Genomic DNA, 72,089 nt, shown 5'->3' on the forward strand with positions numbered 1-72,089 from the left:
TATAGTGCAAAATCTATATTGGGACCATTCAACGTAAGTGCAACATCCAAAAAATTGATAGTAAGAGGATTAATGTCAAAAGTAAAGCGTACGGGACTATCAAGAGTATTAAGCTCAGTGACCATATCAATGAACTGTGTCTCCGTGCCTCCCCATATTAACAATAAATCATCAATGTAGCGACGAAAAAATATTAAATTGGCACCAAACTTAGGTATAATGAACTGTTGTTCGTATTGATGCATGAATAAATTTGCGTAGGCCGGCGCCATGGCCGCACCCATGGCAGTTCCTGAGGTTTGCAAAAAGAAATCATTTTCAAACCGAAAATAGTTTAGTGACAGTGTTAGTTCAAGTAATTTCACAATAAATGCAATGGGCGGGCCTGTATATAAAGTATACTCCTCTAATGATTTTTTTACTGAATTGATACCTGCATCATGGGGAATAATCGTGTAGAGACTCACGACATCCATGCTTGCTAGAAAGTACGGACCAGTTGTGGGAAAAGATAGATTTTTAAGGCACTCGAGTAGATGTGGGGTGTCCTTTAAATAAGTAGGGGTATTTTGTACTGCTGGTTGTAGAATGGTGTCTAGGTATATCCCTAAAGGATGAAGAAGGGAGTCCCGCCCAGATACAATCGGCCGGCCAGGCGGATTGGTAAGGCTCTTATGTACCTTAGGTAAGGTGTACCTAAGGTGTCTTAAATATATTGATAATGGGTTGAGTGCAGAGGACCTCTTGTAGTTGACTATATGTATTTTGTGGTCACAGCCTCATTGCACCCCCGCCTAATGGTTTTAAAAACTAGTGGTGAGCACAACTTTCCCTTGTTTGTATATATATATATATATCCATAAGTGTAGGCAGCGCACACCGGATTTCTTAAAAGTATTATTTTATTTATCAAAACATTAAAAGCATAAAGCTAGAATCGACGTAAAGTTACGTTAATTTTGTTTGCGGGAAAAAATCAGAAATATTGTGATTTTCAACATTTTTTCAGATCTTTCATGCGATTTTCGGGATTTTTTCAGATTTTTCAGATATTTCTGATTTTTTCCCGCAAACAAAATTTTCGGGAAAGTGTATTAATAAATAAGCCCAAAAACCGGAGTTTTTTCAGAAATCATTGAGATAAATTCGGACTTTCATTAATAACCCCCCTAGTGTGTGCCCTTCCCCTTAACAAGCAATCTGTCTCACAAATATATAACATCCATGTAACAAACTAATTTATGTGTAGCGTTACTTACAGATAAATTTATGTAAAAAGTGAACAGAATATATATAATGGTGTAACTAACTTTTGCATGCCAAGCAAAATTTTAATGACAAAATAGATGCATGTGGCAGAAAACAAGATTTTATAGAACAGGATATAAAAACAAGATATAGGTTGCTAGTTTGACTCATTATTACTTATGATTAGAGTGTGCATACAATATATACAGGGTGGATTAACAATTAGGGTACTGACTGGGTAATGTAATATTAGGTGCAACATTTGCTACAGTTCTTACAACCAATCGGAGGGTAGAATTTGCTGGTCCCCTATTTAAAGCAAACATTGCACACATGCAGTGGAGGTCACTCATATTTGGGCTGTCCTCCAATGTGTGTGTGTGCAAACAAATGCAAATTAATTGAGCAGGGGCACAAAGCGGATCCTCTTCTCTCAACCTGCCAAAATACAAATTTTCATTGAACTGTACGGAATTTAATCCATTATCCAGAAACCCGTTGTCCAGAATGTTTTGAATTAGGGAATGACCATAGGCTTCATTTTATCCAAAATAATCCAAATTTTTAAAAATGATTTTCTCTGTAATAATATAGCAGTACCTTGTACTTGATCCAAACTAAGATATATAGTAATTACTCCTTATTAGAAAACCAGCATATCGGGTTCATTTAATGTTTACATGATTTTTTTGTAGACTTAAGCTATGAAGATCCAAATTACAGAAAGATCTATTTTCTGGAAAACCCCAGGTCTCAAGAATTTTGAATGACAGGTGAATACCTGTTGCCTGTTTTGAATACCTGAATACCTGTTTTGAATACCTGTAGTTGAATACTAAAATAATAAAAATATAATCTATATAGTGGAGCTGTGATGGGTTATTTGGATCTGTTGGGCATGAATTCTTATCATCGTAATCACCATATTTTGCAAAAGAAACAATTTGTTCAGAGTGAAATAATTGTCGATTAATAAGTCTTCTATTCAAATAAACCATCTACTACCTGTATTCCCATAACTTCACACCAAACAAGTAACAGAATGTGGACAAAGGAGTAGCACTGAAAAAAACTTTTTGAGCAGGCACTCAATGAAGGCAATCTTCCACCAGGCAGATAAATTCAAAGTGAAAAGTTTATTGTGTCTACAGCCTTATGCGTTTCGTGATAAACACTTAATCATAGCCTATGATTAAGAGTTTATCACGAAACACATAAGGCTGTGGACACAATAAACTTTTCACTTTGAATTTATCTGCCTGTAGATAGATTGCCTTCATTGAGTGCCCGCTCCAAAAGTTTTTTTCGGTTTGTCCGCTCCCCGTGCCGAGGGCTCAGGGCGGTGCACCTGGGCCTCTTCCCTTGTGTGGTGAGTTATCAATTTCTACTTGCAGACCCTAACTACAGATCTATTAAAGGAGTAGCACTCTCAAGAAACAGCATTAGGCGAAAATTAGTAAACTAACAAACAGGATAAATGCAGAGACCTGAGTACAATTCCCACTACTATGAACCCACTGGATATCTTGGCCACAAAAATGAATGTAGGAATAAAAAAGTTAAATCGAAATCACATTCTGCTAGTCCCACTAAATAAATCTTTATATGGATTTTGCACAGATGACCTTAATTTTGCAAAACTGACCTCAGTTATACTTTCCTTGTCCATAACCCTTGCCTATAAATGGTAAATGTATCCCTGTGTTTTACTGAAAAACCATAAACACAAATTCTACTTGTGTCAACTGCCGTTGCAAGTGACAAGAACATTAATCATATGATGACACAGTTTACATAGTTATTAACACGTCAGCTAGATCTGTTTAAAATTACAATATGACTTGTGGTTTTAAAATAGCTATGCTTGTTTCTTTTGAGACTGTCAAAGATCCAGAAATAGTGCTTTAACATTGGAATATAAATCTGGTGCATTTTTGTAAATTAATGAAATCAGTCTATTGTATCCGAAGTGTTTGAGAAGGGCACTCACCAAGCAATATATAAATGCCTGGGTGCTTAAATAAGATTGCAACAGTCAAAACACAATGAGCACTCATGGCTCTTATCAAAATATTTACTGAGAATGAATGTTTTCATCTCCTGAGGGATTTTCATCATTATAATGTACAACTGGAATGAACCATTATTTACTTTAACCTTTCATACATTTACTGTTCTATACAATATTCAGTAGGTGTACTGTAAGATGGGCTCATAATCCCAAACAATATCTGTGTACAGGTACGGGACCTGTTATAAAGAATGCTCGGGACCTGGGGTTTTCTGGATAACAGATCTTTCCATAATTTGGATCTTTATACCTTTATTTTACATTGTTTATGGGCAATCAAAGATATTGTTAATATTATTAAAAATAACAAATAGGGCTTAGCACTTAGGGAAGCAACTATGGGAAAGTGTGGAAGGTTGTTTAACACAGAGAGCTTCTTGGGGAACTGACGATTTCTTTCTAAGATTGTTGAAAAGCTCAAGCAATTTTAAATTTGTACATTGCATTTCTCACCTTTTTTTTGGGTTTGTAAACTTGATTTTTTTCAAGGTATTCAGGTTTTTTTAAACAATTTTATTTATTTTGAGTTTTTTTTTATAATTTATCATTTGAGTTTATTGGAAGTATAAAAAAAACCTCTAAAATCACACAAATCCCAATTTTGATAAATAAGGTCCCTTGTGTCTCAACCCACTCTCCCTTTTAGGTTGTAAGCCTTGTTGGGCAGGGCCCTCTTCACCTCTTGTGTCAGTTATTGATTGCTTTATATGTAATTCTGTACATTCAATGTATAAACCCCTATATCAATGCTGCAGAATATGTTGACTCTTTATAGTGTAAATTCATGTTAATAATATTGATAGTAATGAGTTTTTTTGAGCTTTTGTATCTTTATGGAGGCAAAGGACATTATCTAGATGCAAATTGGTTGTTTATTAAGAAGCAACATGCAATGAAAGCCCTAGAAATAGAACCTCCTTAAAGCTGGTGTTAATTGCAAGGCTGCCATGAATTGTGCCCTGTACGTCAATCAGTATTTCTCAAGTTTAGAGAGAGACATGTTTATGGTGGGATAGTGGATTGCTGAGAGCTGTATGTTCCTATAGGGCATTTTAATTATGATGTATAAAAAAAAACAGTGGGAAACACCAATAGACATCACTGTGTAAAAAGGGCATAACATTTTTACTCCTTTTTTCTTTGAGTGAACACCGGAAGCATTGTAAAATAACGGCGTCAAATCTGGAGTTCGCATGGTGTAAAATTACCCACACCTTGATAAAATTGTAATTTATTTTACACAGCTTTTTACAGCGAATTTAGTTTTACACACCATAATAAATATCCCCCTAATGTGTAATGTTTGTATATTCGCTCTATAATATTTAAGATGAGTATGGTCAGATTAATGGGACATTGATCCTAGGAAATTAAACATGGTTTAACTTTTTAAGATTTCATAATTTCTAAAAGAATAAACCCAAATAATATAAAACTGGGGTCAGTTTGTAAATATTTATTATGGTATATTAAACAGAACAGACAATCATTGAAAAGACAATAAATAAACAATGACTGAACTGAGCAGAGTCATGTACTTAAAGTTACCGGTCCTTAGAAAAATTGGCAGCCTATAAAATGGCCAAAAATGCATATCAATAGCACATAAATCAGCGTTCTACTAATATAAGCTGAACGTGTAAGAAATATTTCAAGCAGCTGCACAATTCTCATTCCTATTGGTCACTAGTTGTGTGTTCTTGTCGAATAACCCTCTCCATGATTTTTTTCAATAAAAAAAGTAATCTTGATTATTTGGTTCGTGTTAGTCAAGAGAAACACCTTGAAAAGTCACTGACATTTTGTTGCTGTTTTTTTAAAAATCTTTTTAATAAATCTGCCTGCAGCTTTTCACTTTATATTGTGACTAATATAAAAAGAGTGCCCTAAGCAAAATTTTTATATAAATCAGAAACTACAGGTAATGAACTATTTCATCTATTCTGATTTGTATGCATTCTCACAATTTTGATGACATTTACTTGAAGTACATTTCTCCCAGTGCATTGTGGTATTACAATGTTCCTATTTGGTTGCTATAAAATGTTAAATGAACAGCACTAATGATCAGAACAATTATGTTTTAACCAATGATGTGTCTCCATCTAATAGATACTAGTAGTGGGAAACGTAAATAGTCAACAAGGTGAGTGTATTTCTTGTACACTTCCCACCTACACTATAATCTATTTACTACTTCCAACATAAGAATCTCTTCTTCTGCTTAAGCACATTCATCTGCCTTGCTAATTGCTTCCAATTGACTTAGTATGTTTTACATCTTGTAATCCTCTTTTAAATTCATTAGTACTAATAGCAGCTACAGCATCCAGTAGCAATGTATTTAAAGCGTTAGAAGAAGAATATCAGACAATTTGTTTTCCCTTTATTGCTTATACTGAAACCACATCATCATGCCCTTCCCTGTTAAGAGTCCCAAAGGGACTGGTTTGTCTGGAATGGTATCTCATACTTACTATGTTTAATATTATGATCAGAAAACAGCGCTCACTTATTTAAGGAATTTGCTAATGGGTCCTCAAATATTATTGTACCATATTGTGGTATTGTAATAAGGACACCATGATTCTATCTTCTTATCAGTGATGTTGCTAGGCAATCTTCCCTTCTTACTTTTTTTGTCTTCTTGAGAAAACAACAATGGGACCACTGCTGTTTGAAGAAGCCTGCAGGTGAATTGAAAATAATAAAACATTTTAGTAATCCCAGAGTTCATAGACTTTCATAACTTTCAGCAGGTGTAGGCAATAAAGGTGCATGCTTGGAGTGCACAGACATAGAGTATGGGGCAAAACTGCCAGGGACAGTCAAGCAAATAAAAAAGAAACTGGCTGGGATATCTGTGCATAAGCCAATGGTGATAACAGGGTTTGAGGCAGGTTTGGCAGGGTGCTAATACAACTTGACCTATGGGACAGAAACACAATTAATGAAAACATTAAATAGTATTATGACTAGAGTGTTTATTGCTCTGACAATAGAATTATCTTCTAAATATTACCATCAGTTATAGATATTATTACCTCTAACCTAAGCAATTAAGAACCCAAATCTAATGTTTTTGGAATCCCTTCCTGCTCAAACCACCAGCTGGAGAGTAGTTCTTTCCTGTGTGCCATACTTTTGTATCCATATTTGACTGGTCATTTGGAAGAGTGTCTAAATTAACCTTTATTTTCTACGTTTTAATTTTTCTGTATGGGTTCGCCAAGGTACATAAAGTCGCTAGATCATGTCCCATGTACAGTAGCTCCATGTACTAAAAGCTTTTCACTGGAATCCCATTCTCATCTCCTTTGTCTTTGTATTCTGTACAATTACAAATCACTTCAAAATTATGGGGAACAAATCATGCATTATGGGTAAAAACATGGTGAATTGTACTATGCACGCTGCACTTTGTATGTGATCCCTTTTGTATTGCATCACTATCTATAGTAAATAATCCCTAGATAATATCAATAATTAGGGGGTTTAGTTATTAATACGTTATTATGATTACTGCTTCATTCATTTATAGTCAGACAACAAACCAATACAATAGATAACGAGAGCCCTCTCTGCAAAGAATTACAATCTAAGTTGCAATGTTAATTTTTTTTTACCTATACAGGTATGGGACCTGTTATCCAGAATGCTCGGGACCTGGGGTTTTCTGGATAACGGATCTTTCTGTAATTTGGGTCTTCATGCCTTAAGCCTACTAGAAATTAATTTAAACATTAAATAAACCCAATAGGCTAGTTTTGCTTCCAATAAGGATTAATTATATCTTAGCTGGGATCAAGAACAAGCTACTGTTTTATTATTACAGAGAAAAAGGAAATACATTTTATAAATTTGGATTGTTTGGATAAAATGGAGTCTATGGGAGACAGCCATTCCGTAATTCGGAGCTTTCTGTATATTGGGTTTCCGGATAAGGGATCCTATACCTGTAATTCAATTGAAATTAAATCACTACCCAAAAACACAATATTTAATATATTTTAATATATTTCCTGAACTGTGGACTTTGCAGCCAATCATAATAAATGTGTAAGAGCTGTACTAAAATAATTGTTTGTCACAATTATTTGTTCAGAAACAGTGCCATGAAAGGTCACTTTAACTTCCTCCACTTTTGACTTATAAATCGTTTTTGTTCACTTTTTTATAGTAGTGGAATATTAGTTATCTCTAGAAGTACAACACATAAAAAAATCAATTAAGCATTCAAATATTTAAGATTTTGTGGAAAGCTGTGCTTTCTGTTCTTGCCAAGGTAGCTAACTATCACAGTACACTCCAATCCTATTAAGTCTCGGCACAGTGTATTTCATTAACATCAGCAGATGTCAAATAGGTATTTTTATGACACAGTATATCAGTCATCTTTGGTAAAACACATTTGACGGTCAATGGAAAGTTATGACAAGTACAAGTTCGGCAATAAACTGCCAGTTATTTGTGAGAGATGGAAGTGCTTTTTTTAAAACTCTCGAATGGGTAATAGAAAAAAGGATTTATAAAGTCATTGAATAAAGTTTAGAAATGGGTAGTTTAAGTGACAATAAGAATAAATGACTGGTAAAATTAACTCAGAGAAGTGATTTTAAATGAAGGTTGGTTAAAATTTTGGCTTGCTAGGAAAATGCGAAAGGACATAAATAATGGGAGATTTTATTGAAGGGAAAATTAAGAAATCAGGGGAATATTTGCGCATAGTCTTAGCATTATGACACAGGGTTGGGCTGCCATGTGCACTGAGCTACATTTCTACCTTATAAATATTTAGCACGTTTCTTCCCTTCCTCCAACTTACCACCTGAATAATCCTTCCAGTTACACAAACACATTTATGTACAGTATTTGCTTGTGGTGCATGGTACAGGGTACCCATGTGGATCAATAACCTTGCATTCCACAGCATGGCTAAAGTTTTCATTTCAGCAGGTCACACTGTAAGTAGCCAAATAGTAGAGAATGTGACTGAAATGGCATACAGTGCTGCTTTGTAGTGCTTCTTAAATAACAATGTGGCCACCAAATGGTTTATTTACTCAGTCTAAAACTTGTGATTTACTTGTCAATATGTCATATGTCGAGATGTCATTTATTGGGGTCCTAGCTTTCCAGCTCACAAGATGGACGCATAACTTAGTTGCTCCTGTCCCCCGAGGTAGTCTCTCAAACAGCACGACAGGCACAGCAGCAGAAAGGAGGTATAAAGCAGTGTAACAGATTGCTAAAGATATGGGGTTCAAGAAAAACCCAAAGAAGGAACACAAACAGGTTACTGCATTCTTTACCCAGCCAACCCGCTCCCCTGCACAGACCTCCACCATCTTGGATCAGCAGCAGCACGAACCTTCACCTCTGCCTCCAGATCTGCCGCCCACACCGCCAGACACAGCCCCCACATCAGCCCAGCAGCTAAAAGAAATGTTAAGGGAGCTAAAACCAACGCTCCAAAATTACATTGGGCAACTGGCACCAGACCTTAGGCGGTAAATACAGGACATTGGGGAGAGTACAGTACACATAGCGGAAAAGATGGGGGAATTTGCAGAGGCTCACAACTACCTTGCAGATAATTACACCAAAGCACAAACAGAACTGGACTTTAAAAAGTAAGTGATCTAGAAGATAATGTGAAGAACTAATTTACAATTGCGTGGTATTCCAGAGTCAGTTCAGCCCACGGAACTTGAACCCTACCTCTTAGAACTGCTGAAAGTAACAATGCCAGACGAACATGTTCTAGAATTTATATTGACCACATACATATGATACCTAAGCCAAAGACAGGGCCAGACAAAGCCCCCAGGGATGTCATAGTGTGTCTGTTATTTTATTTAAATAAAAAGAAAAACTACTTACATCTGCAAAGGAAAAAGGTGAACTGGCCCACTAAATTCCAACAGATTGAGATCTACACAGACCTCTCCAGAGCCACACTCCTTAAACACAAAACCTTCCAGGAGATTACAGCCCTACTGCGCCAACACAGTATTCCATAATGCTGGGTAGGGATGTCGCGGACTGTTCGCCGGCGAACTTGTTCGCGCGAACATCGGCTGTTCGCGTCCGCCGCAAGTTCGCGAACGTCGCGCGACGTTCGCCATTTTGGGTTCGCCTTACCTGGCGCTTTTTTTTGACCTCTCACCCCAGACCAGCAGATACATGGCAGCCAATCAGGAAGCTCTCCCTCCTGGACCACCCCCACACCCCCTGGACCACTCCCCTTCCATATATAAACTGAAGCCCTGCAGCGTTTTTTCATTCTGCCTGTGTGTGCTTGGAAGAGCTAGTGTAGGGAGAGAGCTGCTAGTGATTTCACTGATTTGAGGGACAGTTGATAGTAAGTTTGCTGGCTAGTAATCTACTTGACACTGCTCTGTATTGGAGGGACAGAAGTCTGCAGGGATTTGAGGGACATTTTAGGGTAGCTTTGCTGGCTAGTAATCTACCTTCTACTGCAGTGCTCTGTATGTAGCTGCCTGCTGTGGGCACTGATCTCTTCTGATCTCATCTGCTGACTGCTGTAATAACCCAATAGTCCTTGTAAGGACTGCTTTTATTTTCTTTTTTGTTGTTTTACTTTGCTACTTTAACAGCCAAGTGCTATTAGTCTAGCAGTGTTGGGGAGTGGGACTGGTGTGCTACTGTGCTGCTCCTAGTAGTTCAGCAGCACCAACCCGAGAATATTTTTTTTTTTTAATATACATATAATTTTTTTTTTATTTTACTTATCTTACTGTTCTTTAAGGTGTCCAGTGCTGTTTGCTGTTCTTCATAGTAGTGCACCAATAGTAGTGCACTTGCAGGCATTATTTGCCCAGTGGCCATCTAGCTGTGTGAGCTTGTTCACATTCTGTCTAAATATCAATAATAATACCGTCTCCAGAAACACCACCTGAGTGACGTTTTTCAAGCAGCAATAATATATTCCGTATCCACCACTGCTGTAGTGTATACGTTGACCTTGTAGGCATTATTTGCCCAGTGTGTTCTTCATTTCAAACCACTGCCACTTAGCTGTGTGAGCTTGTTCACATTCTGTCTAAATATCAATAATAATACCGTCTCCAGAAACACCACCTGAGTGACGTTTTTCAAGCAGCAATAATATATTCCGTATCCACCACTGCTGTAGTGTATACGTTGACCTTGTAGGCATTATTTGCCCAGTGTGTTCTTCATTTTCAAACCACTGCCACTTAGCTGTGTGAGCTTGTTCACATTCTGTCTAAATATCAATAATAATACCGTCTCCAGAAACACCACCCGAGTGACGTTTTTCAGGCAGCAATAATATATTCCGTATCCACTGCTGTAGTAGTGTATACGTTGACCTTGTAGGCCTTGTTTGCCCAGTGTGTTCTTCTTCTTCTTCATTTTCAAACAACTCCCATCTAGCTGTGTGAGCTTGTTCACATTTTGTCTAAATATCAATAATAATACCGTCTCTAGAAACACCACCCGAGTGACGTTTTTCAGGCAGCAATAATATATTCCGTATCCACTGCTGTAGTAGTGTATACGTTGACCTTGTAGGCCTTGTTTGCCCAGTGTGTTCTTCTTCTTCTTCATTTTCAAACAACTCCCATCTAGCTCTGTGAGCTTGTTCACATTCTGTCTAAATATCAATAATAATACCGTCTCCAGAAACACCACCTGAGTTGTTGTTGTTTTTGTTTTAAAAATAATGCCAGGCAAAGGCAGGCCGCCACGCAGAGGCACTAGGGGCCGTGCTGCTATGCTATCCTGTGGCCCTAGGAAATTGCCCAGTTTTAAAAAGGCAATGACCCTGAACTCCCAAAATGCTGAAGAGGTAGTTGACTGGCTTACACAGCACACCCCATCCTCTACCGTTTCTAACTTTACCACAACATCCTCATCTTCCACTGCTATGGGCACCCCACGTAACACTTCCTCCACCACTGGCGCCCCTTCTTCACTGGAGTCAGAGGAGTTATTTTCACATGAGTTTCTTGAACTGAGTGATGCGCAACCATTATTGGCAGAAGAAGATGAAGGAGATGAGGACGTTACACCAGATTTAATTCTGGCAGAGAACACAACAGAGATGGACATAATGAGTGATGACGAGGAGGTCCCCGCTGCTGCTTCCTTCTGTGAGCTGTTAGAAGAAATTGATGCATCTGAGGAGAATGATGATGAGGAGATTGATGTTTTGTGGGTGCCCAGTAGAAGAGAGCAAGAGGAGGATAGTTCAGATGGAGAGACGGAGAGTCAGAGAGGCAGGAGGAGAATAAGACTTAGAAGAAGCAGGGAGGACAGCTCGCAGGGAACAGTAGGGCAACAACATGTATCGGCACCTGTGGTCAGCCGGCCAACGCACCCGCCATTGCCGCCAACGCCGCCGACTTCTACTTTTACCCCCAGATTGCCAGCCTCAAAAAGGTCAGCAGTGTGGGATTTTTTTAATGTGTGTGCCTCTGACAAAAGCGTTGTAATTTGCAATGAGTGCAGTCAGAAACTGAGTCTTGGGAAGCCCAACAGCCACATAGGTACAACTTCTATGCGAAGGCACATGAACGGCAAGCACAAAGCACTTTGGGAGCAACACCTCAAAGGCAACAGGCAAACTAAAAGCCACCCTCCTTCTGGTCCAGCATCTTACTGCTCTACCTCTGCTGTCCTTGACCCGTCTGAACCACCCTCCACTCCGCCTTCCACCTTGACCACCAGTTCCCATTCCCAGTCATCTGCCCCCAGCCAAGTTTCTGTGAGGGCCATGTTTGAGCGTAAGAAGCCAATGTCTGCGAGTCACCCCCTTGCCCGGCGTCTGACAGCTGGCTTGTCTGCACTCTTAGCCCGCCAGCTTTTACCATACCAGCTGGTGGACTCTGAGGCCTTCCGCAAATTTGTAGCAATTGGGACACCGCAGTGGAAGGTACCCAGCCGCAATTTTTTTTCAAAAAAGGGAATACTACACCTGTACCACCATGTGCAGAGCCAAGTCACCGCATCTCTGTCACTTAGTGTTGGGCCAAAGGTCCATATGACTACTGACGCATGGTCCTCCAAGCATGGTCAGGGCAGGTATGTCACCTACACTGCCCACTGGGTGAACTTGGTCATGGCTGGGAAGCAGGAAATGTGTGGCTCAACAACGACAGTGGAGTTGGTGTCACCGCCACGGATTGCACGCGGTTCTGCCACCACCTCTACTCCTCCTTCGCTCTCTACCTCGTCTTCTTCCTCTTCTTCGTCCTCTGCTGCTGGGTCCTCCTCCTCCTCCACACCTGTGCACCCCCAGCTCCCCCTAGGCTATTCGACGTGCCAGGTACGCCGTTGTCATGCTGTCTTGGGGATGACGTGCCTGGAAAGCAAAAACCATACCGGATCTGTACTCCTGTCATCTCTGCAGTCACAGGCCGATCGGTGGCTGACCCCACACCAACTGAAGATCGGAAAAGTGGTGTGTGACAATGGAAGCAATCTGTTGGCAGCACTGAGACTGGGCAATTTAACACATGTGCCCTGCATGGCACATGTTCTGAATTTAATAGTACAACGTTTGTCTCAAAGTACCCAGGATTCCAGGACGTTCTCAGGCAGTCCAGGAAGGTGTCGGCCCATTTCAGACGTTCCTATACAGCCATGGCACGCCTTGCTGACATTCAGCAGCGGTACAACATGCCAGTCAGGCGTTTGATTTGCGACAGCCAGACTCGCTGGAATTCAACGCTCCTCATGTTGGAACGTCTGCTGCAACAACAAAGAGCCGTCAACGAATACCTGTTTGAACTGGGTGGTAGGACTGGATCTGCAGAGCTGGGGATTTTTTCCCCCCGTTACTGGGTGCTTATGCGCGATGCCTGCAGGCTCATGCGCCCTTTTGAAGAGGTTACAAATATGGTCAGTCGCACCGAAGGCACCATCAGCGACCTAATACCCTTTGCTTTCTTCCTGGAGCGTGCCGTGCGACGAGTGACGGATGAGGCTGTAGACCAGCGTGACGAGGAGCAGGAAGCGCACGATTTCTGGTCGGAATCACCAGAACGAACCCAGGCACCTGCTGCAACGCAGGGAGAGGTGTCAGAAGTGGAGTCAGAGGAGGAAGGTGGCTTTGTGGAGGAGGAGGACCAACAGGAGCAGGCTTCCCAGGGGGCTGGTGGTGACCTTTTGGGGACCCCTGGTCTTGTACGTGGCTGGGGGGAGGAGACCGTGGATGATGCAGTCCTTGATAACGAGGAAGCGGAGATGGATACCTCTGCATCCAACCTTGTGAGAATGGGGTCTTTCATGCTGTCATGCCTGTTGAAGGACCCCCGTATCAAGAGGCTTAAGGAGAAGGACCTGTACTGGGTCGCGACTCTACTAGACCCTCGGTACAAGCATAAAGTGGCAGAAATGTTACCAACATACCACAAGTCTGAAAGGATGCTGCATTTACAAACCAGCCTGCAAAACATGTTGTACAATGCTTTTAAGGGTGATGTCACTTCAGGAACTCATCAACATTCCAGGGGCAGAGGTGCCAGTAATCCTGCCACGAGCGCACCTGCAAGGACAAAGCACTTTGGCCACTCTGTAACGTCAGACATGCAAATGTTTTTCAGCCCAAGGCAGCGGCAGAACCCTTCGGGATCCACCCTCAAAGAACGCCTCGACCGGCAGGTAGCGGACTACCTGGCATTAACTGCAGATATCGACACTCTGAGGAGCGATGAACCCCTGGACTACTGGGTGCGCAGGCTTGATCTGTGGCCAGAGCTGTCACAATTTGCCATGAACCTCTTGTCTTGCCCCGCCTCAAGTGTCCTCTCAGAAAGGACCTTCAGTGCAGCAGGAGGGATTGTAACTGAGAAGAGAACTCGCCTAGGTCACAAAAGTGTGGATTACCTGACCTTTATTAAAATGAATGAGGGGTGGATCTCGGAGGGTTACTGCACGCCGGAAGACTTGTTCTGAGTTTCTGATTCTGACTCCCCATGCAGCTGTCCTTCTCTGCATGCCTCATGACTCCACATACAGCTGTCCTTTAGCGTCCTCCTCCCTCCACCACCGTTACAAACTAGGGTGCAAACCCTACTGGTTTAATTTGAATCCAGGTAACTAGTGTGCTTCAGTGGCTGCGACCAAAAAAACCAGAATATTTTCAGCATTTATATGGCATATTTTTTCTGGCCTCTGTGCTTCAGTGGCTGCGACTAAAAAAAACAGAATATTTTCAGCATTTATATGGCATATTTTTCCTGGCCTCTGTGCTTCAGTGGCTGCGACCAAAAAAATTGAATATTTTCAGCATTTATATGGCATATTTTTTCTGGCCTCTGTGCTTCAGTGGCTGCGACTAAAAAAAACAGAATATTTTCAGCATTTATATGGCATATTTTTCCTGGCCTCTGTGCTTCAGTGGCTGCGACCAAAAAAATTGAATATTTTCAGCATTTATATGGCATATTTTTTCTGGCCTCTGTGCTTCAGTGGCTGCGACAAAAATAAATGAATATTTTCAGCATTTATATGGCATATTTTTTCTGGCCTCTGTGCTGCAGTGGCTGCCACAAAAAAAAATTAATATTTTCAGCATTTATATGGCATATTGTTTCTGGACTTCTGGTTCAGTGGCTGCGACAAAAAAAACATAATTTTTCAGGAAAGTACACATGCCTAATTTTTCAGGGTTCTGCAACAGTGGCAAAATCGCATATTTTATGGTCACTGCAGGTGATCAATAAAGTAGACCAAAACTGGGCCCACACTGCAGAATCAGTGTTTTTTGGTTCGCTTCACTGTACATTGAATTACCTCTGCCTGACCGTGCACGTGCGCACAAGCACGGTGACTGCTAAACACACCACTACAGAAATATTGCCACCAACAGGACGAACATCCTGGAGGTGACAAGCAACTAGTAATTAAAAACTATTATTTGCTCACTTGACGGTATCATTCATTAAAGCTCTTTGCGTCTTTTTGCGTTGCAGTAAGCACCGCGTTTCGTCTTTGCGTGTGAACAGGCTGTAACTTTTACACGACTTGATTGGCATGTAGACGCCGGACGTTTTAAAGCATTTTATTACACAGGTTTAGAAATGTAGTGTGATGTCTGCCCTTTACAGCACAAAACGCAGCGCTGTGTCAACAATGGATTTTTTAGAAACATTTTTGCCCTTGATCCCCCTCTGGCATGGCACTGTCCAGGTCGTTGCACCCTTTAAACAACTTTAAAATCATTTTTCTGGCCAGAAATGTCTTTTCTAGCTTTTAAAATTCGCCTTCCCATTGAAGTCTATGGGGTTCGCGACGTTCGCGAACCGTTCGCATTTTTGACGCAAGTTCGCGAATATGTTCGCGAACTTTTTTTCCGACGTTCGCTACATCCCTAATGCTGGGGATATCCGGCGAAGCTCATAATAATGCAATAATGCACCCCACCCACACTTGCATCACTGGAACAGGCCAAAAGGGCACTGGCAAGATGGAACATACCCACGAAACCAGCAGAACAGAGGCATACCCGAGAAACTCCCCACAATCTACCCCCAGCAAAGTCCCCAAGTTGTGGACCACCACTCCAGATGGCTAAAACAGGTCAACACAACATTTCTGTCAACTAAACACGAGAATTCTACAGAGCTGTACAACTAAAGTAACTTAACTACCACTTTTGTTCATACTCCCATTCTCTCCAGAATGTATAGAGGCTAATGGGAGCTCCTGGTAAACATCACCTTGCTTCTACCTCACGTTAGCCAACCCCAGACTCCTATGAGACTCCTATTTTGATGCCTGTGAACTGACGCTGGCGTCAAAATTCATGTTTCACAAAATTTTTTCCTGCTTCCCGAATTTCAAGGGAAATTCACAAATTTTCGTCAAAGCCAAACTGGACAAATTCGCCCATCACTAGTTAGTATTGTTTCAGTTACTGATATCAGAGACACTGTTCAAAACTCCATACATTTTATAATTTTTCAACCAATAGTTTATTAACTGCAGCTCTGTCCAACTTTTTTCATCTTATAATAATCAAGTGTGGTCTATTGAGTGCACATGTAGGAGAGAGGTGTGATGGTCATAAAAAACATCTTGGAAAACTGTAAGTGAGAGGAAGAAATGCTTACTAAGAAAGCATTGCTCTAATTTTCTTGAAAAATGCACCACTTATTACAGGTGAACAATGTAGAATATCTAGCAGTATTAAGAATTAACTTGACAGCCATGGCCTGAAAACTAAATATGGGTCACGGAATGGGGGTTTGTAAGCAGGAGAGTAGTATAAAAGCTAGACTGAAAGCAAAATCTAATTCTACAACTGTGCAGCTGTGTCAGAGCAGAGGAAGCTGATGTTTCTTTGCATGTTGCAGATTAGATAATTTAATACATTTTCTTTTAAATGTGTTACAGAAAGTGGTTTGGAATTAGATTTCTGCAAGTTAACATTCTATGGCTGTGTTTTTACTTCTAACAAACTCTCACACAGACTAGCCACATCTGGGATCCACACTAGGCTGACAATCTTTAGTAGCTTTGGCAGAAAATCGCAATGGATCAATGCAATTTAAGGACATAATTTAATTCTGCAGTTTCTAAATCATTTTACAGCACTGTATCAGAGTGACGTGCTACTCACTGACCAGCTGGGTCTGATTAGCCTCAGGTGGCTAATCAGCACTTCTTAAACCCCAGACTAGTCAGTCTCTCATGATCTCTGACTAGGAGAGATGTGAAATGAGAGTTGTGGATGTTGACACTAAGGATCCTGTGTGGCTGTGCACACACAGTCACCCAGGCCCAGACTGGTAATCTGTGGGTTCTGGCAAATGCCAGAGGGGCTGCTGTATGGTTCTAGAAAGTTACCATATAGTGGGCTGGTAAGGGGATGTTTGGGCTGGTAGAGGGCTGTTTGGGCCTCTGTGTACTTGGAATGGCAGGGCCTATTTTGACTCCCAGTCCAGGCCTGCAGTCACCCATGTATAAGGTCTGTTGCCTAAAGCTATTTTTGTTGTTTTTGGAAATAAAACTGCCTTTATCTAGTATAGGTCAATCTAAAAACAACTGGACTTGCTGAGTAATCAATGAAGACGTTTCACTACTCATCCGAGCAGCTTCTTCAGTTCAACTGACTGGTGTGGGAAGTTCTCGGCATATAAACGCTTCCACTAATCCATTTACAATGACACATTGTAACTCTTCAAAGAGGTGTACAGATGTTAGATCACTATCCTGCCAGCAGATAAAGGGCGATGCACAGTTGTGCTCAACACAACTGACTATGACTGCAAGATAACCACTCTGCTCAGTGATAGCAATACATATGAACCCTTAGGGAAAGACCCAACCAGTGGTTACAAGAAAAAGGTGCCTACAACAACTTGAAAAGGAAAAAGTCATTGATCCATTGACAGTGGTATAAAATTCGATCAATGGCTTTCTCCTTTTCAAGTTGTTGTAGGCAACCTATCACCTTTTTCTTGTAACCACTGGTTGGGTCTTTCCCTAAGGGTTCATATGTATTGCTATCACTGAGCAGAGTGGTTATCTTGCAGTCATAGTCAGTTGTGTTGAGCACAACTGTGCATCGCCCTTTATCTGCTGGCAGGATAGTGATCTAACATCTGTACCCCGGCGGATTCAGAACACTTCACACATCCATTCATGCAACTCTCACAAGTAACACCTGTCTCTAGGAGTTGCATGACACATTGGATAATCCTATCACAACTACACAGAATCAACACCTCTGTGAATTTCTTCAGATGTCACCTCTTTGAAGAGTTACAATGTGCCATTGTAAATGGATTAGTGGAAGAGTTTATATGCCGAGAACTTCCCCCACCAGTCAGTTGAACTGAAGAAGCTGCTCGGATGAGTAGTGAAACGTCTTCATTGATTACTCAGCAAGTCCAGTTGTTTTTAGATTGACCTATACTAGATATACTATGACCTGGATGAATGAAAATCTTCATAGTCAAAACTGCCTTTACTTATACCTGTTGCTGCCGGCTGAAATAGAAGCCATTTTTCTTTAAGAGACTTTTGCTGCCCTGATGCTTACTCTGTGGGACCCTGTCATAAGCACAAATATGGTAGTTTTAAGTCATAACACAGTGAGAATACTTTGGGTCTCTTTGGTTTACTTATTGAAATATTTTAAACCTGAAATTAGTTTAAATCTTTAGCTATATTGTTATGATAAAAAAACATGCATGTAAAAATACCCAAACAATGAATGGCAACAAATGCCAGCATATCTTAATTCATAGACTAGCCTATTTGCATCACTAGGCCATAAAAATTCGCATACCCTACATACACATAGATATTTGCCTTGCAAAGATATTCTGACCACTGACTAATTCTCTTTACTAAAGCTGGCCATAGATGCAAAGTTCGAATCCTCAAACGATCAGACTTCCCCATCTCCTGACCTGCCACTAACCATTCAGATCAGATAAAGTAGAAAAGAACAGATCAGCCGATGTTCTGCCCCTGACCAATAGCAGATATACAGATCTTTCCTTTGTTTAACTTGTAACAGACTAATCAAGACTAACTATTTATTGCATGCTATTGCCAATTATAGTTGTGCAGTTGTGAAACTATTGTAAATTAACCCCACTGTGCATAGAGCCTTGTCATACCATACTTCATGTGCTTACTAGCATGTGCGCTGCTAAAAATTCTTGTTATGAGATTATAATACAGGGGTGATATGAGGAATCTTTTGAGTAACCTATCAGATAGAAAATGATAGGCAAAGTTAATTGAAAATTGTAGGTAGGGGTTCTATCAAAAGGAAAGCCATAACACAATCACCACTTACAATAAAAGGGTTTTGTTCATAGAGTATGTAAGCATCACCATTAAAGGACATCCTCACCAGTCCTGTCCTGAGCTTGCCCATATAATGTATAATGAAGGTTTGCTTTGTCTTCACAATGTTTGCAGTGGGCAGCACAGTGGATCAGTAGTTAACAATGCCTTGAAGCTCTTGAGTAGTAGATTTAATGCCAGTGCAAGGAGTTTGTTTGTTCTCCCTGTGCTTTTGCTTCATCTGGGTACCCTGTTTCTAGAAGGATAAATAGCTGCAGAATATGTCTTGATGATGATGAAGAATAGCCTTGCTGATGTTTGAAGGTAAGCGCAGGGATAACATTTGAATGAATAAGAAAAAAACTGTACATTAAAGAGCAAATCTGGATAGATAGTAATAACAAGCTTTATAAAAAAGCCAATTATTAGAAACATGCAACAAAATAAAGCAACATTATTTTTGAAAAGCATTCAATACATTTGACATTTATATATAAATTGCACATTACATTAAAAGTCCATATATTTTAATAACCTCTTCTCTGCTATGAAATTACCTGCCCTTTTTAATCACTTACAATATATTTCTATTATGTTATATGTAAAATGCAATAGGTTTAGATTAGATTATAAAAAATGTAATAATTCCTCAAAAAGAAACAAAGGAAACCTTGTTTAGTTTTTTTATTATTCCTTTCTGAGTTCAAGCTGACTTAGCATTAGATTTGTTCTGCTATAAATTAAGAAGAATTGCATACAGATATTCAGCTCCAGTACTGTGCGCAAGGAAATTTTGAAATGGTAATATGTAACAAAAGTTGAGTGCACAGCTTTTCCAACAAAACTTAGAGATGAACTTGTATTTTGGTTTCCAATTAGTGTTAGTAAATTAGTTACTGATGTCAGAGTTACTGTTCAAAAGTTCATAAAGTTTATAACTTATCAACCAATAGGTTATTAACTGCAGCTCTGTCCAACTTTTTTCATCTTATAATAATCAAGTGAGCTCTATTGAGTGCACATGTAGGAGAGGGGTGAGATAGTCATAAAAACATCTTGGAGATGTCACGTTCAACACCCTATATCCAGAACCCAAGCTAAGCTCCCTGGTCTCGGCTCTCACTTCTGCCTTTAACCGCCGCCTTTCCCCTCGGGAGGAGCCCTCAGCTAATTGGATGCCGCAAGGTCTTATTTGAGAGAGGAGCAAAGCTAACGGTTCTGGACGAGCAAAGGGGCGCGATCGTCTCACCAGGATACTGGAAGGAAGAACACCATGAGGAACAGGCAGGCCAGGCCAGCACAAGCAGATAGAATTGTCAGACAGGCCAGAATCAGGATAGGAGAGCTTAGAATAGTCGGTGTACAGGCAAAAGGTCAGATTAGAGAAGTCAGCATAGTAACAAACAGGCAGGATCAGGATTGTAGAAGTCAGAGTAATCAGGCAGTCACAGGTCAGGATTGGAGATAACAGAGTAGTCAGGCAAAGCAAGGGTCAATACACAGAGGATATAGTATTAGAACCTAACAACGGGCAATGTGAAACTTACAAAAGCCCCTTTAAATACTATTTGAATTTTGCACAATTGCGCGTGACATCATCATGCCAGCGCATAAACCAGGAAGCGCGCCGGCGCTCGCACCATAAGGAAACAGGCACTGCAAGAGGAAGGAGCAGCGCAGCAGGCGCTACGCGAAGGAGCCATGGTGGACACCGCTGCCCACTAGACCACCAGGGTAAGGTTCACTTACAGGAGAACTGCCAGTGGGCCTCTAGTTGTTCTAGAGTCCTGGTTGGGTTTAATTTATGGAACTACAAAACCACATTTCTTTTTTTTGTTCAAATATCCATGCTTTTTATAAAAGTATTTAAAAATCCAAGCTGCCAATCATATATTGCCAGCACTTCAGGATTGAACTGCTTTGAGGCAGCTATTGTTTCTTCCTTTCCCGTTGTATTTATCACAACCTAGGTTGTGCTCCCCTAGTGGTAGACATGAGAATAGCACCCACGCAGGAAAACGCACCTTTAGCAATGCAAATAAATCCTTCAGCAGAGGTGTCAGATAGCTGCTATCTGGTTAGCTACCCATTGTTCTGTTGAAAGGCTGCTGATGGGCTGCTGGAGAGGGAAGGGAGGGTGGTGATATTACAGGCAGCGTAGCAGTAAAAAGAGACTGAAGTTTATCAGAGCCCAAGTCACATGACTTGTTTTGCTCTTTTAAAAAACATATTTCAGTGCAGGATAATGCTGGAGCAGCACTATTACCTGCTTGCTATGAATGTGAATTCCCAGACTAAAGGAAACAAATTGTAAATAATTTATATAGCCTACATAAAGTTTATTTTGCTCTACTAAAATGACAGAAAAGGATTTAGAATTATTTCTTAGGGTGACAGGTTCCCACATGACGTGTTTTATATATGTATGGACCCTGTTATCCAGAATGCTCGGGACCTGAGGTTTTCCAGATATCGGTTCTTTCCGTAATCTGATTCTTCATACTGTAAATCTTTTACAAAATCATGTAAACATTAAATAAACTCAATAGGCTGTATTTGTTTCCAGTAAGGATTAATTAAATCTTAGTTTGGATCAAACACAAGGTACTGTTTTATTATTACAGAGATAATGGAAATTATTTTTTAAAATGGAGTCAATAGGAAATGGCATTTTTCTATAATTTGTTTATGCTTTATTTTTTGCTTACATGATTCTCGATAGTTTTGGGATTTTTGATGTTGGTTTTCATTCAATAATCCAAATAATTTGTAGTTTTTTTTTTCGATCATCTGAATTCTTCAGGGTTTATTGGGTGACAAATCTAAAGTCACACATTTTTGTCGTGATTTTTTCCGCACATACAATTGTCGCTCTGAATATTCAGTAGATTAAGCCAGATCATGGTTGAGAGTTAGATCTAATCTGTTTTAAAAAATTGTAAAAATACCAGTGTCTGGGAAATAAATGTGCCCTCATTTACTTTGCATTCCTCCAAAAATTGTGCCCTTAGTCTAAGGAAGGGAATAATTCCCCATTTTCTGGGTCACAGGATGGCCCCTAGCTATCCGAGACTGCTTGGTGGCACTCTGCTACAATATATATTAGAGTCATGTCATGTGGCTCATGAGTTCTTCTACTTCTACTTCTTTTGCTTTTATGACTAGTTATGGACTAGTTATGGGTAGCTAGATCCTGTAATAGCCTCTTTTATTTAGCCACCAAACATCAACGTTTCGGGGGGGGGGGAAACACCCACCCTTCATCACGCAGTTCCTGATGGGTGGGTGTTTCCCCCCCGAAACGTTGATGTTTAGTGGCTAAATAAAAGGGGATACTCCCCGACTGCATTAATCAGAGTGTGTGCGGATCCGTCTTTCTATACATATCTATACATATACTTTCTATACATATACTTTCCTGGGTTCAGTCACATTCCTTTTCATCTTATTCGAGCATATCATTGCATAGGATATAGCACAGTCGATTGCTGTATGATTGGTATTGTAAATGTAGTGCTATAGTAAACTGACTTGTGCTAGGACAGTTTAGCTACTTTCCTTGGTGGGCTGAGACCACAGATGAGCGCTCTTTCTCAGGGGTAAGCCCTCGCAGCGGGGTGGAGGCAAGGGTGTAGTGTAACTGTAACCTGATGCGATGGCACAATGATGGGCGCCAGTAGTAGTTTAACAGTTGAACCAAGAACAATATTTATTGAACAATAGCACAGAGATCATTTAGCACATTGATCCACAATGGAGTATAGAACATACACAGCAGCATAAAGGAAGCATATACTCACAGCACGTATAGGCTGAATCCCCACAGGCTAGGGAATATACAGCAGAGAGTAAGTTGACAGCATGTGATGGGTATTGCCCGGTTTTCAGGATATCTTCCAGTGGCAGACTAGGGGAACTCCTGACATCCCTATCTCAACACTTGGTTCCTTACTCTGGGTCACTAATACCCTGGGATCTTAAACCTCTCTATCACTCCTAGAGCGATCTATAAAACGAGTATAGCTGTCTAATTACTAGGGCCAAGGCGCCTAGGGTCAGCACTACCCATTCCCTTCCAGCCTGCTTGGTTGGGCTAAATCAATGGACCCAGAGCACATGGTTCCAAAACCTTTTATACTCTGGCACAGTGCCTCTAGAGTACACTGTGTGAACTGCAGGGGTTACATAAGCACAAGGTCCCCATAAGGACCCACTGAGGTGTCCATATTACTAGGGATGTGCCTGTCTGTAAAGTGTAAGGGTGTCTAAGATTTTCACATCCCTACATAAATATATATATATAATGAGTGTATATACATCTTTAGTTACTTTTCTGCTTCCTTGGTCTTCAGCACACTAATGTTTTCTTTGCAAACAGTCTTTTGAGGTAAACACACTAGATAGGTTTTGTGTTTATTGCTCTTTATTTTTTAAACAACTGATTAGTCCATCTAATCAAGTCTTTGCTTACTGTGCCTGCTTTGTTATAAATGGTGTTGTTTTATTTAGATTATAATAAGCTATGGTTGGCCTTATGCATTTCTGAATGTATTAGCTGTCCCATCTACATCTGTCGGAAAGGCCATTCTATTCATCTGCCTTTTATATTAACTTTTAAATCTCTCCCCTGCAATTCTATAACTGCTACTGGTATTATACTGCTGCTTTAATACCCATGATCTACTCTAAGTCCTTTCTGTCACCTAAACTGTGATTGATTACCCCTTCAATACAATTTTATTAGCTGTTCTTTCAAATGATTCTAGAATTCATACATGCCTTAAGGAATGTGCACAATAAGGTAATGTTTCATCAATGACCATTTAAATTAGGTATATCTCTTCTTTACTTAATTAGCATAATTAGCAGAATGCTTTCTGTACCACTATAGATAAGTGCAGGTATCCAGCAAGCAACACTCAAGGAAAGCATTTTTGAATCTTTTTACATATATAAAGCTGTCATATTTGCTTAGAAATGTATAATTTATGGTGGGATTTTTGCTTAACAGTATAAAATAACAATACACATGCATGCTCTTTATTTAATACTTGGCTAAACTGGGTCAGCTATAGTTATCACTTGGCCTTAATGGTTTAGTTATTAGGGCAACAAATTTTAGTGTCATAATTACAACATACTTTGCACCTATTTGGCACCATGTACATTCATTAAATGCTTTAACGCAGCATGAATTTGTAAACCCTTTCATCTCCCAGAAATATCCCTTAATTTGTGTTATTTTAATAGCTCCAGCACTTACAAGACTAACAAGATACCAATGACCTACTTAGACAGTCGTTCCATCATACAGATTTTTTTATTATTTGGTATAAAATCTTAGCAACTGAAAAAAAAACTGCTTGCTTACCAAATATACTACATCTAAAGAATTTATTACAAGCAACTTCCCTTGGACATTTCAAAGAAGTGTATCCAGTGAATCACAGTGCATAATATTTATGATATTGATAGCCGACATAGCAGAAAATGTTTTACAATTTCAGAATCTAGAGCAACTGGATTAAGAGACAGAAAGCTATTTATATTTAACACAAAGTACTGAAATCAACAATTTCAGTACTTAACATTAACAGCTGACTGGGCAAATACTGAATCTTTTTTTGTTACTTAAGAATTAAAGTTACCTATTGTAAAAGGATACTCTGAACTATTTAAGAATGAAGTGCTGAACATGGGCATGATCCTAATCAAGAAAGGATTGCACACTCAATTTATAAAAATTATATAATATATTTATTACTAGGGATGCACTGAATACACTATTTTGGATTTGGCCAACCCCCCGAATCCTTTGTGAGAGATTCGGCCGAATACTGAACCAAATCCGAATCCTAATTTGCATGGGGTGGGAAAGGGGAAAATGTTTTTACTTCCTGGTTTTGTGACAAAAAAGTCACACGATTTCCCTCCCCGACCCTTTTTCAGCATGATTCGGCCGAATTTATTACATAAGAAAAAAACTAAAAAAAGGAAAATTTACAATCAAAAGTGAGCCCAATGCGTTTCGACCGTATTGGTCTTCCTCAGGGCCACAAATAACAGGAAAACAAAATGAAAAAGGCAGGCCATGGGCATGATGACACATATTGCTTGGTATACCGTGTGACTTATAAGTCATGCCAGGAAGCAGTTTCCCATTGCCAGGCATACCCTGCTGTGTGTAAGGTACTGCGGTGAAGCTGGAGGTAACCTATGGATGTAATGCCATTATCTCAGCCCTAAGTGTTTTTTATTTAGGGCACAAATTCAACCAGAAACTACTGCAAATAACAAGAGCTCTAAAGCTACCTGAGTTGCATAATATTGACTCTTTCTCTGGCTATTTAAAGGGCATGTAAAGTCTAAAATAGAATAAGGCTAGAAATGCTGTATTTTGTATACTAAATATAAACATGAACTTACTGCACCACAAGCCTAATCAAACAAATAATTTATGCGTTCAAAGTTGGCTACAGGGGGTCACCATCTTGTAACTTTGTTAAACATCTTTGCAAGACTAAGACTGTGCACATGCTCAGTGTGGTCTGGACTGCTTAGGGATCGTCATAAACAAAGCTGCTTGAGTTCTGCATGGCTGGGAACTAAGGCGGGGGCTCCTCCTGCTGTTCATAAGTATGATTGTTTCCCTACTCAGCAGGGAAATTTGACAATTTGACAATTCTTATCCACAGCAGTAAATTAAGGGAGAATTTCACTGCATGCAGTCGGTTTTCTTATAAAAACTGTACAAATTTTTTATTTGAAGTTTATTGGAGATAGGTTTCTTTTTTATTAAAGGAAGTAAAAATGGGATTTTATTTTTTTGCCTTTACATGCCCTTTAAGGAATAAGGGTGGGGGCATATTTATAAACAGTGGAGGAATAACCCATTCATATTCTAGAGCAGGGAGACAAACATTGCATAAAATGTGGCCATGAAACACCTTATTTCTTCAGTGAGGATGGTAAAAAGCAGGCAGATTACTAAACTGTATCATTTTCTAGTAAATTGATATGGAGAACAGTAATGAAACTCTTTTTTTAAAAAAACTTTCATGTTATGATGAATTTAAATAGTGCTATACAATATTCTATCAAAATGCACCATACTCTATACATCATGAAAGTGAGCTGCATGTTATAGAGTATCCAGGGGGCAGATTTATGAAAATTTAAACTGGATCCTGAAGCCTAATGCAGTTTAGATGCAATCACATTTATTAACTTTAATTACTGACATTAAAATTGGTGTGCCAACTAGGGTAGTATTTTAATTACAATATAAATGACATATTTACAAAGCATTTCTTCATTTGAGAAATTCACCAATTCATCTGAATTGACTTAAATGCTTTAAATGGGTTGTTCACCATCGAGGGTCGAATTTCGAATTGAAAAAACTTTGGAATTTGAATTCAAAAGACCAACCGAAATTAAGTCAAAGTTTTTTTCGGGTCAAATAGGTCTGTTTTTGATTGAATAGGTCCGTATTCGGCCAAATTTGAATCGAAGGAATAGCGCATTCGATAAAATTCGATTCAAAAAAACTTTGATTTTTCAAAGTTCACCAAATAGGTTCTAGGAGGTCCCCCATAGGCTAAAACAGCAATTGCCAGGTTTTAGATAGTGAATGGTTGAAGTCGAATTTTTAAAGAGACAGTACATGATAAATTTCAATATTCGAATTTTCAATTTCTTTTCAAATTCAAATCATATTTAGACTATTCCCTAGTCGAAGTACACAAAAAATAGCTTGAAATTAAAAAAAAAATTCATCTCGACCTTTGATAAAGTATCTACATCTAGTATGATGTAAATAGTGATATATGCCAATTTACAATTGGTCTTCATTTTTTAATCATGTGTGTTTTTTAAATTATTTAGATTTTTGTCCGGCGGCTCTACAGTTTTAAATTTTAGCAGCTATCTTCTTGTTAGGGTCCAAATGACCATAGCAACCTAGTGATTGTGTGAGTGTGACATTGGAATATGAATAGGAAATGCCTGGATAGAAAGATTAGTAGTGACTGGCAAATTTATTTGCCAGGCGTGTATTTGCAGTGAATTCCCACGAAACAGTCGTGAAAATTCGCCGGCGTAAAAAAAAACGCTGGTGTCCAAAAAACGAAAGTCGGCATCAAAAACAGACGCTGGCATCAAAAATGAGACGCAGGCGCCGTTTCGTGAATTTTTCGCCATTTCCAGAATTTCGCGGGAAATTCGTGAATTTTTCAGCGAAACGACCCAAATCCGCCCATCACTAAAGATAAGTATTATCCAGGAAACTTTGCCTGGAGCCACTCAGTGAATCATCATTCCTGTAGGCAAGAGCTTATTATATACTGTGAGGGAACAAAAACAATTAAGAAAACATTATTTATGCTACTGGTAATTTGTAATTTATGTTGTATTAAAAATCTTATTGGCCTGTAGCACATATATACATTTAGGCTTATAGGTCAGAGTAAAGGTCCATTGTACTATAGCGTTACAGTTGCATTGCAGGTCTAGGGCTTGACACAAAAGAATGTTGGATGAGCTGTGAACTCAGACTGAGAGGGTCCCTGTGAAGGTGTCTCATTAAGAGAGAGAGTGTGTCCCATAGCTGTCAAAAAAGGCAGATTTGTCAAAATATTATATTTGTTTCATCCCATGTTAATCCCCAATTATGTAGGGAGAAAATATTGTTTGCTATGGATATTTTTCCATGGAATATAACAAACAGAATATCAGGTTCATTGCATACATTCAAAACATTTTGTGTTCTCAAAAAAATAATGATGTTATCTGGCCATGACACCAACGAAACACCCACGCACACACACAACTTACTGCACAATACATCTGGCATAGTATTTAACTGAGAAACCACGAATAGTGGCTCATATGATCAATAATGATGTGAACAGATAAGTAAAAACAACAGAGAATATATTTTTGTATAATCATCATGTGAAACGTTGGTTGTGAAAAAAAGGAAAATCTTCCATCTAACTGAATTTTGGAGGAACATGATAATTTGGGAAAACTGTACCTATACCTAGAAATGGAAATATTTTCAACAATGTTTCCATCTGGCATAAAAATGGAGGGGCTCCTAAAACCCTCTGTAAATGTAATTTTTTTATTGTTACTTAAAATGGTTTTTAAAACAAATTTGAGATGTACAGTAGTAATATATTATTTGGAATGCATAGTTCCTGGGGTTTTACAGCTCAGGGTTTTTTTTTTTTCCATAATTTGGATTACCAAAATCCAGATTGTTTTGCCATGGATTCTTGCATCCTAGATATCATGAAGTGCAAGGCACTGTTTATTATTACAGAGGAAAAGGAAATATTTTTTTAAAAAAGTTGAATTCTTTGCTTATTTGCTGTATGGGAGAATGCCTTTATGTAATTCAGAATTTATTTTTGATATCATAATTCCAGATATGGAATTTCATACCTGTATTTGCACAAATTAAAAAACTAGAACAGTATCTTACCCCCATATGTAATAAAAGTCACTATGTATACCCTGTAGCAATAACCCATAGCACGTTGCAACCAATAAGATGTTTGCTTTTGAACAGGTGACTAGTTGATTATATCTACTAATTACATTACCTGCTTAGTCTTTTTAAGTAATTAGTTATTTTAATATACTTTAAGGTACATTACTTTTAAGTGTTTACTTTTAAGTCTTTTGAGTATAATGTTTATCTACCAAGATGTCCAGACTCTCTATCACTCATTCTACTTAATTTTTCATCATAGAAAGCCAATATGGGAAATGCTATCCAAGTAATTCTGTACAAGTAATTTTACAAAACAAGAAAGAGCACAAATACTGTATATGCAGCTAAACATAAGTTAGTCAGATATATAATAATATAATATCTTTAACCACAGGCAAGAATGATTATAACACGATTGCCTTATTTCCTAACACAACCATTAAATGTGTGCACATTTAAATATTATAACACAATTTTTTGTTACATGAAATATCAGCATTCCGTAAGATTATACAGAATTTCTAACCAGTGTAATATTGTTTCTTCTGCTTTAGCACTCTCAGCCATTATACAGGGAGATTAAGAGCTGCTGCTTTAAAATGAATAGAATACAGTATGTAGGTTCCTTTGTTCTCTTAAGGGGTTTAAGAGAGCAATTTACCTTGGGAAAAAAAATCATATTTTTATCCAGCACTAATTCCTACAATAATGTAACAATTACAGATGGAAAAGTATGTGACCTAATTTTCTAACACTCCCATTTACCTTTTCTGCATAATTAAATAGTGGAACACAATTGCCATTTACATAAAATATCCCATTTTCATGAAATTATATAAAATTTAAAAATAGCACTGCATTGTGACACATATCTTCATTTTCTAATCTCAGCTCTTATACAGGGAGATTATAAAATGCCACTTAAAGTAGGAATATTGTAGGTACCTTTGTTTTAGTAAGGTATGCAAATCCAGCTTTAACATGAATAGATAGAAGAATAATTAGGTAAGAAATGAAAAATGGTTTGCCCTAATACTAATTAAGATAGCACATGTACTGCAAGACTTCAGTTTTTAAAAAGCAGTTAAGTAGATATGACCTAATCAATAATTCAAAAGCACTTTGCATTAAAAGCAAGCTTACTGATGGATTGAAGAACAGTAGGTAAGCTCTATCCAAGACTTATAGGCTTGAGCAGAGACACAGTAAAAACAATTCCAAGGTCAGGGCAGGCAGCAACAGATAAATAGGCAAAAGTTTAGAGCAGGCAGCAAATGTCAGGTCAGGTTTAAGTTGGGTCAAAACAAGCAGGGAAGTTCGCACCAAAGGTTACAGGCATAAACTCTGAAACCCTGATAAATAAGCCACGTCAATTTTTTTTTTGACGTGGCAATATTCATACTAAAATGAGGATTTCAATGTTTATGTATTCTTATTTGTATTGTTCAGGTTTTTTTGTTCGTGATTTTTTAACTAAATTTCATGTCATTCATGGTTTTAGAGAAAATATTTTTTTGTGGTTTTAAAAACCTCTAAAATCCCACAAACTTGAATTTTGATAAATGGGTCTCCGCATGGTCGATTACCGAAATTTCAGCTCTGACCTACATAATACATTTTTCATGAAGAATGGTATATGGTTACCTGTTGTGATATGCAAAACTGCCCTATTTCACACTGCCGAAAAATACGCTAACAGCAATGAGAGGATAAATTTGGCAAGTATAAAGTAACAGCGAAAACTGTAAGTCGTGTGAATTTGTCCACTAAAATGTCAGCCAGGGCAGACAGAGGATGCAAAATCTGACTTCACTGTATGTGCCTTCCATGTTGTGCCATAAGACACAGCTCTTTGATCTCCCTGTAGCCCTTAAGACAAGAAAAACACTAGTTTGGTTCCATTATAGCATTATTATGCCTGAATAAGAACATAATAGGTGATATTAGAATTTAATGAAATTCTAAAGCAGAGAAACCAACCTGGTTAGGGTGAGACGGGCTTAAAGGAGCCAAAAAGCCCTTTACAATGCAAAACAACAGAAGGTATTTACATGCATCATGCTACACACATAGCACTGTCTTCATACCCAGAATTAGATTTTTACTCTCACACAAGGCATCATGGGTGGAGACATGCAAATCACTCCTGTATGTTCCTGTGGCCAACTAAGCATCCAGCACTACTGGTTTTATATGCCTAGCGGCCGGAATAAAGAAAAGAAATTCCTTGCCTGCCTAATAGCCGCAGCAAAGGAAGTGATTAGAAAAGCGTGATAAAAAACAAAAGGTGCAAGTGCCAATGTGCGTAACCCAGGAGGTTACTGCGCCTCTGCTTCCATCATGCTTTAGCTCATCCAGTGCAAGATATTGGAACATGGGAGAGTAGCAAAGCAGAGAACCAAATCTGGTTAGGGTGAGCGGGCTAAATGGAGCCAAAAAGCCCTTCACTATGAAAGATATACAGCGTAAAGCCTTCTGAAAACAGGAAGGTATTCACATGCCCCATGCTACTAAAGAAAAATGATGATGACTTAGAACAGTTAACCATGTAACACTTTTTTTTACATTGATTGGTTTTAAACTACCTTTAAAAATGTCTGAATTTCTGACAATCTGTTTATACAAAAGCCCTGTTAAATCCCAGTAGGAAGAAAAGCAATTCACAATGGTTTCATAACTCTCTAGTGAGAAATAAAAAACAAACTTAATGCAAATTTCTTAATGCATTTAAATGATACAACAAATTGTTTGCTTTTTATGTCTGTAGGGATGTGAAAACCTTAGACACCCTTACACTTTATTGACAGGCACATCTCTAGCTATTTGGAGACCTAAATGGGTCCTAAAACACAGTTGGGAGGGGTACTGTGTTCCTGTGCTTATGTAATCCCTGCAATTCACACAGTGACCTGAGTGGTGCTGTGCCAGAGTATAAAAGGGTTAGGAGCCATGCGGTCTGGAGTCCATTTGCTGCTAAATCCTCCCTCTGTCTGCAGCAGAGGTTGGGAGCGGTGGAACTCATCTTAGTACTTAGTAAGTGTTAGTTATACTCTGTTATAGATCACTCTAGGAGTGACAGAAAGGTTAAATAGTTGAGCAGCTCAAGGCTCCACCGAGGAGATTAGTGGGATTAAGATCCCCGGGTATTACTAACCCAGAGAGGGACTTAAGTGTTGAGATTAGGGATAATAGGTTCCCCCCTAAGAGCACCAAGAGTTTCTATCGACTAATTGATCCATACCTGCTGTTAATTTACTCTTTGCTGTGAGTATATGTCTCCTTTGTGCTGCTGTGTTAATCTAGGTTATATATTCCATTGTGAATGTTGCTATACTGTTCAATAAATCTAGTTCCTTGTTTAAGCAAAACAAAACCACTGGCGCACATCATTGTGTTACTGCACCAAGTTACAGTTGCACTACACCCTGCCTCCACCTTGTGCGAGGGCTTGCCCCTGGGAAAGAGAGCTCATAGGTGGTAAGAGCCCATCAAGGAAAGTAGCTAAACCGCTAAAAGAATAAAGCAGTTTACTATAGTGCTACATTTTGGCGCCCAACGTGGGGCTCTGAAGGGGTTAACTGTAATTCCGCACCGCAGCCTAGTGTGACAGGCGCTGCGAGTGCGGACCCAAGAGGCAAAAGGAGGATTTTGTGGTTTTTACCTTCGCTGATAAGTTGTTGGAACTGGGCCTACTCTTCCAAGAGGGAACATTGTAGGTCATCATGCCGCTACTTCGTCCCCAAGAGGTGTACGCGTGGGCGGAAGCAGAGCAAGTTAACCCCCGCTGTGCCTTTGCAGTGGATCGAGTTCCCACCGGCTGCAGCGTAAAGCTCATGCATCCTACCCTCATTTACCATGTGAGGTTAAAGGGCATCCGACTCGTGATGGAAATGGAGTCGAGAGTCCTGGGGTACCGGGCGAGACTGTACTGTGGCCCCCGGGAGCTAGGGGACGATGAAGGACCGTATACTGTTTACCCGGTGGGAACTTATCCCCTTGGCTGCCCTGTTGTATATGCTGGGTCTGCAACCTCCCTGCCACTTGCGCTGGAGGTAAAGACGGAACCTCTCGATTCCGCCACAGTGGTTAGTGGACTGGATTCCCCGGGAAAAGTAGAGGCCCTTAGCTCAAGTGCAGGGACGATGCTGCCTACTCTTGTCATTGCTGGGACAAAATACCCGAAGCTGAAGGTTTTTTCGGGAACTCTCCCTGTCCCTGAAGGAGAGCAGGGTTTTGAAGAGTGGCAGGAGGCTGCAGTGCAGATGATAGAAGAATGTCCATGCCCTGAGGGGGATAAACGGATCCGGTTAACCGAAAATCTGCGCCCTCCTGCCAGTCAGGTGGTTAAGTTATTTTGCAAGGCTCACTTAAAAGCTTCTGTTAGAGATTGTCTGAAAGCACTCGAGGAAGTATATGGGGCTTGTGACAATCCGCATAATTTGCTCCATATGTTCAGAAGCTTGTATCAAGAGGAGGGAGAGCTTGTGTCCACCTTTGTGCGTAGGTTACAAAGCAAGCTATGGACATTAGTTCACAAGGAAGTTATCCCTGTTGCTGAGGTTGATGAGATGCGACGCACCCAACTTCTACAGGGACTGCAGGCAAGCCATCCCATAGCCATGGAGCTGCGTATTATGTATCGGCAGGGTACCCCGCCCGAAATGGGTGCCATCATGGGTGTAGTAAAAGAAAGGGAAGCTGAACTTGAGAGAGTGTCCGCTCACAGTAAGAAGGTGACAACTGGGAGTCTTCCCTCTGCTCAGAAGGATCTAAAGGGAGCCCTTAGGAAGACCCCAGATTCGTCCCTCCGGCCTAGGATGGCTTCACTAGCCAAGACTTTTAGTGCTACTGCCCAGCTAGACTGCTTTCGATGTGGACATCAGGGCCATAGAGTGTACCAGTGTTACCCGTCAGTTGGCTCGGGTGAATTCCACAGTAAAGGGGGTCAGTTACCTTCGAAGCGAAAGGGCACGCAGAAGGGTTGGAAACCTCTGAACCTCCCTGGGGTGGGACGACGGTGTACTTTCAGCCTGCTTGTGAATGGTGTCCCGACCACCGCACTATTTGATACGGGTTCCCAATTGACCATTATACATCGTCCGTTTTACCTTCAACACCTCAGTCACCTTCCCTTGCAAACAGTGGGTCCTGTACCGGTGTTTGGTGTGGGGACGGGCCCTACATACATGGATGGCTGTGTGGAAGTACAACTGCACATCCCCGGACTTGTAGGAGACAACGATCCCCCCATCACTGTGGTTGCTTATGTGAGTCCCCCACCAGGAGGTAAGGAAGCGGCTCCAGTCATTGTTGGCTCCAATGTGAAAGCTGTTGAGGAGGCGTTTCTACGATTCCTTCAACCCCGGGAGGGAACCCCATTAACCGTGTTGCCCGTATCTCCAGAGTTGCAAGCAATTTGCCAAACTTTCGCTCCCGAGTCACCTGGGGGTTGTATAGGAAACCCTTGGTATCCGGTGGAAATTCCACCAGGGGGAGTACGGAACCTACGAGTGTATGTGGAAATTGTGTCTACTACCCCTGGCAGTTACTTTTTGTTGGAGACTGACCCGCACGAAGCTGTCCGAAATGGTTGGGAGATAGTTCCTGAGAGGAAAGATTACCGGCGTAAATGTCCTCGTACCGATGTGGTCACAGTTAAAAACATTACCTCTTATACTGTTACCATCCCTGCCTGGTATACGGTTGGACATTGCTACCCGGTGGAGAGTGTTAATCCCTGCTCAGTTCCTGAGGGGAAAGAGGACATTAAACTTAATTTCAAGTTGGAGGAGGCTGATGATCCGATGGAACACCGTCATATGCTTGAGCAGAAGTTATTGCTGTACCGGGATGTTTTCTCCGTAGATGAGATGGATGTGGGTTGCGCTAAACGTGCTGAACATAGTATCAGATTGAGTGATGATACCCCTTTCCGAGAGAGGTCCAGGCGCATACCTCCTCGTGATCTGGAAGATGTTCGGAAGTATTTGGACAAGATGAAGGATCAACGAATAATCGTTGAATCACGCAGTCCATATGCCTCACCAATTGTGATCGTACGAAAGAAAAATGGTAGTGTTCGCCTATGTGTGGATTACCGAACATTAAATAGACGCACTGTCCCAGATCAGTATACGCTACCCCGTATTGATGAAGCACTGGATGCATTACATGGTAGTGCATGGTTCTCTGTGATGGACTTACGCTCGGGGTATTATCAAATTCCCATGAGTAGGGATGACCAAGAGAAGACTGCTTTTATCTGTCCTTTGGGGTTCTATGAGTTCACCCGCATGCCTCAAGGTATAAGTGGGGCCCCTGCCACCTTTCAGCGTCTCATGGAGAAGGTGTTGGGTGATCTGACTCCCAGGCATTGCATAGTCTACTTGGATGATATAATTGTGTTTGGCTCTACTTTGGAAGAACACGATACCAGGTTGTTTAATGTTTTGGATCGCTTGCGGCAGGAGGGTTTGAAGCTTTCTGTTGATAAATGCAAGTTCGCTCGTAAGGCGGTGAAGTTTGTGGGACATATTGTGTCTGCAGAAGGCATTGCTACTGACCCCGAGAAAGTGGCAGCTGTCCGAGATTGGCCGAGGCCAACCAATTTGACTGAACTTAGATCCTTCTTGGGATTCTGTGGATATTATCGGAGATTTGTAGAGGGATATTCCAGACTTGCTCATCCCTTGAATGGCTTGCTGGCAGGGAGTGCTTCCAAGCAGACCCATTCTGTCCAGCCCCCCCTTAAAGATCGGTGGTCCACCGATTGTGAGGAAGCTTTCTTAACTCTAAAGAAAAGACTCACGGAGGCTCCTGTCCTAGCTTATGCTGATCCTCAGAAACCGTATGTTTTGCATGTTGATGCCAGTTATGAAGGACTGGGCGGCATTCTTCATCAAGAATACCCGGAGGGTCTGAAGCCTGTTGCCTATGTTAGCCGAAGTCTTAATCCAGCCGAAAAGAATTACCCAGTGCACAAATTGGAGTTTTTGGCGTTGAAATGGGTAATTACCGACAAACTGCATGATTATCTCTATGGGGTTAAGTTTGAGGTAAGGACAGACAATAACCCATTGACTTATATCTTAACGACTGCTAAGTTGGATGCTGCTGGGCATCGGTGGTTGGCCGCTTTATCCAATTATCAGTTCTCTCTGAAGTACAAGCCTGGTCCTAAAAATGTAGGTGCTGATGCCTTATCCAGACGTCCTGGTCTACCTCCTTGTCTGGAAGAGGATGAATGGGAGGAATTACCTAGTTTGTCAGTAGCTGCTCACTGTGCTACTGCAGCTATGAAGAATGGTCAAGTGGCTTTTTCTGAATTGCGGTTGGTGGATTCCTTGGGAGGAAAAGAAGATTGCATTCCTTCTATGTACGCATATCCTACGACGTTAGGAGTATCCCAGAGTCTTCAACTAAGTAATGGTGATATGATTCGGGGACAAAAGAGAGACCCAGTGGTTCGGTATGTCCGAGAGGCTGTCGCCAGAAAGGATCCCGAGCTTATGAGAAAGACTATACCTAAAGATAGTCGGATATTCTTGAAAGAATGGGACAAGCTGAAGTTTATTGATGGGAGTCTTTATCGGATTCAGTTGTTTCATGATCACCCGGAGAGGAGGCAGTTGGTGTTACCTCAAGTTTATCGGCGAATGGTATTGAGGAGCTTACATGATCAACATGGTCATCTAGGGGTGGAAAAGACTTTTGGACTGATTCGTGATCGGTTCTTCTGGCCCCGAATGAGAGAGATGGTGGTCGAGTACTGCAGGCGTTGTGTCCCTTGTTTGCAAAGAAAGTCTTTACCCACTCGGGCTGCTCCTATGGAACACTTAAAGAGCACTGGGCCGTTGGATTTAGTCTGTATGGATTTCCTGTGTATTGACAAAGACTCTAGTGGGATTGGAAACATATTAGTTGTGACTGATCATTATACTAGATATGCCCAAGCCTATCCCACAAAAGATCAGAAGGCCGCTACTGTGGCTAAGGTGTTATGGGAGAAGTTCTTTGTCCATTATGGTTTACCCAATCGACTTCACTCTGATCAGGGAAGAGATTTTGAGAGTCGGTTGATAAAGGAACTACTAGATCTGTTAAATGTGGCTAAGAGTCGCACGACTCCTTATCATCCTGAAGGAGATGCTCTTCCTGAGAGGTTCAATCGAACCCTGTTGGACATGTTGGGTACTCTTTCGGTCACAGAAAAACCCTCTTGGAGTCGTCATGTAAGTGCCCTGGTTCATGCCTATAATTGTACCCGGCATGAGTCCACTGGGTTTTCGCCCTATTTCCTTATGTTCGGAAGGGAAGCACGACTGCCCATAGATGTACAGCTGGGGGTTTCTACTGATGGAATTGGATGTAAGGAGCACTATCAATATGTGAATCGCCTTCGGAATAGCTTGAAGGAAGCTTATTGCCTGGCTGAGGAAAATGCTGCAAAGGTCAATGCTGGGAATAAACGTCGGTTTGATGCTAAAGTACGGTACCGTGAATTGAAGCCTGGAGATAAAGTGCTTTTACGTAACTTAGGTCCCAGTGCAAAGCATAAGCTGGCAGATCGATGGAGGAAGGAGTTATTTGAGGTAGTAGCCAAGCTACCCAGTGTTCCGGTGTATCGGATTCAGGGTACGGATGGAAGAGTCAAAGCTTGGCACCGAAACCATTTGCTGCCTGTTCCTCAGGTTCCTCAGATGAATACTAATTCCGAAGTGGTGGAGGACGATGGTTTGGTTCCAAATGATGGTGTAAGAGAAGAAGAAGTTCCATCTACTACTGAAAGTGGAGAAATGCTTGCACTTGGTGAAGGAAGTGATGATATACTTCACGGAGGTGAGTTAGATATTGATGCCCCTCCCTTCCAGCCGCATTCTCCAGGATATCCAGCCCCTGACCCAGTGGAGTGCAGGGGGTCTAACCCTGAACCATTGAGAAGAGGTGATCGGGTTAGGAGGCCTCCTTCCCTATTTACTTATGACACTGTGGGTAGGCCCACTTATGGGGTACCTGGATATTTTGGTCCTTCCTCAGCTGTGATGAGTCTGATTGATGCTCATGCCAGATTGGTACATATGATGCCTGTATGTTGTTAGAGATGGAACTATAAAAGGATTTTTCTTCAATTTACTCCAGTTGGAGTTAGACCTATGGACTGTCTTAGTAATACCTGCCCATTGGGTAGGTTCATTCCATTTTTTTTTCTTCCTCCTAAGTGCATTTGAAAGAGGACTGTGGGTTCGACTATTTGATGGACTAGAATACTGATTGTGTTTGAACTGCAGTATTTCTAACTTGTTTTTTTTTGAAAAGGTCTTGCATGATGTGCCTTAACTGCTATATTGATTCTTTGAAGGTGCCTTGCCGGGACGGAAGGAATTCACCAGGGGGAGAATGTAGGGATGTGAAAACCTTAGACACCCTTACACTTTATTGACAGGCACATCTCTAGCTATTTGGAGACCTAAATGGGTCCTAAAACACAGTTGGGAGGGGTACTGTGTTCCTGTGCTTATGTAATCCCTGCAATTCACACAGTGACCTGAGTGGTGCTGTGCCAGAGTATAAAAGGGTTAGGAGCCATGCGGTCTGGAGTCCATTTGCTGCTAAATCCTCCCTCTGTCTGCAGCAGAGGTTGGGAGCGGTGGAACTCATCTTAGTACTTAGTAAGTGTTAGTTATACTCTGTTATAGATCACTCTAGGAGTGACAGAAAGGTTAAATAGTTGAGCAGCTCAAGGCTCCACCGAGGAGATTAGTGGGATTAAGATCCCCGGGTATTACTAACCCAGAGAGGGACTTAAGTGTTGAGATTAGGGATAATAGGTTCCCCCCTAAGAGCACCAAGAGTTTCTATCGACTAATTGATCCATACCTGCTGTTAATTTACTCTTTGCTGTGAGTATATGTCTCCTTTGTGCTGCTGTGTTAATCTAGGTTATATATTCCATTGTGAATGTTGCTATACTGTTCAATAAATCTAGTTCCTTGTTTAAGCAAAACAAAACCACTGGCGCCCATCATTGTGTTACTGCACCAAGTTACAGTTGCACTACACCCTGCCTCCACCTTGTGCGAGGGCTTGCCCCTGGGAAAGAGAGCTCATAGGTGGTAAGAGCCCATCAAGGAAAGTAGCTAAACCGCTAAAAGAATAAAGCAGTTTACTATAGTGCTACATGTCCATTTGTAAATCGTCTGAAATTGTACATTGCCTCACTTGTATCATTAAAAGTGTAGTATTACTTACAGATAAAAGGGTGATTTTCTTGATATATTGTTAAGGAAAAGTATCACCAAACACATTTGGTTGATAATATTAAAATAGCATTGTTTCACCTTTATATTTCATTTTCTAATATCAATAATGAGATAATTTCTTAGCAATCTAATATATTGTAGTTCCTTACATGAATATGGTTGTTCAAAACAGCTAGTCACTGCGAGAACCACTACTGTATCTTTCTTAGTACACAGATAATTACAGTTAATGATCAGTAGTTGACTTTGGGAATTCCACCAACCACTGTGGTACCATCAGCTGAAATTAATGGCCTTGAAAGCACTAGCTAATGAAATGCTTAATTGTTTCATAAATATTTGGAATCTTTGGTGCTTGCTTAGCTGTTTTGTAAAATACTAGTCATATATTTTAAAAATAATTTTTATTAACTCATATTATCTCAAGATCCCTTTCACTGACCAATAATCTAAGCTCACATTTTCTCAAATCTGACTGTACTGTATTTGAAGAATAACTCGAATCAAGCAATATTTGAGTTTTAAAGACGCACAAACTGGAATATCCAATTCCCATTAACCTCAGCAGTATCTCAGGTGAAGATTTTACATTTCTAATCAATTCAAGTTCATTATATTATAAATCTTGAAAATATGAATTTGAAATTGTGAAAAGTCAAATCCCACGACAATAAACTGCAAATGAATTGTGGAAATGTAATTAGTCTCTCCCAATCTGTTGTGGCTTCCTGTAACCTCGCTTGCTTCATGTATCCATTTCCAAAATCCCAATGCCCCCCCTCTTTTTGTGTATTCACTTAGACACAAAAACCAACAGACAGCAATAAGATGGCTGTTTTTAAACAGATGACCAGTAAATGCTATGTAGTAATATGTTGTCTGATTATGTCTGTTTATTAGTCCTGTAGCAAACTTTATTACATCACCTATTTAAATCACCTGTAAGGTTTGCACCAGGTTTAATAACATATAACTACCAATATGATTAATTAAAATTGGTCTGTAGATAATTCTAATTGCTGACTGGTTTCTAAAAGTTATTGAAGTAGCAGTTTCTACCACAAACTGAGCCGAGACACAAGTCTTACAAAACAAAAAGACGCGCGACAAACTAAACATCACCCACAGCAGCCAATAAGATGTGAGCCATCCCTGAGCCAACCCACTGGCTATATAAGGAGCTGCAGAGGCGGCCATTACTCGTGGCGTTTCTGGTAGAGGTAGAGAGAGCAGGATAGTGAGAGATTTGTGTGTGATTTAGCTAGTGGAATTTGTGTAGAGAGCTTTTTTTTTTTCTGAGTCAGTGCAAGTGGAGGTTGTGGATTTCAGTTTACTGTTTTCCCTCTTCTGCTTGCCTGCTCACCACCCAATAGCCCTTTTTAGGGCTAACTGTCTTTGTCTTTGTCTGTGCTGGTGTGTGTACTCCTTGTGGGTGCACACTTCTGCTGAGGGGATTTAGTTGAGGGTTTTATTTTTTTCTCCTTTCCTTCCCCGAAATATCCAAACCCCCCCCTTATATATATATATTTTTTTTAAGTTCAGTTGCCCAATATAACGGGCCGTGGGAGAGGGGGGATGGGTGGTGGTGGTGGTGGTGGGAAGAAGGGTGGGATAGGGAGGGGTGGCCGAGGAAGAGGCCGTGGTGCTGGCCGTGGGCATCCAACCCCACAACAGCCATGTGCCATGCCCAGTCTGGGCACTGTAAATCAGTCGCAGCACAAGCTGCCATCAAAGCAGCTGCCATCACAGCAGCAGCTGCAACAACAACAGCAGCAGCTGCAACAACAACAGCAGCAGCTGCAACAACAACAGCAGCAGCAGCTGCAACAACAGCAGCAGCAGCCGCAACAACAGCAGCAGCAAATGCCACAGCAGCAGGTGGCTGTGGGTCGCAGCAGCGGGGCAACTGGTCCACGTAGGACTGTGCCCGATTTTTTTGCCACTGCTTCGCGACCCATACGGTCGCAGCAGGCAGAGGCAGTGGTAGACTGGCTGACCCAGGCTACCTCATCTGCAGCGGGCACCAGTGAGCGGCAGGAGGTGGCATCACCTGCTAGCTCAGTGTGGGATGACACCCCATTCCTCTTATTTGATCCTGAGGTGGACTTGGGCCCAGACACCCTGGATCTTTTTGATGATCAGGCAGGAATGGGGGGGGCATTCATGTCTGATGAAGAGGAGGAGGTGGTCATGTCACAGCCCACATCAATAGGGGATATTGGGCAGGGTCCCCTTATGGCAGGGCAGCAAGTTGCTGGTGTGGGGTCAGACACCAGCATGCTGGATGTGGGTATTGATGCCATGTATGAGGCAGGGTCTGGTCTGGGGGAGGACGATGACAGGGACAGACCCTGGGAGCCGGCTCCAGAGGATAACAGCAGCAGTTCAGGGGGGGAACTGTTTGTTGTTGATGAGGATGAAGAGCCGGCTCCACCGACCACTGCTAGGGGGGGCAGGCAACAGGGCAGCACTGCGCCTAGGTCCAAAGCCTATGTGCGTACGGGTGGGGACCATCCTCAACCCTCCACAGCAGGCAAGGCAGTGGCCCGCACTTCAGCAGTGTGGGCTTTTTTCACGTGCCAGGCAGAGGACCAGGCAATAGCAGTGTGCCAGCTCTGCCGGCAGAAGGTTCGAAGGGGGGCAGGCAGGGTCACATATGGGAACATCAGCTTTAAGTTCCCATATGAAACGTCATCACAGGATGACGTGGGAGCAGCACCAAAGTGGCAGGGCACCGGGTGGCAGTGGTGCTTCCTGTCCACCTCCTCCCATTCCTCAGGGAAGAGGTGCTAGCTCCCCAGACCCTGCAGCAGGTGAAGAGGATTCTGGGGCTCACAGTCGGAGGCAGCCACTGTGTAGCTCAGCCTCTTCTGCAGCCTCCTCCTCCTCAATGCGGCCCCTGTCCCGCCAGGTTTCCCTCCCCCAGTTCTCAGCCGCAAGACGCCTCTCTCCCCCAGCCACCCCCAAGTGCAGAGGCTTAATGGCTGCCTGGCAAAGCTTCTGGCAGTGCAGCTGCTGCCCTATCAGCTAGTCGAAGCAGCCCCCTTCCGACAGCTGATGGCTTGCGCTGCCCCTAACTGGCGGATCCCCAGCCGCCATTATTTTGCCAGGAAGGCCGTCCCTGCCATCCACCAGCATGTGGTTGAGAATGTGTCCCTGTCGCTGGATCATGCTGTTGGCGGCAGGGTGCACTGCACCACTGACACGTGGACCAGCAGGCATGGGCAGGGGAGGTACATAACCTACACTGCGCACTGGGTCACCCTCATGAGTGCTGGGGAGGGTGCAAGCCGGGGCGCTCCCCTCAGGCTACAGGTGCCTCCCCGTGGGGTACAGGGCAAACCCCACATGTCCACTTCCTCCTCCTCCTCCTCCACTATGGATGAGCCACCCCTGAAGCGTCCCCGCAGCTACGCTTCAGTGCAGCACAGGCGATGTCAGGCTGTGCTGCAACTCCTCTCCCTGGGCGAGAGGAGTCATACTGCACCTGAGCTCATGGCTGCCTTCCAGACTCAGGTGCAGCGGTGGTTCACTCCCCGCCAGCTCCAAGCAGGTAATATTGTTTGCGACAACGGTCGCAACCTGCTGGCCGCCATCCGCCTAGGGCACCTGACCCACATGCTTTGCTTTGCACATGTCCTCAACCTTGTGGTGCAGCGCTTCCTCAAGAGCTACCAAGGGTTGGGTGACATGCTGGAGAAGGTACGTAGGGTATGTGCCCATTTTCGCAGGTCCCCCACCGCCAGCGCGGGATGCAGCGGCAGCATAGTCTGCCACCCCACCGGCTCATCTGTGACCTGCTGACGCGCTGGAATTCCACCCTGCACATGGTGGAGCGCCTCGTAGAGCAGCGCTGGGCGGTCAGCAATTACCTGCTGGAGCACAGTGCCAGGGGTACTCAGGGGGCGGATTTGGGGTACTTTAGTGCAGAGCAGTGGCAGCAAATGAGGCAGCTCTGCCAAGTACTTGCCCCCTTTGAGCAGGCGACACGCTTTGTTAGCAGGGACAATGCGTGTCTTAGCGATGTCATACCCCTGGTGTTCCTCCTCAAGCGCACGTTGGATGGGCTGCTAGAGGAGGGTGACGTGCCTGAGGAGGAGGAGGAGGAGAGTAGGCCCCGTAGGCAGGCAGAGGGGGCTGAGGAGGAGATGGTGCCCCATGAGGAGGATGAGGGAGAGGAGGACTGGGTGCCTGCGCAGCATGGGGAGCAGGGCACATGCCACCCAACCACCCCAGCTATTGTCCGCGGCTGGGAGGGTACAGAGCAGGGGCAGGTCGAGCCAGATGACCTGCTGCATCTGGAGGGCAGTCAAGAAGAGGTTGGTCGGGGGCACCTCTTTTACATGGCTGCCCATATGCAGACTTGCCTCCGAAGCGATCCCCGGGTCTGTTCTATCAAAGACCGGGAGGATTATTGGGTGGCTACTTTGCTTGACCCACGGTACAAGGGAAAGGTGGGGGAGTTCCTTGTACCCAGCCAGAGAGAGAGGAGGATGGGTCAATTGAGGAAGGCTCTGTGCTCAAATTAGTGGAGGCCTTCCCCCAGTCTGACACTTCTCAGGCCTCCACTACTCCACACACCCAGCAGAGACGGGGGCCTAGCAGCAGCAGCAGCAGCAAGGGCGGAGATCTCATGGGTGTGTGGAAGAGCTTTTTCGAGCCTCAACGGCCAGCAGCAGGCCCAGTCAGCACCCAAAGCCACCACCAGCAGCGGGTGGAGCATATGGTGGCTGACTACATGGGGTCAGTCAGCGTGCAGGATGCCATTCGCCCTGACGATGACCCCATGCATTATTGGGTCTCGAGGCTCGACCAGTGGCCAGAACTGGCACAGTACGCTCTGGAGGTGCTGGCTTGCCCCCCTGCCAGTGTCCTGTCAGAGCGTGTCTTCAGTGCCGCAGGTGGGGTGGTCACTGAGAAGCGGACACGGCTATCCACTGGCAGCGTGGATAAGCTGACATTCATTAAAATGAATGAGGCATGGATAAGCGGGGATATCCAAGTGCCCATTGCAGACAGCAGAGACTAGCCTCCTCTCCTCCTTCTCCTCCACAGATTTATCCTCCTCTCTCCATTGCTGCCCATACTCTCCTCCTCAGTAGTATTGCCCATTCCCCATCTGTCTGCACCTGCTGCCCTTGCTGCTGCTGCTGCTGCTGTAGCCTGCTACTAGCCCTAGTAGTACTGCTGCTGTGCTGCATTGTCGGCAATTTTTTTATGGTGGGGGCCTATCAAAGCTCCTACTGCTATCGTAGATACTACTGCTGCATTGTCGGCAAATTTTTTTAGTAGTTGAGGCCTAACATGGCCTCTAAATATGTTTCTTCGAATACTGCCACATTGTTGGCTAATTTCTTCTGGTTGAGGCCTAACATGGCTTCTAAAAATGTTTCTACGAATACTGCCACATTGTTGGCTAATTTCTTCTGGTTGAGGCCTAACATGGCTTCTAAATATGTTGCTTATAATTTTGCCGCTAAGTTGGCTAATTTCTTCTGGTTGAGGCCTAACATGGCTTCTAAAAATGTTTCTTCGAATACTGCCACATTGTTGGCTAATTTCTTCTGGTGGTTGAGGCCTAACATGGCTTCTAAAAATGTTTTTTTCGAATACTGCCATATTGTTGGCTAATTTCTTCTGGGGGTTGAGACCTATCATGGCTTCTAAAAATGTTTCTTCGAATACTGCCACATTGTTTGGCTAATTTCTTCTGGGGGTTGAGGCCTAACATGATTTCTAAATAGGTTGCTTTTAATTTTGCCGCTAAGTTGGCTAATGTCTTCTGGTGGTTGAGGCCTATCATGGCTTCTAAAACTGTTTCTTCGAATACTGCCATATTGTTGGCTAATTTCTTCTGGGGGTTGAGGCCTATCATGGCTTCTAAATAGGTTGCTTGTAATTTTGCCGCTAAGTTGGCTAATGTCTTCTGGTGGTTGAGGCCTATCATGGCTTCTAAAAATGTTTCTTCGAATACAGCCCCATTGTTTGGCTAATTTCTTCTGGGGGTTGAGGCCTGCCTCATTTAATTCTTCTGGCTCTAATAAAATTGATTACAACAATGCTTGCTGCTTGGTTGTCAAATGTATTCACACTATTATTACCCCTGAAACGACTGCGGCCAAAAGTCCTTTGCCTCTGTCATTATTCTTTCTTTTGAAATGATAGGAGTGCTCTAAAAAATGTATACAGGGAGGGCATGTGTGTATAGCAGTAACTGAGTGGAACATAGGTGCGAATTGCTCTTCCCATTGATTCCAAAGCAAAACATGGCATATATACATTCATCACTGTGTACAAAAGTAAGGGAAATGTTTTAATGGTAGTCCCAAAGCCATGTCTGGTCTGGGAGTCAAAATAGGCCCTTGCATTCAAATTACACAGAGGCCCAAACAGGCCCCAAACATCAGCCCAGTAAATTTGACTGGAAACCAACCAACCTGGCAACCCTGGGTGACACAAACATAGCCATAAACTCTACTTAAATTCATGCTGTAAGTAATAATTTAGATTGAATTTGTCCTCTATGAATGCTTTTGTCCTTGAGTTAAATAAACGAGACAACACAGTTTGCTTAATGGAAAGAGGAATTTCATTCCTAGATGATGTCCATCTTACATCCCACTTTCAGCTGCATCTGCTATTTTGCGACTTTCAACTTCACAAGCAGTCTTGTCCCAGTTTGCTGTCCATAACCTTCAAAGAGAACACACGCCATCCTTTGTTTCCAAACACTTTACACAACGTATTCATAGATCCAGTGCAAAGCCCTTAAAGGGGTGGTTCACCTTTAAGGAAACTTTTAGTATGCAATAGTATGGCAAATTCTAAGCAACTTTTAATTTGGTTTTATTATTTGCCTTTTTCTTTTAAGTTCTGACTCTTTGCAGCTTTTAAACGTGGGTCAATGAGTTGACCCCAACTAAAAAGCAAATACTATGTCAGGCTACAAATGTATTGTTAGTCATTGCTACTTTTTTACATTTAGGCCTCTCCTATTCATATTCCAGTCTCTTATTTAAATCAATGTATGATTGCTAGGGGAATAATGTTACTTCTAATAGTGCCTAATTGCCAAATATAGTGTGACTTAATATCATAATTTATTTTAAAAAATCAATGTATTTGAGTGTTACAGTAGTCAATTTATCAATTTCGTCGCCGTCGCGACGAGGTTCGTCAGGTACCTGCACCAGGAGGGATACGACAATATCCCTCCTGGAGTGAGAGGAATCCAGGCGCTCCGGAGGAGCATAATGGAGAGATTGAGGCGCAGGCTGCGGAGGGAGTACCGCCTGCGCTTAAGTTTGCGGGAGCTCCAGAGGATCTGGAGCGATCTCAAAAGACGCCACAGCGCGTTTGTTGATGAGCTGCGCGTGGAGGTGGAAGGTAGAGTTATTTAAAAAGAAAACATCTTATAATGATTTGCTATTTTACAGCAAAAATGTATTTAAGTGAATACTGTAATTAGGATTGGAACAGTTGACTTTGACTGACTGACATAATTGCAGACAAGTTAAATAACAAGTAAATGAGCTGTCAAATGGAGATTATTTAAACAGATTATAATAGATTTATTTAAATGCAATACATGAGTTTCCCTTCTTAACTACAATAAAGCCACTTGATTCCCATTTATTTTGGTATTTTGGAGCAAATGTGTATTTGTTTAGGCCTGTGACAAGGCTAATAAGAATTTTACTTCACATAAAGGTAGATTTATTTAAACGGAAAAAATAGGTTTCCCTTCTTAACTACAATAAAGCCACTTGATCAGGCTCGGATCTGTGGAAAGGTCACCAAGGCCCGGGCCTAGGGCTGGAAGATTTTAGGGTGGCGGCATGCTGCCCAACCACACCCATATTGGTTCAGAAAAACTGGGGATGCACAGGAGATACAATAGTTTCCCATGCAGCAATCCCCATTGCTCCTGTCCAGATGATAAAAATTTGCCCGAATAAAGGGGAGGGGACAGGGGCGACGAATGGCAGTGGACCTAGGGGTGCCTACTATGTAAATCTTGCCCTGCACTTGATTCCTATTTATTTTGGTATTTTGGAGCAAATGTGTATTTGTTTAGGCCTGTGACAAGGCTAATAAGAATTTTACTTCACATAAAGGTAGATTTATTTAAACGGAAAAAATAGGTTTCCCTTCTTAACTACAATAAAGTTAATTTTCCTGTAGTTACAACATGACACCTTATCCTGTAAAATTTATACTATACAAATGCAATTGCTGTGTTACTCAAACTGAAATTTATTCATTGCCAGTTGAATGGATCCAAGATGATCCTGATGATGGGGAAGTACCACCACCACCACCTGACCAGGCAGCACCGCCTCCACCTGATGAGGCAGCACTGCCTCCACCTGATGAGGCAGCACCGCCTCCACCACCTGTCCAGGCGGCACCACCACCTCACCAGGCGGCACCACCACCTCACCAGGCGGCACCACCACCTCACCAGGCGGCACCACCACCTCACCAGGCGGCATGACCAGTGGACGACCAGGGGCTCAGTGTAGGCACTCAGACAGAGCATGCCTACTACGACCAGACTGAGCTCCTGGTCACCCTAGTCCACCAAGTTAATGCCATGCGGCAGGAGCTGGGAGAGGTTAGGGACATTGTAGACAACCTGCAGAGGGTAGTTGCTCCTCCTCCTCCTCCACTTTAATTTATTTATTGTTTGTTACAGCACCGTTGTGCTATATGTTGTAAATTAAAAAATTTTTTTATATCTCTATATTTTGAGTTCATTTTTCATTTGACTAAACTAATACTCACATGGTACTTGGAATTGTTTGGATTCTAATAACACAACGATGACTATTCTTAATCGGAGTCATTAAAATTACATTACATAGTATTTCAGAATCATTACAATTACATGATGTAAATATAAGGTTCATTCACATAAACATATGGTTTATTCATTTTTATCTGAGATACAAAGCATCCAGATACTATCTGTTCAGATTTATTAGTTGTACTTGTGTTAGTAATCTACTATTAGATATATGAAGTACAGATGGTACTTTTTGGTTAAACAGAGATATAGAGTAGTAGTAGATACCATTACCAGTTGACCAGAGGTAATGTGAAAAAATCCACAAACGTTAAAAGTTTAAGAAACTTGCAAAATGGGAGCCATTTTTTCAAGATAGGAGTCCTCTAACAATGCAGGGCATGTGTGTAGCAGTATACTAAGTGAAACACGCATGTGTATTGGTCTTCCCATGGAGTCCAATCCAATTCAGCACATTCAGACACAAAGCAAAAGATACCATGTTCATTTATCATCACAGACTACAAAGCTTGAAACTAAGGGGAACATTTTTATTTGTAGGCCCAAAGATGAAAAAAGGTTATACAAACAAAACACCCATAGAAGATGGGCTTCATCAAATTGCACTGCGCGTCAAAAATAACGTCGCGCGTTAAAACACATACTTGCGTCCGCGACAAAATATTTTGACGCGCGACAAAATCGGGCCGCGCGACTCGTTTCGCAAATTTTTCGCCGTTTCGCGAATTTCGCTGGAAATTCGCGAATTATTCGGCGAAGCGAAACGCGACAGATTCGCCCATCACTAATTCTCTCGTTTGTCGATGTTGCCAAATGAGCGGATCTCTCCCCGAAATGCCCACATTGAAGTGTGCGATATCGGGCTGATCCGATCGTGGGCCCTAATGCATCCGAATACGGGCAGTCGGATTGCGGGACCGGAGAGATACAGAGATGCAGCCGCGATCCAACTTTCGGACAGATATCAATCGGGGAAGCCCGTCGGATGGCCCCACACACGGGCCAATAAGCTGCCAACTCAGTCTGTGGGCAGCTTTTAATTGGCCCGTGTATGGGGGCCTTTAGTGTCATCTTCCTACTTAGTTTTTCCTATCTGGTCCTGAGTTCAAGGGACCCTGAACAGTGGTCACCTAAAATTGTCAGAAATTCTGGTAAATACTGTAACTATAAAAATAATTTGTTTAAAAAATATAATAGATGGATATCAGATTTTGTATCTTCCCTTTGAACTAGTTTTAAAAATAAACTCTGATTCCCATTAAACACAATTGTCTATCTACCCCAGGAGTCCCCAACCTTTTTTACCCGTGAGCCACATTCAAATGTAAAAAGAGTTGGGGAGCAACACAAGAATGAAAAAGTCCCTTGGGGTGCCAAATAAGGGCTTTGATTGGATATTTGGTAGCCCCTATGTAGACTGGCAGCCTACAGGAGGCTCTACTTGGCACTATACTTAGTTTTTATGCAATTAAAACTTACCTCCAAGCCTGGAATTCAAAAATAAGCACCTACTTTGAGGCCACTGGGAGCAACATCCAAGGGGTTGGAGAGCAACATGTTGCTCACGAGCTACTGGTTGGGGATCACTGATCTACCCTAATGTTATTGCATTTTTTGGCAACGAAAATTTGCTTTACTCTAAAGCACTTCTGCATGCAAACCTAAATTCTTTTATCTTGATGAATAGAATATATCATCCATTCCTAATCCATGTGTTTGACTTTCACAATATTATTTACTTTTAATCCGTTTGTTTTATACTGGCAATCATGTACAATGTAATATCTTTCTTTTGTAGTCCTATTGATTGCAGTTTCTCTACTGTAGCTACTGTATATACTATTTGTAACAAAAGTGCAAATGATAGGTGCAAGTGCATCCTGTTTAAGCACATTCTTATCTGGATCGAAGAAACAGATATATTCCTCCATGGTCTCCAATTTATTTGTACAAATAGAACAACATAGTAAAAACATTCCCTTTCTTTGCTCAGATAAAATTGATTCCCGAAGTCCTTGCTTGATGTTATCCCAAGAGGTAGAGCTTAATTATTAACAGTACTCTGCTGGCAGATTTGCTACCGTTAAAGTTGTGCTTTTTATAGATGCTCTGAGTCATGTGGTTATATCAAATGTTATCCAACTTTCAGTGAGAGCTAATGTCTTCTTATAGCCAAAGTATGTAACACATCAGAATACATCTGCAATGGACATGTTGTTTGGCTTTCATTCCTTCCTGCTGGTGTTTAGCCACACATTTTCACCCCATGCTTTCACATTATCTAAAACACTAATAAAAGTACTAATTCTGTCTAATTCTAGCATGCTGTTTTCCTGCTGTGCACTTAATTTCCTAGTGTAACTCTTTTTGTACTGTACGGCAGTTAAATCCCAAGAACACTTTTCCTATTAAGTTTGCCAATTTACAGTAAAGTACCCCTTTGTTCATACATGACATTCATTATTTGTAGTACAGGTATGGGACCACTTATCTGGAAACCTGATACCCAGAAAGCTTAGAATTTTGGCCATCTCCCAGTCAATTTTAAGCAAACATATCTGTTGGTTTTGTTTGTACTTTGTGATAACTGAACTGTATAATTCTCTATTGGTAGAAAACAATCCTATAGGGTTTAATGTTCAAATGTTTTTTTTGGTAGCCTTAAGGCATGCTGATCCAAATTACGGAAAAACCCTTATAAAGAAAATTCCAGATCCTAATAACTGTATATGCATTTTTCATGAGAACCATGATTTTACATGGTCCTGGATTTGACGTTTACCTGAAATGTATGCCGTTTTGAAACCTGTGAAACATAAAAAATGGGGTTCTGTTGTAATATGAAAGGTCCTGAAATATTCTTGCCTTTCCCAAATCCTTCCCCCACTTTTTTGAAAATAATAAAAAAATATTTCAGTGCATTTAGGGACAATAAAATTGTCTGCTTTCTGCTGTGTCACTTCAGATTAACATGAATTAGCACAAAGAAATTGTGAGCCTTTGTCATCTAGTGACCAGTGTCACAGCTTTTTTGACACAATATAAATACGACATTATCACCATAAAAGGATATTCAGGGTCCAATAAAATACTTACATTCCTTTGCTTAGAGATAGATGCACAGTGCAGGCCCCTTATAAATAAACTCAGGGACCTCAAGGCTCTGGTTAAACAGGTAATAGGCGCAAGAGGTAGTAGTTTGCCAACTGCAATTAATCTTGGAAGCGATGTAATGACTAATGAAAGCATGGAGGGACTCTGGACCAAAAGCTGATTGTGAATTCCCTCCACGTCGCAAAGATTTACTCACTATCAGCTCAGGGTAATTCAGAAAAGTGTCTGTCTTCTCCTCCTCTTCCTGTACAAGATCTCCACTGCAGCTCTCCTTCCTCAGTCACCCTCCCACGCCGGAGCAGCAACCCACCCACCGTGTCCCAGTCTTCGTCGAATTGTGCACGATTCGAATTGTCGCACGATTTTATTGAGACTTTTTCTGCACATACAATGTTTGTTTGAATTTTTTAGTAAATTAAGCCAATTGAGAGTTAGGTTGAATTTTTATGTTTAATATAATGAGAAAAAATGTAGTTTTAATAAATAACCTCCTATCTATCTATCTATCTATCTATCTATCATCTATTTATTTCTATCTATCGCTATCTATCTGTTTGTTATCTCTATTTATTTTTATCACTATCTCTCTCTCTCTCTCTCTCTCTCTCTCTCTCTCTCTCTCTCTCTCTCTCTATCTATCTATCATCAATCTATTTCTATCTATCGCTTTTTTAAACGGAAATTTGGCTCTTCTAGTGCAGTGAGCACAATAGCGCTCACTGCACTAGCGATGCGGCCCCTCCTCCACCCGTTCCGACACTGGAAGTTAGAAGAGCGGAGCAGGAGGGGGGGGCGGCATCTTACACTTCTGTAGGGGAGAAGATTAAATGTCTCATAATGTATTCTTTTCCATTTATAATAGTTTGATTTGTGTGCCAAGTTATTTTCCTAGAAGTAGACAGTAGAAATCATAAGTCTAAATTACGTAAAAATCATTTTTCACAAGCATTTAGGTACAAGCATGAAGGCACAACCAGTATAAAATACATTGCAGAATAAGTTTTTTTCAATTTTCAAAGAGTTAATTTAGAAATATTGGAATGATAGCATTAACCGCAATGTTGGTATTGGTAATTGTATAGCAAAGAAGGATTGGATCAATAACCGGAGCAAGACGTTGTATTGCAGAATAATTCAAATAAACTACTTGTTCAACTGGCAATTTTATTTTTTGCATGCATTATCATTGTATCACTACTGGGTGGGCATGGTGAGTATTCTCCCATTTTCCCCTACCTGCCCTCTAACTTATACATAATTTTTAAATCTGATGCAAAGAGCACAGTACTGCCTACCCCAAGTGACTCTTTAGTGAGCACTGAGGAGAGCACACGTGTGCACATTAGCACTCTAGCACTTTTGCTCCTGGGTAAAGAAAATGACCCCTGGTGTGAGGCAGCTGAATGTTTGGGACCTGAAGTTTTCCAGATAAGTGATATTTTTCTAATTTATATATCCATACCTTAAATCTGCTAAGAATCATAGAAACACTACATTAGTGATTATTATTTTATTGCCACCAATATGGATTCATGAAGCTTAGTTACCAGGATCTGTTTTACAGGGGAAACATTTTTAAAAATTGGAATTATTTGCTTAAAATGGACTTAATGGGAAATGGATTTCCTGTAATCTGGAGCTTTATTGATAATGGGTTTCTGGATAAGGGATTCCATACCTGTTCTAATAAATGAAGCATAACAGTGCTTAGCATGCATATATTCTGTATTATGTAACGGAATATATAACTATATGGGCCTTATTTATCAAAATTCATCAAACGTAAATGTAAAAAATCTGAATATAAAAAGCACAAACTAATAAAAACATAGAATGAATACAAAAATGACAAAGAAAACCTTGAAATCCACATTTTTATAGGAATTTTTGTGCGATTATTATCTCAAACAATCCCAAAAACCTCTAAGTAAATAAGGATCCCCAATTTGATAAGGACAACACCCGGTAGAATCAATTTTTGCAACCAATTTTTGAGACCCAGACCCAAAGTTTACCTGCTTGACCCACATCTATACTCCACCCACAAATCCTACCCTCATCCCACAGGGTACCCATTTATTTTGTGGGTAACCCATGGGTATCGGACCTGCTGCAGGACTCTGGCACCCACTGACTTCTACATAACCTCTCCAGTTTTAAGATGGCAATGATTTGTATTGAAGTTTGTCATGGGTTTTATTGACAAACTATTGTTATTGAATTCATATTGAAAATGAGAAGGCAGATACTAGCAGATTTAAGGTATGGATATATAAATTAGAAAAATATCCCTTATCTGGAAAACTGCAGGTCCCAATTCTGCAGCTGCCTCACACTAGGGGTCATTTTCTTTACCCAGGAGGAAAAGTGCTTGAGTGCTAATGTGCGTATGTGCCACAATCTGACCTTTACATGATATTAATGAACAACAAAGCCTTCCTGTAGTCATCCTCATATGCAGTAATCCCTATAGACTTGTATTTAAACATTTCTGCTAAAAAATGTAATTAGTGGTATTGAATATGGCATTTACTTATTTTCTAGGCTTTTCTGTGTAAACTTTAAAGTATTAGAAGAATTTGAATTGTTAAACAAAAATTTCATACATAACATGTAAAAGGAGTTTTCTTTTTCTCCCAGCCACTTTTAGCTTTAAAAGAAATCAATAAGAAATAATAAAAAAAACCTGGTATAATTATCGTATATTTTTCTTACCTTTTGAAAAAAATAATAGATATCCGATTTTCTACAATATATTTTGATCATTGTCTTTTTAAAAACATCTCTCTAAGCATTCTCTCTCTTTTTTAAAAAAAAAATGTTTTTATTAAGCATGTCAACATGTTTCTGAACATCTTACACATCCATTAGAAATTCATAAAGGTCATTGATGTTACATGCATTAACTCAAAAGAAAAGATTGAAGAATAGTGAAAAAAAAAAAACAAAGAATAATTTGAACAAGGTTACCATAGTATTGCACATTTCTAAAAAAACAGGTTTCAAGTTTAAGTTTCGAGTCTACACAGGCAAGATTTGGTTTACCTTAAGTAGGATGCCAAAAGCTTGTTGGTGCAGTGACTCCTGGGGGGGTGGATCTTATAATTGTTCCGGTCCTTTGGAGTATATCTTGACTATGTTGATTTGTTTCCTGCAGCAGCGGGTTACCCATCAAGATTTCTGTATCATACCAAGTTGTATTTTGAAAGGTATAGGTTGTTAGATATCTAAGTGGGCGTGGGAGGCTGTTGATATATGTGATCCAAATAGAAAATCATTTTTTAACTTGTTGCTCTTTTTTTGTCGTGGTTTTCAGCCAGTCCATGCAACAAATATGGTGTAGTTTTTGTTTGGTGAGTTTGTTATTGATGGGGCTTCTGTTTTAAGACATTGGTGGAGTATTGCCTTTCGGGATGCGTCCACCAATTTTCCTGCCAAGTGTTTCCCCCCTTTGTTTAGATTTGAGCGGGATGTTACATTACTGAACAGTGCCCAATCTATGGTTATTTGGTTTGGTTTATTCACTATGTGCATAAAGTAACAGGTTGCTTTCAGCCAAAATGATTGCGTTTTCAGGGCATGACCAAAGGATATGTACAAAATCTGCTTTAGAGGCCATGTATCGAGTGCATCTGAGGGGAGGCTTCCCATTTTAAAACATCTTTTGAGTTACTGTATGGAGGGTTTGTAGAGTCATTTCTTGGTATCTGCTAGTTGGTCATAATTTGTTATATGTGTGTAAGATTTTAAAATGTCTGTGATAGGTATTTGTGCGCAAGAGTGGATTTGATATTCCTATGGGGAATCCCTTGTTTCCTTGCCATGTTAAGTATGGCGATTGATGTAAGGGAAGGCAGTGTTTAGTTCTCAAAGCTTGCCAGGTTTTATAGGTATTAAAAAAAGAGCGGATTGTCCTCTAATGGTTGGGGGATGATTGAGGGTAGTGAATGAAGGAGGAAGTTTAGGATGAGATTTCCTGATTGGTATTGATCTAGGTCTATGGGCATATACCAGTTTCTATTTACTAACCAGTCCTCTGCTTGTCTTAGCATAGCTGCTTCATTATATTCTTTAATATTTGGCAAATTAGCTCCCCCTAACGTTTTTGGTTGCTGAAATTTGTACATGCTGATTCTGGGGCGTTTATTCTGCCAGAGAAAAGTACGGAATATGTTATGTATGTGTCTAATCCGTTGGTTTGATACGGTATGGTGACAATTGTATGGGGTGTAGTATATTTTGCAAACATGATCATTTTAATAAAGTTAATTTTGCCCAGAAAAGTTAGGTTCATGTGTTTCCATTGTTGCATTTCTTGTATCTTACTGATAATTGATCTGATATTTAGTTTATAAGTATTTTTGTGGTGTTTTTGTATTTTTATGCCTAAGTATTTGATGTGAAGTTTAGCTTTTTTTAAAGGGGATGTCTGTTGACCAATCTTGTGATGAAGTGTCATTGAGTTGAAGTGCTTTTTCAACATTAATTTGGAAACCAGCTATTTGTCCTGTATCTATATATTATCTATAATGATTGGAAATTATGTTTGGGGTTTGATTGATCATATGGATACCAAAATGTTGACATTTTAACAGTCATCTAATGTATATGTGAGATCCTGTCAAAAGCTTTGTCTTCATCTAGGTTTAGTAACATCCCATGTTTTCTTCTTTCTAGATTGCAGTGGTATACAGCAGCGAATATTTTGCGAAGAGCTTTAACCGGTCTATTTTTGAGGACGCCTACTTGATGTTCAGTAAGTATTACATCAATATGGATCAGTATGATGTTTGGTCTGTTGAGTCTCTTCCTTCTTTTCGAAGTAGTATAATTCTTGCTTCATTTGCTTCATGCCACAGTGGGGAGCCTTGAAGGAGTGGTTAAAATGGGGGAGAATTCAGATGTTAATATTTTGTAATATTATGCTGAAAGTCCATCTGGTCCTAGCGTCTTGTTGTTTTTCAATTGTTTGATTGTTTTTGAAATTTCTTTTTTTTTTGTTACAGGGGCATCAAGGATTTCTCTGTCTTGGACAGACAGCTTTTGAAGGCCTACTTCCTGTAGGAATTTGAGACCATCTATTGGATCGTCTGTGGGTGCGCTATACAGAGTTTTGAAATGTGTCATCAGAATGTCCTTTATTTGGCTTGGATCATTAGTTTTGTTAGTTGCCAAGCAGCTGAGCACTCTTAGAGTTAGATGAGGGTTTCTCAGATATTATCTCTCATTTAGTCAAGTTCTTCTGGTGAGTAAGGTCAGTAAGGTGTTATGCAGTAAGTTGTTATGTGGGCCTAGCTTGTTGTGCAGCCCGTCTAGTTAAAATTGAGGCCTGGTTTTTTTTCCACGTGGGATTAAAGTCAGTTGTGGCATAGATTTGTGCAGGGTAGCTGGGGAAATACAAGTGAGACACTCGCATTTCAGTGCAAGCTATAAAAGCTTTTGATTTGGAACACTGGCTAAGGAGCTCAGGCAAGATCTAGCCATTTTGTGGGTCCGCCCCCGGAAGTCCTAACATTATCTTTCTTAACTAGTTCTGTCTGTCTGTTTGTCTTATTTAGTATCTATATGTTTTGAATTTGAAGTTGAATTTTGTTAAAAGAGATTTCATTTGTGCCTAACTGTTCTTTTCTCTTGGTTTATTTAATTCTTCTTAGTTTACATGTGTCACATTATGCAGCCAGGAAGGTATATTGTTATACTAAGTATTCTTTTCATCAGTCTTTTAAAATAGATTTGGTTGTATAGTGTTTAGTGTAACCAATACAAATATGTACTTTTTGTCATTTTATCCAAATAATCCAAATTAAATAATAAAAAAAAGATTTCCTTTTTCTCTGTAATAATAAAACAATACTTGAGCCAACCTAATGTATAATTAATCCTTTTGGGAAACAGAACCCACTTATTGGGTTTATTTAATGTTTGCATGATTTTCTATTAGACTTTAAGGGGCCGATTCACTAAGGGTCGAATATCGAGGGTTAATTAACCCTCGATATTCGACTAGGAACTAAAATCCTTCGACTTCGAATATCGAAGTCGAAGGATTTAGCGCAGATAGTTCGATCGAAGGATAATTCCTTTGATCAAAAAAAGTTAGCCAAGCCTATGGGGACCTTCCCCATAGGCTAACATTGACTTCGGTAGATTTTAGATGGCGAACTAGGGGGTCGAAGTTTTTTTTAAAGAGACAGTACTTCGACTATCGAATGGTCGAATAGTCAAACGATTTTTACTTCGAATCCTTCGATAGTCGTAGTCGAAGGTCGAAGTAGCCCAAAAAAAACCTTTGAAATTCAAAGTTTTTTAACTTCGAATCCTTCACTCGAAGTTAGTGAATCGGCCCCTAAGTATAGAGATCCTAATTACAGAAAGATCTGTTATCCAGAAAACCCAAGGTCCTGAGCATTCTGGAAAACATACCTGTACTTGTTTCCAATGGAATGTAATAACCCCTTCTTCACATTAGTACATTCTCCACTAAAGTAAGTTTCCATTCTATTTCTGTAAATGAGGAAACAAGGGGCAGCATACAGAGAACCGTACAATTTGTTGCTGCTATTAAAATGGTTTAAAGTATATGAAGCACTAAACCTGCTCACTGAAGTTTTGCTCTCCAAAAATTGTACACAGTTAAAGTCATTTAAGTATTGTATACCTCTATGTCCCACCTGCATTATACCTATTTTGTCATGGATGTAGCTCAGCATTATTTGCAAACTGACAAAAAAAAATAATTGTTTAAACATGTCTGACACAAAATTAACAACTGTTTTCAGTCTGCACTGGAATTCAACCAAATAAACACTATGGGGTGAATTATTATGTCCTGCTATTTTTTCATCCGAACAGTAACCAGTGTTACAAAACACCCAGGACACTTCCTAGTTAGCAATTTCTTTTACAAGCTGGAATGATGCAAAAGAGCAGCAATGCTACTTCATTTTAAAATGACTGCATCCCAGAGGGACTGTTTTTTATTATTTCCCTCACTCTCAGCCAGTATTTTGACCTATGACTTCTGCTTCAACTTGGCTCCATTAATAATTGAGTTGATAGTATATGATGATTAGATGATATAGGAAGCAGCCCCCAACCTTCCATTCAGTCAATCTGCAGTGACTGGCAGTAAAAGCTTAAAATGAACAAGATATATTTCTATAACAACAGGAGGTAACAACATGATTTTACCTTTTTTAAAACTCTACCCTTCACTGCCCTAGTCTTTATGCATCAATAAAATGTTCAATAACGTTTCTTGAAGTACCTAAAAGTATACCAATATCTGTAGATTAGACTCAAATGAGAAAGAATAATGTCAGAGGATGGCAATATAAAGAGGGGGGCTGTAATTAGTTTGGTAGTTTTGCTGCTAATTTATCAATCTTAGGCTAAACTCACATGTATATTGTAAATTTCAAAGTAATTTTTGAGTACTCTGACCATCGAATAGGCCAAAATTAGATTCGAAATTGAAAAAAACGAAAATTCTACCATCCGAAAATTGAAGTACTGTCTCTTTAAAAAGCCTATGGGGGAACTCCTATAACCTTTCTGAGTGTTTGGCTAAGTTTTGAGTAGTCCGTTTTCGATCAAAAAAATACTTTGACTATAGAAGTAAGTTTTTTTTAACTTTGAAATCCGACCCTTAGTAAATGTGCCCCTAAATGTACTTCATATAACCTACAAACTTTTGTAACCGTATATATCACAATTAACACATCCTCTCCTTTTGCTGTGTTCACTGTTGTTGTACATGTTCAACATACATGAGTGGGCAGGGTTCGATCTACCATTTCACCATGCAATCACCAAACAAAACATTTTTTTTAAATTTATAAAATGCAATAAACCAGGGAATCACAAATATAACTAATTACATTACACTGATGATATAAAAAACTCTGTAACTACTCATACCTCCTCCCAATGCAGGAGACAATTTGACCCTTTCTTCACTAATCTGCACATGGTGAAATGGGAGAACAATTTGTTCACTACATTTGAGACCATCATATTGAACATGGTTTCTTCACCCCTGGCATTTCCCACACAGATTATTGACTGTCCATACTTTTACCTTGTTATACATTCAGATAGGGAATGTAATTAACTGCTTTGAGTTTCTGTACAGGAGGCATTTCCCCTCAGTGTAATGTCATTCATAAGTGTGTTGAATATTTAGAAGCAAAAGATGGATGTATGTAAAGCTGATTATTTTTTCAGCGTGAGCTTCTTCCTTTGTGAAAAATAGCAGCAAACAGAATCATCTAAATAGAAGACACTGTTTTTATTTTGTTCTCTTCATTCTTTATTTATAATATTTTAAAATGTGTGGAAAACAATATAATTGGGTAATGTTTCATTGTTTTCTTAGTAGTGTATGAAAAACAAAACAAAAAAATGGTTCTCTAACCAAAACCGACTTGTGGGAAGTAGCATTTTACTGTTTGAACTTGAAAAACATAAATAAGTACAACTTTTGCTTTCCTCTTCAGATGCTGTATATAATCAGCACACTTAAAGCAGATCTCTTTGTTTGAAGTTTACTGTGAATTGTTGGTAGGTGACAAGCACATTTAAGCAATATATAATCTACACGGAGTTAATCTGTCAAAATATATGCCAAGACACAGGGTAAAAATCATTAACAATTGCTAAGGAATTATTCGGTGTTGTTCTACTACTTGAAGTCTCAAAACTCACTTGCTTTTAGCATACTTGCTGCCAAATAAAATAAGAACTGCATAGATAGTTATACAATTATTAATTTAAAAAAATAATCAGTCTGTGTTATTGGGATTAACAATTATTTGGCTCTCCTTTTGCTATGTTCACTGTTCTTGTACATGTTTAACACACGAGTAAGCATGCAATCACCAAACAAAAAGTAATTTTTCTTAAAACATACAAAATTCAATAAACCAAGGAATCACACATATCACTAGTCAAATTACTCTGACGAAGCAAAAACTCTGTAATCACCCTAGTCTCGTCCCCATGCAGGAGCAAATTTGACCCTGTTTCACTAATCTGCACATGGTGAAAAGAAAAATCATGCAAAGACATAATGTAGACATTAAATAAACCCAATAGGCTGGTTCTGCTTCCAATAAGGATTAATTATATCTTAGTTGAGATCAAGTACAAGGTACTGTTTTATTATTACAGAGAAAAAGAAAATCATTTTAAAAAATTTGGATTATTTAGATAAAATGGAGTCTATGGGAGACAGTTATTCTGTAATTTGGGGGATTATGGATAACAGGTTTCCAGATAACGGATCACATACCTGTATGCCATATATTTATTATTTATTTTTTTAAATGCATCATACATTGTACAATTAGACTAAAATAAGTACTATAAATTGTGCCAAAGAATTAGTCGTAAGGGGTATTATAAATATAAGAAGACATGAAAAATGAAATGAGAATGGCTTTCTTGTGGAAATTCATTTTGGGTTAGTGGTGTTTTCTGTGATACAAAATACTGGCAGTTGAAAACAGTTTATTCTCAAATAAAATGCATGTGTATTCTATAAGATGTAACTATAATATTATCAACAGAATAATACATCCCACACAATGGATATTTTTAAACAGAAACATGTTATTCATATGGCTTATGTCTAAAATTGAATATATGGGATTGTTAGAAGGAATATTAATAATATCGTAAATTCCAACTGTCGCTTTGCAAATGCAATTTTCAGGGTTCTTTATCCAATATGGTATATTTTGGATTGAGGCACTTGGAAATGGCTTGGTATAATATCAATTTATTTCTGAAATAAAGAATGATCTTGATCGTGATCACCATGTTGAATTCTCCAAGTACTTTTTAATCATTTGGGGCCTGAGGAGGCATTTGATAAAATACAGAAGAAAACCTGATCCATGTTGTAAATTGCTTTTTATGTGAGCAGGCTGAATGCTTGGTTTCCTTTATATCCAAGAATACAGTGAAGCTGTTATATTCAGTGAGAATTCTGATGGTCCATTACCCGTAAGCCTAAATTCTGCATTGCTATACTTAAGCAACTTACTGGAGAGCATAATACATATCATTGCATATACACAAGAATTCCTTCATAGCCTGCTTTACAGCTATTTACTTAATCAAGAATATACGTTTTGCTTCAGTGGAGCAATATACGATAGCAATGAAAACTGCAGCCAGTATATTAGCAACTAAAAATAACATTGCTGCAAATATGAGTGCTTTAAAGGAACAGGAAGACCACAACATTTAAATGTATTAAAGTAATTCAAATACAATGTACTGTTTCCCTGCACTAGTAATACTGATGTGTTTGCTTCAGAAAGACTTCTATAGTTTATATAAACAAGCTGCAGTGTAGCCATGGGGGCAGCCATTCAAGGCTCAGGTTGAAAAGCAGGTAACAGATGAACTCTGCACAATACCATTTTATTCCTTTAGAGAGCTTGTCTGTTATCTGCTAAGTAAATGGCTGCCCCATGGCCACAAAGCAGCCTAATCATATAAACTATAGTAGTCTTCATCATCATCATTTATTTATATAGCGCTGTCAAGATACGCAGTGTCTTTCTAAAGCAAACACATAACAATTCGAGGCAACAGTACATTATATTTTAATTGCTTTAAAATGCTTTTATTTTTTGGTGTTAATGTTCCTTTAATATATACAGTTTCCGTCAGTTCTTTTTAAAGGAAAACTATACCCCTGAACAATGTAGGTCTCTATAAAAATATATTGCACAAAACAGCTCATATATAAAACCCTGCTTCGTGTAAATGATCCATTTTCATTTCAAACAAACCAAAATAATATCTCATTTTTAAATAGGTATGTGTGACCCTCTTTGCAAAGAGAATCATGGGTAAAGTTGTTGTACTGTGTTAGCCAGTTAAAATGTTACAGGGCTACCCTTTTGCAATAAATGATAACAAAAGTGCTATAAAGTCGATAACTTTATTGGCTAAAACTAGATAATCATAGCAAGCTTTCAGATCATTTTAGTTTCTTTTTCAAGCTGATTACCAATTAAAATGTTCTGAAAGCTTGCTATGATTATCTAAGTTTTAGCCAATAAAGGTATCAACTTTATACCACTTTTGTTATTGTTTATTTCAAAAGGGTTGTCCTGCAGAGAATCACGTGAGAACATTATTTTTCTTTATTATAAAAATAAGACAGTGCCTTGTACTTGGTGGTAACTAAGCTGCTTAAATCCATATTTATGGCAAAACAGGTTTGTTGTTTTATTTTTAATATTTACTTTTGTTTCAGTAGACTTAAGTTATGGTAGTCCAAGTTACGAAATGATCTGGTCCCAAGTATTCCAGATAATATATCATTTACCTGTAATTACTACCAATTCAAAACGCATAGTTATCTCGCTCAGCCAATGTTACAATGTTTGCTTTATATAGTGGTAGGCAAGATAGATAAGTGAACAGAGAAGTTACAAGGATACAAAGAAATGCAATAAAATAAGACTTTGCCTTAGCTTTGTTTCACATTAGTCAAACAGCACACAGTCAGGTTTTTTAAGACACTTCTGACAAAATGTACCACTAACAACATATATATATTTTATGTAAAGTATTTACTTCCAAAATAATTGAGTCGCTATTCATTTGTTTAACCCCAACTGCACTTGAATTGAGTGTAAATGCTGAACTTTCTTTAGATTTGGGAATCAAGACCTCAAATTAAGGAACAGCTATCAAGATTCTAGCCAAGGTATCAGTAAGTTCTACATTTCAAGTGAGAAACAAAACCCCCAGAAGATAATTATTTAAAATGTTTAGCCGATATGAGGGGGGTACTCTGCTATGCATTAATAATTAATATTGGCATCAGTTCATTGACTTACATATGTTGTATTTGAAGACAAAGGATTAATTGTTTGTCTAGGGAAAAGTCACTAACAATAATATTATTGTTTTACTATTATTTCCCAATTGGAAACAAAGGGGCAGATTTATCAAGGGTTGAATTTTGAAGTAAAAAATACTTCGAAATTCGACCATCGAATTAAAATACTTTGAATTCGAATATCGAATTCGAATTTTTTTGATCAAATTTGTTTATTCTGCGGTTGAAGTAAAATCGAACGATTCGAACGATTTTAGCGTACGATCGAACGATTTTACTTTGACTTCAAAAAACTTAGAAAAATGCTGTAGAAGGTCCAAATAGGCTAACAAAGCACTTCGGCAGGTTTAATTTGGCGAAGTATTGAAGTCGAAGTTTTTTTAAGAGACAGAACTTTGATTATCAAATGGTCGAATATTCAAACTATTTTACTTCAAATAGAATTCAAAGTAAATTTGAAGTCATAGTATTCTATTCGATGGTCAAAGTATCCAAAAAATTACTTTGAATTTCTAATTTTTTTACTTCAAAAATTCCCTCGAATTCACTTCGACCATTGATAAATCTACCCCAAAGTGTTAAGTGAAGGCAAGGCAATATAGCTTGTTCTACTTATAAGGCAAAAAGTCTTTATAAGGTTCAAGAATGACTGCATGAACAGGCATCCTTCATGCCAGATTAAAGTTGCAGGGCCCTATTTATACAAAACAAGCACATTAGAGATTAATATAGTCATTGTAGCTCCAAAGTCATCATTTAATTTCAGCCCCCTTATCCATCCTAACCTGTGGCTGCTTGGATAGGTGTAGAAGAGGAGAAAACTTTTTTTTTAAAGGTGTTACGATCTAACACTGACAAGAAAAGTGGTACGTTCTGACCCCCCTCCAGAGAAAAATTGTACGGTCTGACACCCCTCTAGAGAAAAGCGGTACCGTTTGACAACCCCTTGAAAAAAGTGGTACGGTCCAACACCCTTCACAAGAAAAACGGTACAGTCCCCTTTGAGAAATGTGGCGCAGTCCGACATTCCCCTTGAGAAATGTGGTATGGTTCGACACTCCTTCCCCCGAGAAAAGTGGTATTCCCAACAATCCCCCAAGAATTTGAACAAGCAATCTGTGGATTTTGGCAGAGGGGCTGCTGTAAGATGCCAGTAATTGGGCTCGTGGGAGGTTTTCTGTGACTCTGTATACTTAAAATGCCAGGGCCTATTTTAAATCCCAGTCCAGACCTGGTTATAGTCACTCTATGGGGCATATTTATTATGCTGTGTAAAACAAAATTAACTGAAAAAAAAAACAGTGCAAATTAAATGGCGAGTTAATGAAGGTGGTTGTAATTGTATGCCATGCAAATTCCAGATTGTGTTGCCATTATTTTACATTTCACTCTTTGTTTGGCTTTGTTTGGAAAAAACAACAAAAACTTTTTTAAACATTTTTTGTTGTTTTTTCCAAACAAAGCCTGTGATGTGTAATTTATTATCCCCTCTGTTTATTTGCACAGCATAATAAATATGCTGCTAAGAGTGAAAGGCAGGATCAAGGTAAGTTAGTAGAGAAGCCAGAGACTCTGACAAGGAGACCAAAGGGGTGGGTACCCTGCAAGGCCACTAGTTAAAAGAGTCAAGTGGTTATGTTCAGTGATAGAGCGATCCTTGGAGCATTGGATCACTATGAAATTCACCTTCAGTGGGAATTGTGCACAAAAGGCAGATTATATTATCTTTGGGGCATTGTGAATGTTAATCCTGAAAGTCGTGAGTATACACTGGATAACTGTTTGTTGGAAGCAATTGCCACACATTTGTGTAACTATAATTTGTAAAGAGATGTGTCTGCACGTTATTTAAAGTTACATTGTTCTACAAATAAACGTTTCAGCTTTATCTCTTTGTGTGATTGCTGATCAGAGAAGTTCCCAGAGAGGTGTATTACAGCCCAGTCTATCCTGATCGTGAGTGGAGGCACGCCATTTTATATAGTGCCAAAGAAGGAAATCAGTGTAGTGCAGAATCTATTCATAAATATCAATAAATATTAAGTTATGGAATTGTGAGCATGACAGCACAATGACACTACCACTCATATAGGAAATGGAGGCTTAAATGTTGTATACTATTTCAATTACTTCAAATGTATTTGTCTGCAGCATCAGCAAAGCTCGGTTTATGTGGAGCACTCATCAGAATCAGAACAATCTTAACGCAATACACATTTACTGAATCATTTCCATACACTATAAGCAACATGAAGAAACTGACACTTTTGTGCTTTGTAAGATATATTTCTTTTTAAATTCTGATATTCCAAGTACCTTGCTGCAAATTGGAAAACAAAGGGAATAATATTAACATCAAATGTATGTGATATACAATGGGTAACTGGTAAATACTGATTTTAAAACTCTAATAGGAAATGAAACATTCACATTTAAATTACACTAGTATTCTAAAGCCATTTTAGTATTAAATAACCCAAATGATTGTCATGTATCTTCTGATTTTGATCACATATCTAAAACTTAAATTAAAAGTACTACTGAAAGCACAAAACCCCCGTTGAATTTCATTGTTTCTTTAGGGTTGAAATCATTTTTAATTTTATGTCTTATCATCCTCCATTAAATCTTACTGCCACTGTCTATAAAATTAGTGAGCTCAGAGATGCTTGGTAAATAAATATATAATATTCTATCAACTCAAATGAACCCTGAGACACACAAGTTATATATACTTTGGCAACATTGTCTGTTTTATCATACAAATACAAAGAGGTATTCAACTTTGTCATTCATATAGATATTGAACTGTACCTACCCAAAGATCCCACCAAACTGACATCTACTCTGGAAATAAACATGAGAAAAATATTAAGTAGACATACAACTATCAATTTGGAAGGCATTTGGGATATAAAAAGGGACTTTCAGAAGAGTTAAATGCCTAGATGGAGGGAATTATGGAGAGTAAATATACAAATATTTTGTATAATGGAAAAGTTATCATTACTGTATTTTGGAAGTTTATATATCTGGCATATTTGCTTTTTACTTAATGTTTTTATTTTTTTTTGGTTACAATAACATACTGTAACAATGACATACATTTGTATTGGGGACTGCTCTATATATTATGTCTTTGTGATGAGATACAATATTGGGTATGCTTGAGATACTCAATGACTTGTAAGCATATATACCTGTTGAATCCTGCTAAGAATATAGATAATTACAGATAGAGACCTTTAATGTGAACAAAATGGCCTTTCATAGCACTGCTGGCAATGGTTGGCACAGCTATACAGTCTCTAAGCAGTCACATCTCCAGCACTTCTTTTTCTCTCTTTCCTGTCTTCTCTTAGAACAATTATGTGGCTCGGTAACAACCCATGTCCAAGCTGCCTTAAGCAAAGAGGGTCCAACTGATAAATGCTTTAATTCTGCTGACTTACTATCAATGTTGCACAGTCATGTAGCACCTAAGGTTCCCAAGACTTTCCTACCTCTCCTAACCCTGATATAGGTCACAGTGTCTAGGACCTCTCCTACTCTAGAAAATTCCTAGGGAATTCCTGTCTGGGGTCAGCCTTAGGGGTTGCTTCCATCTCCTCACTTAACAGTGAATTACACTGAATTATACACAAAATATATCTCACCTCCCTACAGAATACAGACTATTAAATGTGCAAACACTGTTTTTTAAGCAGATGGCAAAGATGGAATGGATTTAGATTCTCATGCATGGGTAAATCAGGAAAAGCAATGTAGGAGCTTTCATGTATTAAAGTGTCTTGATAGTTTGCAGAAAAGGTACACATCCAATAATATTGACTGAACTACAGCCCCTTATTCAACAATAGACAATGAGGCTTAACTACAATATCTGTGTAGAAAAAGGGATTGTCAAGAAGAGCTAGCAGGTCACTTACAGTTCAATATAATAATGGTGATAATGATACAACTAGTAATAATTTGTCCTTGATAGGATATGACAGTTGATGACCCCACTGACCTTCAAATGTCAGTCTTCCACTGGAAAGCAAAACAAAAATGAACTGTGTGCTAAAATATACAAATACTAACCCTTTATGCTCTGATGAATCCTGATTTCTGAGAGTTTCCTTTGAGTCTACTGATGGGCAATTTGTCCCATTTCCGTGAAATTCGCGGAAAGGGGAAAAATCAGTGAAATGCAGTGAAGTCAATGGGCATCACAATTTCGACGCCCAAGACAATTTTTAGACATGCGCCTATTTTGTCCAAATGTATTAAAGTCTGTGGCTGTCCGAATAATTTTGATGTGCGACAATTCTGACATGCATCCACATTTTTTTGACGCAACGGATCTTTTGCCGACCAATTTTCGCTGCAGTTTCGCAAGTTTAATTGCTGATGGAAAAACACATACATTTGCCACAAATTCACACCTGGGTGAATTATTCGCCCATCATAATATTCATTTATGACATATAGATGAAGAAAACAGCTGTTAGACTCTAAGGGCAATGGCAGACGTAGCATGTTGTCTCCCATAGGAGATTGCCTTTCCTAGCTACAAAGCATCTGAAATTACAAGGTATTTTTGGTCACAGGAGAGAAGATCTTTAATGGAGACACGTTATTATATCTGTCATTACTCTAAATGCTTGCTTTTTTGTCAAAGCAGTGTCAACTAGGCTTCCGAATGGGATGGCAGATTATAAGGTTTCAAGAAAAGAGTTTGTATTAAGAAATTTATATAATAACTGAAGACTTGTCTTAAAGAGTTTATGGACATAGTGCAGAAGAAATTAAGAAAGGTTTTTAAAGATGTGTGGCAAAATCTTGTGCCACAGGGTGGGCAAAAGTTAAAATATAACATTTATTTTAGAGTCATTGTCTCTCTGAAGAAGTTGTAGGAAATTGGTTTCTATGAGGTATAGCTCTTGATATGAATAACTATAAGAGAAATATATTTTGCGGCTTTCCATCTAGAGCAAATCCTTGAATGCAGTATACTACAGGAAAATAACATGGGATCTTTATGCAAAACCAGGACCCTTATTCATTATTAAAAAATAATATTTTATGTTACATACACTCCTAAGAATTGGAAGGATGCACCATAAAAGACTGAACAAGCCCTGAAGGTCCTGATATTACCAAGTCTACTGCTTGAAGTAAGAATGCATTAATCACACTATCTACACTAAAATATTACATTTGCATTACATTCTAAACATGTTCAGTCGACATAATCAATAATTTAATCCAAGTATTCTACTGAAATTGTTGTTTTACCAATTATTCACAGCTGGGGAGCTAATTATTACTGTAAACATGCTTAGAATTAATTCATTAATACCAGAAGTAGGCGGAAATGCACTGGGGTTAGCAATACCAAAACATCATTTCAAATTTTAATGTGTAAAGGATCAGGAAAATCTAAAATATTTAACTGTCCTTTTCAACTTTTAGCTGAAAACTGTTTCTTTTTTATCAGTATTAAGCAATACCTACAGTATGTCATTCTAATGAAACTTTGGTTTTAAAACTCATACATATAAACCCTTTCTCCTAAAATTGTTTTTATGACGCCCAGTTTGAAACCTGCAGTTGCAATAATGGTCTGTCTGATTTTTTTTTTTTTTATAACAGAAAGAGATTATACCTTCAGGCAACTGAAGGCTTGGAATTTGAGAACTGCAATGAGTACTATGATTTCTGCTAAGCATGTTGTGGATAATGTTATGTTTTGGTAGCCGAGGATGAGTAGAGTATAACAGTGCTTTATTAGCAGGCTCATGCTGCCATTACACAACAGTAAGCAACTCTAACACCACCAGCTGTATAGGAAGTATGCACAGTATGCAAAGTCTTGAGCAAAGTGATACAGGCCATTTGTATAAACACCACAGATAGTGGCAGATTTATCAAGGGTCGAATTTAGAAGTTAAAAATACTTCGAAATTCGACCATCGAATTGAAATACTTCAACTTCGAATATTGAAGTCGAAGTTCTTTTCATTGAATTTGGGTATCCTGCGATCAAAGTAAAATTGTTCGATCGAAAGATTAAATCCTTCGAATCGAAGGATTTCTGCGGTCGATCGAACGATTTTACTTAGACTTCCAAAAACTTAGAAAAATGCTCTAGAAGGTCCCCATAGGCTAACATAGCACTTCTGCAGGTTTAATTTGGCAAAGTATTGAAGTCTATGTTTTTTTAAAGAGACAGTACTTCAATTATCGAATGGTCGAATATTCAAAGTATTTTACTTTGATTCGAATTTGAAGTCAAAGCCGTAGTATCCTATACGATGGTTGAAGTATCCAAAAACAATTACTTAGAATTTCGAATTTTTTTAACTTTGAAAGTTCCCTCGAATTCACTTTGACCCTTGAAAAATCTGCCCCATAATGTCCGTAAGAGCGTGGCTGTATATATTTAATGGTACCTGGTTGTCTAGTGGGGAGGAGAGGACGGTCACAGCCGTCCTCTTCTGTTTGACGTGTGTCAAAACATGTGCGCGCAGCCTTTTTATACTCGGCACCATGTGTGAGTATAAATTGTGTGTTGTGTGAAATTCAGCTATTTCAAGTGGCCTCAACCAAGCAATCACTGCCCAATGTAGGATAGTTCCAGAAGCCCAAAATAGCGAGCCTGGGACAGATGGAGCGGAAGGGGCACATGACTGAGGGGAGAGTAGAGTAAATAAAGCGGTAGTGGTGACAGGCATTATGGGACTTGTAGTATGCAGTAAAAGGGGGTAGGGCTTAACCTTTAAATAAGGGTGAACGTGTGGGAAATCATCTTACCTGTAGTGGGCACAGGAGAGTCAATGTCCCTCCCTCCCGCCCTATGGAGATGGGGGGGGGGGCGGATGATTACGTCGCAGCAGTAGCATAGTGGGGCTGCCCTACTGGGTAGACAAAAAGGGGGCTGGGGCGAGGCTCAGGGGGCAAGGAGGCACCCAAAGTGAGAAAACAGGTGACAGAGTCTTAGCCTTAGGCTGGTTAATGGGGTTTTGACTAAGAGGGGTTTGGGAAGTTATTGTAAACATTGTTAAATGTTATGTGCAGCCTTCAGCGGCTATTGTTTTTACCCCAAAATGTCAAAGTGTTATGCAGTATTATTTTATGCTGGTATGTTTTTTGGGAGTTAACTAGAATAAGTGAATGAAAATGTGCTTTAATAAACAAGCTGCGGCCTTTTTCACCAAAAGATCTGTGAGTGGAGTGTATTTGTGAGTGTTGGAGGATTGCATCAGAATTGAAGCATACTCTAGTCATGTGTGCGCTTCTAGTCTGATTATCAGTTCCTTGACCCTTGCCTGTCCCTGATTTCTGCTAATTCGCTGCCTGTACCAACCTTCGCCTGTAACTGACTGAAACACCAGTAGCCAGAAATTGTGTAAAATGGCCGCATAATTTATTCACATTTTATCAAACAAATAGGACCTTGTCAGCCTCACTCCAAGGCAATATTCAGAAGAGATCGCTACTATGCTCTGCCGTTCCTCACTTGAGATCAGCACTAAGTTATTATATCCACCATACTCAGGGGCGCGCCGCCAATGAGGCGAGCTGAGCCGCTCGCCTCAGGCGGCAGCGCCTGAAAGGATTCCAGGGGCGGCAAAAAGCCGCTCCTGCACCTTTAAGAGCCGAATTTCCGGTTTTTCAACCGGAAATTCGGCTGTACTATTGCGAGAGAGCGCAATTGCGCTCTCCGCAATAGAGTTTCTGCCTCCCCTCCCGACACGTAAGTTGGTGAGGAGGGGCGGCATTGCAGGAGCCGCCTCAGGCGGCTTCTAAATCTGAATCGGCGCTGACCATACTGCAAAAGCTTGCACATCTTAAATTAGTGTTTTAGTTACTCCCCTAAAGAGTTGTCTCTGCAATGTCAAAGAAGATTTTGATATGATCACTGTTGCCTAAAACTCATGGGAAAAGCATGGACCCGGTAAACAAGACCAGCATATGAAGTGCTATGCAATCTGAGCCAATTCATTTTTGTGCTTTATAATTGAAAATAAGTCTGTTAACATTATTTCACTTATGTTTGATGTTAACATGAGGTAACTGAAAAAATACATATAATTTTAGCATATATTATTTCAATATGTAATATTACTCTAATCAAGAAAGTTTCCCAAAGCCTCTAGGAACCACACATTAAAAATGTAAAACAATCTGTTCAGCGTAATTGCTACCAGCTACTGATAATTGAGTCCTACTTCTTTGCTTTAGTGTATTTTGCTTCTGGAGATTCTGTAATGTTAGCTATCAAATAACAAATATTAGTACTTAAAAGCTTTTTTGACAAATCCAAACAAATAAATCAAATTATAACAAATACAATGCATCTGTTGTGGCTATATATTTGTTTAATACTGACAGTAGATTGCATTTTGAACATTTGTTATTTTATACACACACTGGTATGGGATCTGTTATTCAGAATGCTTGGGACCTGGGGTTTTCAGGGTAACAGATCTTTCTGTAATTTGGATCTTTATACCTTAAGTCTGCTAGAAAATCATGTAAACATTAAATAAACCCAATAGGCTGGTTTTGCTTCCAATAAGGATTAATTATATCTTAGTTTGGATCAAATACAAGGCATTGTTTTATTATTACAGAGAAAAAAGGAAATTCTTTTTCAAAATGGAATCTATGAGAGACATCCATTCCATAATTCGGAACTTTCTGGATAATGGGTTTCCGGATAATGGATCCCATACCTATATGAGATATTTATATAACTTCCTCCATGTTAACTTTTTTTAATAACCTACTAACAAAGAAGAAAATGACCTACTCACAATTAAAATGATTAAACAATGATTGCAATGGCTGGCCAGCCTACTACAGCCTGTATTAAAAAGCATACAAACAAGTTGATAAACGCCACTTAAAAACTATGAACCTATAGTAAATCCAAATGCATTTAAATAAGAATTTAGTCATTGGTCCTTATTGTGACCAACTGACCTTATTGTGACAGTCTATTATTATTACTTTATATATTTACTTTTCTGTTAAACTATATAAGACTTGGTCATACAGTTGTTTATTTGTCTTCCTTCCACCCTATAGCCAAAAGAGACTTTTCACCATGGAACTACCCCAGCGTCTAAATCCACCAGACACAGACTAATATAGTATAACTATATTATGGTACTTTCATTAGACATAAGTATAGCAGTTTACAATGCACAGCCCAGGCTTCTACTAAGTTGCTAACGGTCTCCTCAAGTAAAGTTCTTAGGGGCAAATTCACTAACCAGTGAAAATTCGCCAGCGCTGGCTTTGCGCACATCGCAACACTTCGCCAGGCGCAAATTCGTCTGGACAACGCTAATTCACGAAGATCTGAAGTTGTGCACAGGGTAAGGAACGCCAGTGAAATAACGCTCAGCAGTTCGAAGTTACGCTAGCGT

The 72,089-nt window shown here is 39.9% G+C and overlaps 1 protein-coding gene across 1 annotated transcript; it reads left to right on the forward strand.

Moving 5' to 3' along the window:
* Positions 1–31,435: 31,435 nt before the first annotated feature.
* LOC121394126 lies at positions 31,436–37,868 on the forward strand. Its single transcript, XM_041564131.1, has one exon. The coding sequence runs from the start codon at positions 32,342–32,344 to the stop codon at positions 37,715–37,717; it is 5,376 nt and encodes a 1,791-aa protein (XP_041420065.1). The 5' UTR covers positions 31,436–32,341; the 3' UTR covers positions 37,718–37,868.
* Positions 37,869–72,089: the final 34,221 nt, after the last annotated feature.

This window comes from Xenopus laevis, chromosome 5S (genome assembly GCF_017654675.1).
Source record: "Xenopus laevis strain J_2021 chromosome 5S, Xenopus_laevis_v10.1, whole genome shotgun sequence".
NCBI classification, from domain to species: Eukaryota; Metazoa; Chordata; class Amphibia; order Anura; family Pipidae; genus Xenopus; species Xenopus laevis.

Excerpts from the sequence above, each read along its gene's own strand:
- LOC121394126 (XM_041564131.1), top strand. The coding sequence starts at position 32,342 with ATGCCGCTACTTCGTCCCCAAGAGGTGTACGCGTGGGCGGAAGCAGAG.